The sequence below is a fragment of the Medicago sativa genome, chromosome 3, assembly GCF_051527215.1.
Source record: "Medicago sativa cultivar Bolivia chromosome 3, Bolivia_mono, whole genome shotgun sequence".
In the NCBI taxonomy this organism is placed as follows: Eukaryota; Viridiplantae; Streptophyta; class Magnoliopsida; order Fabales; family Fabaceae; genus Medicago; species Medicago sativa.
This window is the reverse complement of record NC_140751.1, coordinates 11,757,864-11,812,338: the sequence shown is the minus strand read 5'-3', so window position 1 is coordinate 11,812,338 and position 54,475 is coordinate 11,757,864. Positions and strand designations below refer to the sequence as shown.

Below are 54,475 nucleotides of genomic sequence, written 5' to 3'. Positions count from 1 at the left end.
TTAAGGATGCTAAAAAAGAAAATTATATAGTAGTTATTGCATTGAAAATTGTCTAATTAATACTAAAAAATGTCAAGGATGTTTTCTTTTATGGTAATAATTTTCTTTTTTGGCATCCTTAACCAGTTCCCCTGGTTAGCATGACCCAAAAAACTATTCTCAATATGGAAGTTAGCTCATAACCTATCAATGGAGTAGAGATCATAGAAAAACTCCAAATCAATGAAAATTTTTGTTGAAGAAATTATAGTAGTGATTGAGGGGGAAAACTTGAGAAAATTTCACATGTAAGATGGTAGTAAGATGCCACATGTAAATTGCGTTATTATTTAAATTTTTTGGGTTTTAAAATACGTCATTATTTATTTGATAGTAAATGGAACAAACAAGAGCTTTTGAAAAGATCAATGTGATGATGCTTTTTTGTTTATTACTGAAATCAAAGTGATCTGCAACCATAGTTGCTAGGAACCTAAAAAGGAAAAAAACCACTTTTTTTTTTAAGAAAGAAAAAAAACCATTTAGTAGGGCATGTTTGTCCCAAAATGACAAAGCTAGTTTTCCTTGTCTTTAATCTTTATACAATTATGACATGCTTATCCAAAAAAGGAAAATATACATGTTTGTGACATCTTGCAACATTATCCTTTGTATTTTTTATATGCATAATTCTCTATGTAAAACCTCATGCATACAAAGATCAGTATTTATTTTTTTGGTAGTGAGATCAGTATATTTATTTTAGAATAATAAAATAGGTGCAAAAGAAAAATAAAAAAATACAAAATTTATTTTCAATATTTTATATACATATTTTATATACATATCTTTCAGAAAAGAACAATAAAAAAAAATAGGCACTTATGAAAGTTAAAGTAAAAGCAAAAAATGAAACAGTTTTAAGAAAAACCCAAACATGGGAGTCCTAAAGTTCATCACATTCATAGTTTTGTCCTATCAATTTGAAATTTGAATAGCTTATATGATGGTTCTTTTTTGGGAAGCAACTTTATGATAGTTAGAAGTGCCTGCCTTTAGAAACAGAAGATTATCTAATGTTTGGATTCCAAAGAAATAAAGGAAGAACTCTCTACACCACAACATCACTTTGGAAGTACACATCCAAACAAAACGCAACTTTTGTACTATTCAGAAGTGCATTTCTAAGAAAAATATATCAATCCGAAATTATACTTCTGAAATCAAGTGGTTTTTTTCCTTTCTTTTTTATAAAAAAACAAAATGACAGGTGTTGCTCCTCAAACAATGCTTGCATTTGTTTCATCAACTTTAGGATGAAACAACAAAATTTTACAAACTACAGTGAAATAACCAAGAACATCAAAAAGCCACTTCAATATAAGTTACTAACTCGAAAAAGTCTTTCAACATTATAATGTACCCGAGGCCTTCCTCTGGGTTACAGTGAAATTAGATTAAATGTCCCGCAAAAACATAATTTTGACTCATCCTTTTATTCTTCAAATGCAGATCTCAAGCAGATTTGGCCAAATATGCATTCCATCCTTGTACACGGTATTCATGAGCTGCCTCAGCAGGATTTGCTGCCTTGATGATGCCACGTCCAACGATGATAATGTCACTTCCTCTATCGTGGACGACCTGGAAAAGAACATTTTGTTAAGATCAGTATGCTCAAATATAAGAAACAAAAATACGAAAAAACAGTTGAAAAGAGTAGAAAGATGAAAAAGAAGAAGCTGAAATGCAATTTCAACACAAAGTTTAAGAGGTTGAATGGGAAAACTACCATCTCTATAACACAACCAAGATGTAAGAGAAATATAAGACATAAGATCAACTAGCCAAAGCTCGTGATAGAATTGTTTAAACACAAACAGATGTTCTAAACAGCAGAAATATAATAGGACCAAAGAAAAATAAATAGTCTTGATACTTAAAAAGGCTTGCAAAACAAATTAGCTTCACAAGGTAAGCCAGCAAACGAAGAATTTATTCTGATTCTTTTCTTTCCTATCCTAATGGTGATATATATATGTATTAGCCCCTGAAGGACCAGAATATCTTAACAACACTTATTTTAATTCTGCTTCATTTTCAATGTTGATACAGAGGCCTACCTAAGCCTCTGTCTGATCTTAAGATGGTACAGTGGTCCTGTCTCTTACCCCTTTTCGTCCAAATGAGTTACTGTCAGTCTAATAACAATACCATACTACTTGATCATACTTATCCCAAGCAAATGAGTAAAAGATTTATGGCAACATGCAAAAACTTACAGAATATGGAGTGTTATATTGCTGCCCTAAACCATCGCCACCAGTCACCATTTGAACTCCAGGAGTTGCCTGAATGAAAGAAGGATTTATGGGTGCCCCTGGCCATGATGCTGGATTGACGGATATGAAGCCAATTACAAAGTCGGAATGTTCCTCAGCAATTTTCAATGCAGCAGCAGTATAATCTCCCTTGGCAAGGTTACCGGCTGAACTCATTTCAGCAAGCAGCAATAGTCCCCTACCACGAGGCAAACCCTGAGTATGGTTCAAGAAACAAGTTACACTATCAATTAGATTCTTGCTATAAAAAAAATAATATAATAAATATTATAATGGTAATGACTATCTATACAGACCTTCAATTTTAGTCCATCCACGATTCCAGGACCAGAGATTATATGAGCATTTACTATGTGAGCCCAATCTAATATGTGAAAGATCCCTCTGTAGATATTAAAATAGAACAATGTCATATTGGCCTTAGATACAGATGAGGAATCTAGAAAGAAAAGGAATACAAGATAGTTGAGCAAACTATACCCTGCATATTGCATGGTTACTGTGTTACCAATGTCAGCAAATTTACGATCCTCAAAGATTAAGAAGTTATGTTTCTCTGCAATCTTTAATAGGATAAAGCATACATTAGACACCACTAAACCAGAAACGTAAAAGATTCCTTAGAACTTCACACAAACATGTAACTCTTATCACAGATTAAGACATGAGATCATTATTCTGTTTCAACTTTCAATAAATGCTAGGAAATCTTTTAGTAGACTAATTGTCAATAATATTAGGATGAAAGGCAAAAACATGAACAGAATAGGTTTCTTTTAGAAATATACCGAGAGAAGCTTAGAGCCAAAATCAGGAGTAAAATCTGGCAAAATATCCACATGAGTCTTCAGCAAGCATATCTCAGGTCCAACCTGTCAGAAAAAATTAGACAAATTAGTTAAAAGACAAATAATTGGTATGGCCAAACAATTGCAGATCGCGGAAAATAGTGGTTTGTTTAAATTCCGCTAAGCAACACTGCTATAGCGCCACTCTAGCTGCTATTTCACAATATTATGTACTAAATGGCGTATCACGGAACAATAGTGGTTTGTTCAAATTTCGCAATGCAATAGCGCTATAGCTTCTATTTAACAACACTAGGCCAAACCACCACTTACAATCTAGTTGATGATGATAAGCCAGAGAATACATGACTCTTTCAAGTATGGAAGAGAGAAAACAACTTTTGTGGACTTATTAAGAATAGATAAAAGTGAATTCCTCTTTTACATGAGAGGCTTCACAAAAGAATAAGAATATCTCACCTTCTCGGCAATTTCAAGCAATTCAGCTGCAGTTCCAACATCTGCAGCCAAACACAGATTACTCTCCTTCTGAGCCATTATCTCAAATAACTTCTTTCCTGTTGGATTCTTGGACAGATTCGCCCTTTCCCCAAATGACAAAGACTTGACCTTGGTTATTGGCTTCTCAACCTTTGCCACAGCTGCAACCTTCCTATTCTCATCTAAGAACTTTGTAACAACCCCTACCATCTCGTCATCAAGTCTTCCATGATCCCTCAAAATTTTCACCATTTCAGTCAATTTAATAATTGCATGCAGCTTGATGCCATTCTCCTCCAAATTTTCCCGCCCACCTTGCTCTCTATCAATCAGGACAACCGCGTCACTGATCTTCAACCCCACAGAACGTAGTGGTGCAGCTGTTTCCAAAACTGATGTTCCACTGGTAACCAAATCCTCAATGATTAAGCAACTTTGGCCAGGCTTGAAATCACCTTCAATGGCTTTAGCAGTGCCGTAGTCTTTGACTTCCTTACGACGCATGACCATGGGGATGCTCTGAGCAAGAGAGACACATGTGGCAATGGGTAAGGCAGTGTAAGGGACACCACATACAAGATCAAATGAGGTGGAAGAGACAGAGGAAATTAGGGTCTGAGAGATTTGCTGGAGAAGAGAAGGATAAGATATGATGAGACGGAGGTCAATGTAGATTGGTGAGGAGATGCCAGATTTGAGCTTGAAGTTGCCGAATTTGACAGCTGATATCTCATGGAGTTGAAGAACAAGAGATTCTACCAATGATGATGACGCCATTTCCTCACAAATAATATTCCCTTTTGAGTGTGTTCCAGAGATTTGTTGTAGAAATAACCTGTGTTATTCAGTGCACATTATACTCATTAACTGAAAAATCTAAAACAGCATGAATGTAAAAATGCAAAGGATATTCAAGTATTTGACTTAAAATTTTAAGCACTTAAGGGGTATGATAACAAAGACTTCATTATAGCACTCCCACAACATAGATGATATCATAGATCAAGATTATTCCTGCAATATGATTTTAAATTACAACCAGCAACCATATAGATGCATTCATCCTCAATTTTCTGTAATTTCAGTTACCCCGACACAATTGCAATTTAAAATCATGCCTACACAATTCATAAAGTATAATAACAAAAAGTGGCATGAAAAAACAAATGAATAACTAGTGAAACAAACCACAAACCACAATACAAATTTAAAAAACAAATATACTAAACCATATTTCAACCAGGCAAAACATTAACAAACATTCTCCATACACTACCCCATTTCACCCAAAAAAATCTGTTCTATCTCATCTTATAACAGGTACTCCAAATTTGTTCTTCGCCTAAAATTTCGAAAAAGTCTAAAAAAAAATGAAATCTACCTTCCAAATACACCCACAGTGATGAAACTCGAGATAAAAAAAAAAGGCAATGTGCACAAACAATAGGCGATATAAAAGTGAAATGCAAATATTTTAACTTGGTACAAATGAGAATATCTCAAACAATGGCAGCAAACATTCTTTGTGAAGAAACTATAGTACAATGGTTTTTATCATAATTATCTGAAACAATATTTTCTACAAATGAACCTTAAATGCTTGCTTGCTACATCTACCAAAAACAAACTCGTCAGAGATACACTTCAGAAAAAATTTGCTCTTCAGGCCTGTTTGTTTACGATTACAAAAAAAATCACTTTTGATGTTTTAGTTATGTTTGCGTGTAAGCTTTTCTCAAAAACCATGTTAAAAAAACCGATTTTTATGTTGCAAACGAAATATCTATTTTGTTTAGCTTTTGGATAAAATCATTTTTAATAGAAGATAGAGAAATATAAAATCTCTTTCAAACGTTGTGTGCTTGGAATATCTTACTGTTACCCACTCAATTCAACAACTATGGATTGAAACATCTCACTCAAAAATTGATTAAGGCTAAGTTATCTCCATCCATACATAATTATCGAATATCAAACTCGTTTTTATTTTTTTTATAATCTGTAACAAACCGACCCTAAGACACCTAACAGTAACAAAATCACTTTTATACAAATAATCTGTCATTTGAAAAATCACACAAAAATGTATGGCAGCAAACAGAGAGAAAGCAGAAACATGGCAATCCAAAACAAGTTTTAAATATTCTAAACGAGTAATTACTATGCACTAGCAGTGTAAAACATTTTTACACATGCATCCTGATCCTACGAAGCACAGACTCAGACACGAACACGTCGACACCGATAATATTATAAGAAAAATGAGAAATTAGTACAGTGCTGTAAACTAAAATCAATACTATGAATCAGAACAATATTAGTAAAATAGTGAAATAGTAACAACATGCATCTTCTTCAGTTTTAAGCGAAAAGTTTCAAATGGAGAGATCACAGAAGCGAAACAGAGAGATAGATAGATAGAGAGAGAGAGAGAGAGAGAGAGAGAGAGAGAGAGAGAGAGGTACCTCGGTTGGGGCAAAACGGAGCTGCGGCGGCGCAGAGAAAGGGGGTAGTGAGTAACTGAGGTCGAGTGTTCACTGGCTTTACTAATGTGTATTATTCTTTTGGCAACGGTTGAGGTTTAAAGAGAAAAAGGTAAAATAGAATAAAGCACGTTTGGATGGCTAGTTTTTTTAGCTTATGAGAATTAGTTTATGCTAATGAATCTTTTTTTGTTAATTTATAATTTTTTATTAATGAAAATTGTATTTTTTTTTTTTTATAAATTTTTATTGAATGAAAATTGTATTTTGATAACCTAATCTGACAAACTTATGAATACATAACTGCTTATTTATTTACATTAGTTGTTTTGTATAAGCAGAAAAATAAGTTAATCCAAACGTACTCTTGATACTTAAATGAAATAAAATCACAATAGTGGATGCATATTTTGTGTTGTTTTTTAAAAATAAAAATTAAATCTACAACTTTTTTTTTTATTAAAAAGCTGTTCTACAAGTCTTCTCCAACGCTTCCTTCAAAACAAAACAAAAAAGGTCTTCTCCGACGCTTACACTTGATTTTTTTTGTGTTACTTTACATACACTTGATTGCTTCTTTATATTTTTATTTTTATTTATTTGTAAATTTATATAAATAAATAAATGTGTTCCTGCAAGACGAGGGAAGTTGGATGCAAGTAGATTAACAATAATTGAGAGGATTGAAATTGGGAGAGGCATGCAAAGTTAAATGGGAGTTTTAAGGATTTAATTTAATGATTGAGGAGTTTTATGGGAGAACAAAATTGGAATGAGGTGGCAAAAAATGGAAGACAAAATATACAAATTGAATATCAGGATTGTGTTACAGGATTTGCATGACTATCTTCCAATTTATAATAATGATAGATAGATAGATAGATAGATGATACAACAACGTCATCATTCTTCTCTAGCAAACTGTTTAAAGAAAGTCACGTGCTAACTTGACACTTACTTCCTCTGATCTCCAATATAAGGAACAAAATAGTCATTTTGATTTGTCTAAAATATAAAAAAAAAATGTGTATGCATGTACCATATTTATCACTATTATTCCTAAATTAACTTTCAAATAATGTATGTCACATCTTCTAATAACCATTTTTTCTCATGGAACAAGTTTCCTTATAGGACAATTTAGAAAACACAATTACTCCCCGTTCTAGATGCATGTCGTTTTTTTATCATATGCACCTACTTTGATTTTATCTTTCTTTTTTTAAGGGTTGATCGTATCTTGTGGCTATTATATAAAGACATGTTAGTATATAATATGTTGTTACCTTTAACTCAATGAATATTTTTAAAACATCAGTTTTCTATAATAGACAATTTAAAATATTAATGATCAAAATTTTATCTTAACATGTGTGAAGTGGTTAACTACAACATATATGCAAAACCTAATGAAATACTTATTAAACGAGTGCAACTACTTTTTTTTTTCCTTATATATAAGACCGGATATAATATATTATTGAATTTTCTTGTTCAAAAATATATTATTGAATTTAAATGGTTACATGAATACGTGGTTCTTGAAAGTTTTGTTCATTTTATTATCTCACAAGTGGGGATTAAATTGAGTAAATAAAATTGAGAAGCCAAATCTCTCAAAAAATAAAATAAAATGAAAATGAGAAACCAATATCACAAGTTATATTACAAGTGCTGTTAAAAGAAACTCTTTGTTCCCTTAGCAAAATCTTTGATAAAACAAAATCTCAACGACAATACAATAGTTGTGTCTACCCGTTGACACCAACATAAAAACGTGCATGCCACAACCTTAGAAGATGTTAGTATGGATTAAGGTCCATGTTAGGGGACAAGAATGGCATTTTACCAAATTTGGTGAAGGAAAATCAAGAGAACAATATTTTGTCGAACCACGTTTTGGAGAATAAAAAAGTCTTGTTTTTTATTCAAAAGCACACATGTGTAAGGAAGACAAAAAAAAAGTGTACTTCCAATTCCAAAGTGAATCAGATAGCATAGAAGTTATTCAAAAGTGTTATTTTTGAATGTATATGTATAAATAACACAAATTTAATTCAGTGATAAGAGTTTAACAGCGTAAGTTGTAACCTTAAGTATTGAGTTTGAATATTTTTTTCTTTTTTTTTCCCCTAAGAGTTTGAATTCTTAGCGACAGTTGTACAATAAACTCAAATATTGAGTTTTAATTTAGTGATAATAGTTATTTTACAACTTATTTTGAGAATTCAAACTCATAAAAAAAAAACCATCTTAAATGTCATACTTTATATAATAATATAAAATGATTAATTAAGATCTTTGACACCCTAGTCATTTTACGGAATAACAAAAAAATTTAGTTCTTTGGATCGACTATTCCACTAATCTTCGCTCAGTTACTTAGGCCACGTCCTAAATTTCTACATGTTTTCATTAAAAGTATGCTTTAGGAAGATTAAACTATGACCCTCTCCGCATGCACAATGATATTTAACTATTGGTGGATCCACTCTAAGATAAAGTGTGGCTATAGACACACCAATTATTATTGTTTTTTACATAGGAACTAGGAAGGATGTCTATTAGAGCAATTGAAATATGAACATTTTTTCAAAGCAATATGAAGAATATAATGTTAGAGAAGGTTGACGGTTCATTTTGCTCCAATTAACAATTGTTAGGGTTACAAATGGACATAAGCTAGGGCTGGCAATGAACCGAACCAACTCGAAAATAACTCGATACTCGATTCGATAATTGATTCGCTGAACTTGGTTCATGAACCAAATGAGTCGAACTTGAGTTGAAAATTAAGCTCGTTAAATAAATGAGTTGAACTTGAGCTAAGCATAGTTCGACTCGTTTGGTTCATGAACCAACTCGATATATATATATATATATATATATATATATATATATATATATATTATTTTGTATGTGTTTTATCTAATATATAATTTATTACAAACTTCTTCTAATAATTATGTATTTTTTTAATAAGTATAAGTATTATTACTAATTTGATTACAAACCAACGATAATACAAATAGTTAATATTACCTTTTGAATGCTTTTAAATAAACATGTACATAAAATAGTCCCACATCGGGGAGTTTTCAAAATACTAGAGAGGAGGATGGATATATAAGCGCAGTACATGATGAAACAATGTAATATGCGGAATGGCTACAGTAGTAAAACTAAAGTCCTAATGCTGTGAAGCCTGGATACGAGATATGATACGGATACGATACTGCACCGATACGTCGATACGGGAAAATTTCAAAAATCAAGATACGATACGGCTGAGATACGTTAATAAAAAAATTATATAATTAAATGTACAATATAATTATAACCATTTTTTTTAATATGCAAATATATTAACAAACAAAAGAAACCAATCATAGGCTCGTAGTACATCAACATAAATATAAATAATATTGACAATTAAGAGAGTGATGATTAGTCAATTACATACATAATATATCCCAAAAAGACCACCATAAGTGCTATACTATATCCAAAAGGAACATTGTTAGTGTTATACTATATCAATCCAAAAAAGAAACACTATACTCAAGAGTTAAATTATTTTAGTTAACATTAATGGGGAAGTATTGAGGCAGATATTGGTGCAGGATAATTATCGGATGCTCTCCTGATATGTATCGGGAAGTATCAGATAATTATTTTGTTAAAAAATAAAATTTAATCTTCGGATACTCTTCTGATACGTATCGGGAAGTATCGGGCAGGTATCGGTGCAGGATATGCAGGGGATACGATACGTCATCCATTTTGAAGTATCGGAGCTTCACAGTCCTAATGCCATTCTAATTCTACCTAGTGGTCTTAACTCTTGAGATTGAGACCAACATCCTTCATAGTATTATTTATATTTTTGATTTTATATATTTGACCAAAAAAAAAAGCTTTTTATTTTTGGAAAAAAAAAAGTTTTGAAGTGTGCAATTTGAGCTAACGAGCCGAACCGAGTTGTTCGTGAACTTTAATCGAGCCGAACTCGAGTTAAAAAAAAGGTTCGTTTCGAACTCGAGTCGAGTTTCGAGCCGAATCAATTCTTATCGAGCCGAGTCGAGCTCAGACAGGTTCGACTCGACTCGACTCATTTCCAGCCCTAACATAAGCTAATAAAAATAACCCTAATAAAAATCATTAAAACTGTTTTGTTTAGTGAAATAATACAAAACCTTTAATTTTATTGGGAAATTTTGACACTACTTTTTTTAGCCACACCAAAACATTAGTTCTGGATCCATCCCTGCATCAGAGTCACCCTCATTGATTAAAAAAATATTCTTGACTTTAATCCTACTACTTTAATACAATATATACTACTTTAATCCTAAATATTTCAACATGAGAGGCTTGAGATAACCTGAATATGTAATAACAACGGTTCCATTATGCAATTACAATAACTCCATTCTTTGATTTCCTTAAGTTCTTGAGTGTATGTGTTGGAGAGATTACTATCTCTATTCCACTCTACAAAATTTTGTGTGAAGTCACAATGGATGCAACAACACCATAGAATGGCTATAAATAGGACACTCTCCTTTGTGTCAAATAAAATGGACTCACTTATCCGTCATAGTAAGCCTACACACATCACCCCAATAAAAATAGTAAGCCTACACACATCACCCCAATAAAATAAAGATAAATATTTTTCAATAATAATATCAATAATCATAATATTATAAAATCATATAAATAAAATTAACAATATATACCAATATTTGGACATCTACTTAATCTGAGTACAATAAAATCTAACTATGCTAGTCCACATTAAAAATCCAACAAGTGCTACCTTATGAGAGATAATGAAGTTATCCATTTGACACGTAAAAGAAAAAGAAACTGAAAAATACTATTTATGGGTTATAGTTAAGAAATTGTTGAAATCAATCTATTAAATAAATACATGTCACATTGTAATGTACAAAATTTAACACGCTCCCATGTAAGCGCGTTCAATGTTCCTTTGGTGAGTCAAACATTCATCACAACAACAAAAGAAAAACACAAAATCAATAATATTTAATTTAATGTAATTCTCTCATTGACTTTTCATGCCTCCAATCATTTCCATATCCTTCAAATCAAAATCATAAACTATGATAATTCAATTCCCTCAGAAATAACTTTACATGCAATTTGTCAGAAATATATTCTTTGGATAATTCAATTCCCTCAGAGATTGATTTGAAAAAATTCTATCTTTTCTAGTACATTGTATGTTTTTTTCCATTAATTCATAAAAACCATGTTTTGATTTTGATTTTCTCTTTTAGATTTTGACAATAATTTTTTTTGTTGTTGTAGAGAATAAGCTGCCATTGGCTCATGCCTAATTTCAAGTGGAGGAAATATATTATCTGATCTGTAAGATTTTTCTGTTGGAATTTTATTAATTTTTTTTAATTCAAGCTTAATTGCCATTTTTCATGTTTTTTTCAATCTTTTATTATGACATTTTAATTGAAATCTTTGTGTTTTTTTGATGTTGAGTTGCATTTTTCAATTGCAAGATGATCAAGATAAAATATTTGATGTGCCCTTTTTATCTTCATGCAGAGAAAGGGTTGATAAATACATGGCTGTCCTCAGATTATAGTGACATTCCTTGATTTTGGTTTCAAATATTTGAGGATATGGAGATGATGCATCAAGAAAAATCTGAAATCAATGGTATACCAGGTAAAAACTTTCTATACCTTTTCCCTCATTCTTTCTTCCTCCCCATCAAAGTGATGTAATGAATGGTTGATATTATGAACAACAAGAATAAGTCATTGGAATTTGATAGAACCGTATCTAACATCGACACTTCAAATTGAAGACGTGTATGTGTTGGTGTAGTATCTATGAAGCACGGACACAGACATGGACACCAGACACGACATAGACACCGACACGGATAATAGTTTAAAAAAATGACATAATTCAGTGTAATCATAGATATATTGTATTGTTGTCGGTGTCAGACACCGGAACACCTCTAATCCAAAGAGTGTTTGTGCTTCATAGTGTAGTACACAGATACATGAGACACCAACACAGGTGGTTATATTCAGCCACTTCTATTTTTTTAAATTATTATCGGTGTCTGTGTTTTAGTGTAAGTGTCATGTTTATATCAATGTTTCACATGATAGAATAGAGCAGATTTATTCACATTTTTCTTTCCCCTCCTCCTCTTTGTTTTGGTTAAACATGTATATGATAGGGCTAGACCAATCCATGGTTGAGAAGAGATGTTGCAATTTGCTTGCTCTCAAGTAACTACAAATTCATGACAAGCTATGAAACACGGACACCCCTCGGATTAGGAGTGTCTTGGTGCCCGACACATATAATTATACTGACACAACACCGACAAATTTAATTACACTGAATTATGTGATTTTCTCAAATTATTAGCTGTGTACCGTATCCCGTGTCCATGTCCGTATCCGTGGTTCAAAGACGAAAAGTATTTTTGAATTTTAAGTTAATTAGGGATGTTACTACAATGGCACTATTGAGTTCCTTATAGATTAATAGGATAGTTTTTTTTAGTAAAATGTTAAATTTTTGTTTTGAATTTTGAGGGTGTATGAACAATAGATGTTGTGCCCTGCACCATATAGTAGTGACTAATGCAACATCAATTATGAGTTAGATTATCTTCATTGTCTTCAAATAAGTACAATAAACTAAGTTTATTTCTAAAACATCCCTTCCTAACCTTCTCAAGGAAAGAAATTAAACATGATCTATGAGGGCTTCACCTATCTATAATAAATTATCTGTGATCAGGTTCTCATTTCTCAAGACATCTTTTATTGGTTAATTGTATTAAAGAATTCAAAACAAAGAAACAAAATGTGATTACAAGAATGACTCCAAAAGCTTCTGATGTTTCTTGTATGGAATGAAAGTTTATTGTGTTATGAAGCACTGATACAGACACAGACACTGGACACGATATTGACACATTCTTGCCAGTAATATTTAAGAAAATGGAACTAATTGAATGTAACTACATGTGTCGATGTCGGACACCTGACACAACTTTAATTTGAAGTGACAGTGCTACATACAAGGGGAGGAACCATCCGTCTCCTTTATTGTTTCTGCTTTACTAGAATGACTTTGACTTTGAGAATTTAAACTTGAGGTTTCCTTATAAAAAAAAAAGTCGAGTTCCGTTTGTTTTTAAGCATTTGTAAGTTGAGTTTTCGAGGGAATAAAAGAAAAGCTTGACTTGCAAGAAGGTGAACCCCATTTCTACATAAGAGAAAGGAAATATTAGTGTCTGTGATTGTTGAAATTTGTAATGATAAAAGTAACTTCGAAGTGATGCTTTGTCGCAATTTCACAAGTCAGAGTGTATAATGGTATTTCGACAGGCTAACTATAAAATTAAATGTCTCAATTGTAGGGTCAGGATCTTCTTGCCTTTATGATCTCTTTTGCACTGAAACACCAAGTTTAAATTCTCAAAGTCAAAGAGAGCGATGGATGTTATCTGGTATTTTTCCCTTTTAATTGTTACATTTATCAAATAACCAACATTATCCGGTCTCACAAGTGTTTATGTTAGTATATAAGTTAATCCAAACAGACCCTTAATCTTTGAGCTTACACTATTTCTGCTTACTTCCGATCACTAGGTCCACAGGAAAGGTTAGACAATCTGATGCGTCAAGCAGGGAACAAGTTCTGTGCTGATTGTGGATCATCAGAGCCAAAATGGGTGTAAGTATTCACTTTATTTGTAAAGTAATTTGATCTATGTGCATTGCTAAGTGCTACATTGTTTGAAAAGCATTATCTTGGATCAAGAACTAGTTATTAATACTGTGTCTTTCCACACAAATCTTATTGTTCCTTGTCTAAGTTATAACTGAGAAGCTAAAGATGCCTTAGGACTATCAATTTCAACTTGCTTGTTATTTGCTTTCTATCTTTGTGAAGCAACCGCAGCATGATTTGTATAGTTTTATGTTTAAAATTACATGAATCCAATTTAGTTTTGATACATTTTGTGTAATACGTTTAATTAGCCCATGTTTGGATAAACAAATTAAAATTAAGCGCTTATAGCATAAACTTTGTTTATGTATAAGTTATTTCTGTATCAGAAGATAAAATGAAGTCAAACTTTTTTCAGATAAGTGCTTATGGACATAAGCTAAAAACAACTTTTGAACATTTCATAAATTGTTTCCATAAGCTCTCACAAGTGCTAATGCCAGTAGATCAGCTTAAATAAGTCAATCCAAACAGTCCCTTAGTGTGGTTTATCTCTCCTACTTGTAAGGTGCTCTTAGTAACATTGTCCTCGGACAAATTTTTTTATTTTGTATTTCTAGATCACAAGAAGTTTAGAATGAGGAAGAACCTTGAGACATGAAACTTTCTATTCAGAATTAATTGACAATTTACTTTTCTCAGTAGATAATTAGTTCATATTATTTGCATTTGATTTTATTCAGCGCATTGTTTGAACATCAGGTCTTCAAGTCTTGGAGTATTTATTTGCATCAAGTGCTCTGGTATACACAGAAGCCTAGGAGTCCATATATCTAAGGTATGTTCGTAACATAATATGTAAAACACATGTTATTTGACATTAAATGCATTTACTTGCAAATTTTCTAATAGAAATTTTAACATGATTTGACATGATTATAGGTTCTGTCACTGAATCTAGATGAATGGACAGACGAACAAGTCGATTCATTGGTCAACTTGGGTGGAAATACATTAATCAATAAGAAGTACGAAGCTTGCATGCCAAGCTACATAAAAAAACCAAAACCGAATTCTTCCATTGAGGAGCGCTCTGATTTTATTAGGTAACTAACTGGATGAAAAAGCGTCACGAGCACACAAACACACACGCACACAACAAATTCATATTTATCTTGAGATAGGATACCATTGTTTTTCACTTTTCTTTTTAATTTTATTATCCAGGAGAAAATATGAGCTGCAACAATTTTTGGATTCCGAGGAGAATTTGATTTGTCCCTTTATACCATCCCACGCAAGAACAACTTCATCCAGTCAGAGCAGTTCCTCAAGCTACAATCCTCCACAAGAAAAAAAACGTTATGATAAACAAACAACTAGAAATCGTATTGGGCTATCGTTTCGAAACAGCTGGGGAAGAAAAGATTCTGAGAGTAAGAGTACAAAGAAGAGTAACTCGTTGGTAATGTTTCATTTCATTTCTTCTTTAAAGTTAGTTAATGCAATAAATAATGCTATCTATGTTGAGAATTCTGATAGACTTAAATATGTTTTGTGTCCCAGTAATATATCCATCTTTAGGTTTTGTCGAAACGGTCCCTGCAATTTTTTTGTTCTATTATAGTCCCTATTTTTTCGCTTTAGTCTATGTAACATTTGGTTTATGTTCTTTTAGTCCCTATATGTTTGAAAACTCGGTATCCGGCTCAAGGACCGACTAATTCGAGAGACCAATCTGACTGTCCTCTAGCGGGGGCCCCATTTAAATCCAGAGGCAAAACCCTATATGTTAGAAACTCAAAACAAAAAATATATACTACAGGGACTAAAACAAAATATATAAAAAATTATAAAAAAAATATACCATAACTTCATAAGTACTAAAACAAAATGTTAAAAGGACTGAAAGAGAAAAAAAAGGGGATAAAGGTATATTACAGGGACCAAAACTGAGAATCATCTTGAGAAATGGAACATTCATGAAAGTTTAAGCATGATAAGTATTGAAATATTACATTTTTCTTTGTTCTTGACTACTGAATATTGTTTCTCCCTATTTACTGTTATAGGCAGGTATGGTTGAATTTGTTGGATTGATTAAGGTTAATGTGGTTAAAGGCACTAACCTAGCTATCAGAGATATAGTGACTAGTGACCCTTATGTCATCCTTTCTCTTGGTCACCAGGTGAGTTTCTTCATGTCAAAACTACTTAATACTTATCATAATGCTTGCAAAGGAAAATGTAACATTAAATATGTAACATTTTTATTATCTGATCTTGCAGTCGGTGAAGACGCGTGTCATAAAGAACAATTTAAATCCTGTTTGGAATGAAAGCCTAATGCTTTCAATCCCTGAGAACATCCCTCCTCTTAAAATAGTAAGTTGAATTGTTCACCATTTTCTGTGAGACATCATTTGAAAAATAAGCTTGGAATTGGTCTTTTGGCAATTGATACCTTAATCTTACTTCTCAAGGGATCTTTGGTTCCACTTTTGTATGTTTGGTTCCACTTTTGGAGTAGCCAAAATTGATGCTAGAGGTGTAAACTGAGTATGCCTCTAGTGTTGCTTCTAACTTGTAGCTAGAATTCGGAGCTTTTGCCTCTAGAATTCATTTGGAACTTTGCATGAACGTATACAAACAATCGTCACTTTACATTCAATTCACTTTTAGCTTTAACGATGTTACACGGTCATTTTTTTCAAAGTCAATTTTTGTCCCTGTAAAACCGAACACATGCACTTGATTCAATTTATGTTCCTGACAGCCTCAGAAATGAAAACAATAATTTAGAACTTCGGACACATCTATTATTGTAATTGTCACTTTCTTGCAATCACAATGAATATCTATTCAATGTTGTTGTCCCTTATATGCAGATTGTATATGACAAAGATTCATTCAAAAACGACGATTTTATGGGAGAAGCTGAAATAGACATTCAACCCTTAGTATCAGCAGCAAAAGCATATGAGAAATCATCAATCATGGAGTCAATGCAGCTTGGAAAATGGGTAGCAAGTGGTGACAATACACTTGTGAAAGATGGAATAATATCTCTTGAAGAAGGGAAAGTGAGACAGGAAATCTCATTGAGGCTACAAAATGTTGAGAGAGGTGTTCTTGAAATTGAGCTTGAATGTGTTCCTCTTACTCAATAGATGAGATAGGAGTAAAGGGTCATAATGTAAATTTGCAAAAAATTACATTTTGGAAGCTTTTATTTATCAGTGTAGATTGTTCTGTCTCAGTCTCAGTTTTCACTTTGTACATTAATTCTGTGAGACTGTGACGACCATCCTTATGTAGATTAAGAAAAATATGAATTATCTCTAAGTGTTTTTTTTGGAAGAGACCTTATTGATAAATTTCAACCTTTTTGCTTGTAAAAACAGACCTATTTTTTGAAATACTACTCGTTACTTTGTAGGACGCTCTCAAATTACGTCTCTGATATGATGAATAGTTCAATTAAGTTTGTGACTTTGTCAAACGTTCTTCACTTTCATTCTTCTGTTAGTATCGGTTGATTAACATGGTTTCAATAAGAGACTTGTCCGTTAAATGTGACATTAGTCCCTATATTTAGAGGTTTTGGACCTAGGGGTAAAGAATCTTGGTGGTGGAATGACAGTGTTCAGGGTAAAGTTCGGATCAAGAGAGATTGTTTTAGAGATTGGTCTAAGTGTAAAAATGCCGAAACTTGGGATAAATATAAGATAGCTAGGAAAGAGGCTAAGAAGGCGGTGAGCGAAGCGAGAACTCAAGCATTTGAAGGATTATACCAATCTTTAGGTACCAAGGAGGGGGAGAAATCTATATACAAGCTTGCGAAGGGACGAGAACGAAAGACAAGAGACCTGGACCAAGTGAAGTGTATTAAGGATGAAGAGGGTATAGTTTTGGTGCAAGAGAGAGATATTAAGGATAGATGGAAGAAGTATTTCCACAACTTATTTAATGAAGGATATGAGATCTTACCAGACTCTAACAGGTTAGACATCAGAGAGGAGGACCGAAATTATAACTATTATCGTCGGATTCAGGAGCACGAGGTGAAAGAAGCGTTGAAAAGGATGAGTAATGGCAAGGCAGTTGGGCCGGACAACATACCTATCGAAGTGTGGAAAAGTCTTGGCGATAGAGGAATTGGGTGGCTCACAAAACTTTTCAACGAGATTATGAGGACGAAGAAAATGCCGGACGAGTGGAGAAGAAGCACCTTAATTCCAATCTATAAGAACAAGGGGGATATACAAGATTGCGCGAATTATAGGGGAATTAAGCTAATGAGTCATACCATGAAGTTATGGGAAAGGGTAATTGAGCGAAGACTAAGAAAAGAGACTCACGTTACGGATAACCAATTTGGTTTTATGCCTGGGAGGTCGACTATGGAAGCGATCTACTTACTTCGACGCGTGATGGAGCGATATCGGACGGATAAAAAAGACTTGCACTTAGTTTTCATTGATTTGGAGAAGGCGTATGATAGAGTACCCAGAGAGATTTTGTGGAAAGCCCTGGAGAAGAAAGGGGTGAGGATTGCCTATATTAGAGCTATCGAGGATATGTATGAGGGGGCTTCGACTAGTGTGAGGACGCAGGATGGGGATACCGGAGATTTTCCCATAACAATAGGACTGCACCAAGGGTCAACCCTAAGTCCTTATCTTTTTACTTTAGTTTTGGATGTACTGACGGAACACATCCAAGAGTTAGCACCGAGATGTATGCTTTTTGCAGATGATGTAGTCTTGCTTGGTGAGTCGAGGGAGGAGTTAAACGGGAGGCTAGAGACTTGGAGGCAAGCCTTAGAAGCGTACGGTTTCCGCCTGAGTAGAAACAAGACGGAATATATGGAATGTAACTTCAGTAAAAGGAGAAGTGGGTCTACCTTAGAGGTGAAAGTTGGAGATCATATCATACCCTAAGTTACACGGTTTAGATATCTTGGGTCCATAGTACAAAATGACGGAGAAATAGAAGCTGATGTACATCATCGTATTCAAGCTGGGTGGTTGAAATGGAGAAGAGCCTCAGGTGTTTTGTGCGATAAGAAAGTACCACTTAAGCTGAAAGGAAAGTTCTATCGGACAGCAGTCAGACCGGCAATGTTGTATGGTACGGAGTGTTGGGCGGTTAAGAGCCAACACGAGAGTAAAGTAAGCGTAGCGGAGATGAGGATGTTGCGTTGGATGAGTGGGAAGACTAGACATGATAGGATTAGGAATGACATCATTAGAGAGAGAGTGGGGGTAGCACCTATAGTAGAAAAGTTGGGAGAAAATAGGCTTAGATGGTTTGGACATGTAGAGAGAAGGCCCGTAGACGCCGTGGTAAGAAGAGTAGATCAAATGGAGGAGAGTCAGGTTAAAAGAGGTAGAGGAAGACCTAAGAAAACTATTAGAGAAACCATTAGAAAAGATTTAGAGGTCAATGAGTTGGATCCAAATATGGTCTTTGATAGAACATTATGGCGGCATTTGATCCATGTAGCCGACCCCACTTAGTGGGATAAGGCGTTGTTGTTGTTGTTGTATTTAGCTACACATAGTAAATTTGGTCGCTATAATGTTCAACTTACTATCAATACGATCCCTAACATTATCATCGAATTTGCAAACTTATGCAAAGTTTAGAGATGTTAAAATTAGTAGGATTACGTATAAAAATGATCCAACATATTCAAAACAAAACCAGTAAATATCAGATGCAACATAACAATTAAAATGGGGTCTTTTAGCCTCTGTTTTTGTGTGGTCGGAAGGTGCTATCGGTTGTCGTAAGAGTTCCGGTCCGGGTCTCTTGGGTTGCAGCAGTGGTGGTGGGTACGAATCTGTTTGATTTTTACCTGCTGAATCTTTATTCGGCTGCTGTACAGCCCCTCTCTTTGGTGTTGCCCCGTTCCTGTGGTGTTTGGTTGTGTTGTGTGTGGTCCGTTTTCGGCGGCGGAAGGCGTGTAAGGCTGTACACGTCACTATACTCCGATAAATCCGAATCGTCCAAACGAAATCTAATGTGTCTGTTTGCTCTTCCCACCCCCTAAGAATTTGATACAGCAAGCAAATAAGTGAGAAATAGTTAAATTCTCATATTGGGCTGGTTCTGATGGTAAAGCAGGCCCATGTACCTCACCACTTAAAACCTGCTGAGCTTCCCTCATCGTTATTGCAGAGAAGACGACAGAACCACTAAACCCTAATCCCCATTTTTCTCCTCACCAAATCGGCGCTAATAACATGGACAGCGACGGTAACCACCAACGCGACGCCGTCTCTACAATAGCCAAAACCCTAACATCATCGTTGTCGCTTCACGCGCCGCCACTTCCCACACTTCCTTTGGATCTCATTTCAAAAATTCTATGTAGACTTCCAGTGAAACACCTCCTTCAACTCAAATCTGTCTGCAAGTCATGGAATTATCTAATCTCCGATCCAAAGTTCGCCATGAAACACCTCCGCCTCTCAAATACGCACCTCGTCCATCCCTCAACCAACTCCAATGTTCTACAGTCTTACCTACTCCAGAGTATTTTCACTGACGACGTAACAGCTAACTCCATCTCTCAGCTTGAGCTACCTTCCAACCAGTTTTCCTGCATTGGCTCCTTCAATGGTGTTCTATGTCTTGTAAGTGAACATGGAGGTTTCCTGAATCTTCGATTGTGGAACCCTTCCATTAGAAAATTCAAGGAATTGCCTCCTCTTGAAAAGAAACAAAATGTTCCTCGTCACGAATTAATCTATGGCTTCGGCTATGATGTTATTACTAATGCTTACAAGATGGTGGTTGGTTTAAGTGTACGTGATACTAACCATGAGGTGAAGGTTCATACTTTGGGCACCAATTCTTGGAAAACCATTCAAAAATTTCCTTTTGGTTGTGCTCCTTTGCAATTTTTGGGAAAATCTGTGAGTGGAACGATCAATTGGTTGGTTGCTGGAGAGTATGATAACAAATTTCAAGATTGTATTGTTTCTCTTGATTTGGGAAATGAGTCTTGTAAGGAAATTTTGCTGCCGAAGGAGGTAGATGTATCTACTTTGCCTTTGCGTTGGTACTTGGGTGTGTTGAGGGATTGTTTGTGCGTGGTGTTTGGTCATGATGTTTGGATTATGAAGGAACATGGAAATAATGACTCCTGGGCTAAGTTGTATAGTGTTTCTTTCTTGCGAGATTTTCCTTCATCTTTTGCCACTATTGAAGTACTACATATTTTTGAGGATGGCCGTTTGTTGTTGGATTGTATTTATGAAAAGGAACAGACACAGAAGTTGGTTTTTCACAATTCTAGAAATGGCACTTTTAAGTTTAGTGAGTCGAAATTCATGCGTGACGTATGCGTTGAGAGTTTGATATCACCTTGTTCTTAATGCTAGAATGTAGATGTGGTGCTATGTCACTTGAGAGTGAGACTTATCTAAAACCTATATGTCAATTTCTGTTTAGGATATTTATTTTGTACTTGTTCTGATTATTGGTTACTTTATGGATTATTGTTAAGGTTCATTTGAATATGCAGCTTGATAAAATGTAGTTATTTTTATTTATTTGTCTGTTAGAAGGTTTTGTTCTCTCATGCATTTCATTTTATATAGTTCAAAATCATGTCTTTTAATATACCCTGGTCATTGTGAAAATAACATGTCATGCCTTTTACTATTTAGTTCTTCTCAACATGACTTATCCCCATACCATTTTTTCTTACTTTTTCTGTTATCCTTAATGGAAGGGAAAACTTCTGCTAAATAATGTGGAGACCAAGTTCAAGTCCACATTCTGTCCAAAATATGAACATTGAATTAAACGAACTGGAATGGCTTGTGAGAGGTTTGAGTCACTAGACATAACTTGTGAATACTTTGCTAAATTCTCATGTGTTGATCAGATGAAGGCTTACTGTTATTGTGACCTTGTACACGTCACACATGCTGGGTCATATAAAATTATCGAACGTTGTAAAAGGATGATAGCTACATCCTTGGATTGTGGCAGGCCAAACTACCTTCAAAAAACTTAACTCATCGATAAATCAAAAGTAGTTAGCAGAGTGAATGGTATGTCAGGAATGAGAAATCTGGATCGAGTCTGAAGTAAGGGGTGTGGCGGAGCATCATATTCTGCAACAAAAGAGAGTATGAAATAGGAAATTAAAGCACCAACCAAAGAACATACCATTTTGATAAGCGGATATTGCTATAATGAGCTGACTGTGATGACAACAAAAATGTCTATTAAGACAGATTGTGCAAATGTTGATACGGTAATATGAGCTATAAAATGTGATAAATTAAATGTTAATCATTATTTTTCATTCTAACAAGTAACAACCAGTTAAAAGTGTTTGTTATTTTAGGATAAACAGATTTTTTTGTTTTGATGACAAGTTTGCACAATTCTGATGTTGGCTGTTGCAGACCATAATAACGTGCCCACTATGCTGCTGTTGGAATTATTTGCATATTATGTATGGTTTATGTTTTCATATATCATTAGGTGCACATAAACTTCCCGTAAGGGTAAGCTGTACTAACATATTATATCAGTTTTCTTCTCTAATACAAATGCCAATGGCTTCTTTACAAATGCCTTGTATCAGCTTGCACCAATTCTGCCCCATTTGCGATTTCTTGGACTGCTTTCCAGTTTTGCAGCAACACTTTTGCCTGCATTAACACCGAATTTTGCACCTCAATTGTATTGTTGAGAGTGTATTGTTGCATTGCTTCCAAACACTCCCCAAAATACAAGCAAACAGCGTAGCTTCATCCCCTGAGAACTGTTGTGGTACCTTGAAAATACAATCTGCTGCAGAATTTGAATGATCCTTGGCAACCGCAACTGTTTGCAAAAATGTACACGTGCTCCATATATTTTGACTACTGGCACAATTAAAGAAAATATGACTACTATCATCATCATTTATGGTGCAAAAAACACAGTTGTTGGAAAATTGACTCCTTTTTCATGCAGTCAAAACCGTGTTGGAATGCACCGTCTACTAATTCGCCAAACCAGATTTTTAGTTTTCAGAGGAGCTTTAATTTTCCAAATCAAATTCAATGAGCCATCCATTCTGAAATGAGAGGTGTCAATTAATTCTTGAAGGCAAAAGCAATAAGCACTCCTTACCTTAACTCTCGATTTTTCTCAACGCGCCAAAATACTTCATAGAAAATGAAATGTGTACAGGGATTGATATGAGGAGAGTAGACTGAGCCAATGAGGGGGCAATCAGTTATTCGTATTGGTACTTTGTAGTTTTCGGCTACACAGATAATGCTTTAAGCATCTCTCTGAGCTTGGCTCTGAGGTTACTGTGATATGTTTCTGTATTAGTTCCTATTTTCAGTAATTAATAATACTATCTGATTTTCTTACCTTGGGTGGTCTGTTTCTTACCTTTGAGTGGTCTCTAACACCAGTACAAATATAAGGACTATTCCCACATGAAACGTTGGTTAATTGCTATCATGATAATGTTTTTTCTGTGAAGATTCATGTTGTTTCACTATGGTATCTGAGCTGGATTGTGGGATTAATATCACAGTAAGATATAGCATAAAGGCTCGTATAATATTTTTTTTTTATTATCTTACAATATCTTCCTTTCCTTGCAGGAATACAATGACACCTTATTGATCAGTTATCTTGCCATGCTGACCAACTGCTCAAGGTATGACGTACAAGTAACTGTTTCCATTGTTTGTTTTCTTTTTGGATTTTGTAACAGTTATTTTAGCAAAACTACTTTTTATTTTAATCTCATGAATCAACAAATCAAAGCGGTAGAAAAAATAAATACAAGTTTGCATTTTGACAAGCATTTGAGCGCTTGGGAAATCTTCCTTTAAAAGCTAGTTATCGGTGGGAAAAAACCAAACCACTTAAATGCTACACCGAGCATCTCATCGACATATTACTCATCGCGGGACTTTGGCACACCATATTACCCACATCCGTAGCACAGTTTTTCTTTCATTCCCTATACCCCATATTAACCACTTGCCAAGGGAGAGTCATTTGATTAGAGTCTAAATTCTCAATTGTAGGGTCAGGATCTTCTTGCCTTTACGATCTCTTTTGCACCGAAACACCGAGTTTAAATTCTCAAAGTCAAAGAGAGCGATGGATGTTATCTGGTATTTTTCCCTTTTAATTGTTACATTTATCAAATAGCAAACATTATCCGGTCTCACAAGTGTTATGTTAGTATATAAGTTAATCCAAACAGACCCTTAATCTTTGAGCTTACACTATTTCTGCATGCTTCCAATCACTAGGTCCACAGGAAAGGTTAGACAATCTGATGCGTCAAGCTGGGAACAAGTTCTGTGCTGATTGTGGATCATCAGAGCCAAAATGGGTGTAAGTATTCACTTTATTTATAAAGGAATTTGATCTATGTGCATTGCTAAGTGCTACATTGTTTGAATAACATTATCTTGGATCATGAACTGGTTATTAATACAGTGTCTTTCTACACAAATCTTATTGTTCCTTGTCTAAGTTATAACTGAGAAGCTAAAGATGCCTTAGGACCATCAATTTTAACTTGCTTGTTATTTCTTTGTATCTTGGTGAAGCAGCCACAACATCCCTGAGAACATCCCTCCTCTTAAAATAGTAAGTTGAATTGTTCGCCATTTTCTGTGAGACATCATTTGAAAAATAAGCATGGAATTGGTCTTTTGGTAGTTGATACTTTAATCTTACTTCTTAAGTGCTTTTTGGTTCCACTTTTGAATGAGCCAAAATTGATGCTGGAGGTGTAAGTTGAGTATGCCTATAGTTTGCGTTCGATTTCTTTCTGGATTTCATGTTTGATAAGATTTGATATGATCCTTAAATGCAGATTGTATACGACAAAGATTCATTCAAAAACGACGATTTTATGGGAGAGGCTGAAATAGACATTCAACCATTAGTATCAGCAGCAAAAGCATGTGAGAAATCATCAATAATGGAGTCAATGCAGCTTGGAAAATGGGTAGCAAGTGGTGACAATACACTTGTGAAAGATGGAATAATATCTCTTGAAGAAGGGAAATTGAGACAGGAAATCTCATTGAGGCTACAAAATGTTGAGAGAGGTGTTCTTGAAATTGAGCTTGAATGTGTTCCTCTTACTCAATAGATGAGATAGGAGTAAAGAAGGGTCATAATGTAAATTTGCAAAAATTACATTTTGGAAGCATTTATTTATCAGTGTAGATTGTCCTGTCTCGGTCTCAGTTTTCACTTTGTACATTAATTCTGTGAGACTGTGACCATCCTTATGTAGATTAAGAAAAATATGAATTATCATTAAGTGTTTTTTTGGAAGAGACCTTATTGATAAATTTCAACCTTTTTGCTTGTGAAAACAAACTTATTTATTGAAATACTACTCGTTATTTTGTACGACACTCTCAAATTACGTCTCTGATATGATGAATAGTTCAATTAAGTTTATGACTTTGTCAAACATTCTTCACTTTCATTCTTCTGTTAGTGTCGGTTGATTAACACCGTTTCAATAAGGGACTTGTCCGTTAAATGTGACATTAGTCCCTATGTTTAGCTACACGATGTAAATTTGGTCCCTATAATGTTCAACTTACTATCAATACGATCTCTAGCATTATCATCGAATTTGCAAACTTATGCAAAGTCTATAGATGTTAAAATCGGTAGGATACGCTTAAAAACGATCTGGACATATTCAAAACAAAACCAGTAAAAAATCATATGCAACATAACAGTTAAGCTAGTAAAACATGATGCAACATGAACCATTGATTCACAGCTTCCACAACCTGTGTTGACACAAGAATTTATAGCTAATAACAGCAACAAATAACAATGTGTTAAAATGGGGAATTTAACATCATGCAAAATTATATGGTAAGACACACAAACTTTAAACATGATAATGTTATTTTTTGAAACCTTTTTTATGTCATACTCCCTTCGTCCCGTTTTATTTGAGCCATTTTGGTTTTTCACACAGATTAAGAAAAATATATAAATAAAGGGAAAAGTGGAATATATTGTATTGGGAATGATGAAAGTAGTATTAATTAGAGTTATATTGTATTGGGAATAATGAAAGTTGTATTGAAAATTGAAATGGCTCAGTTATTTTGGGACACTTTTTTTTAGAAAATGGGTCAGATATTCCGGGACGAAGGGAGTAATCTCAAGGCATCTCACCTACAAAGTCCATTGTCGACAGTTAGGTTTGAAATTTGATTGAGACTTCGGAGCTCAAAATTTTCAACTGTCGGCAAGTAGTGTCCACAATTTACATCAAAATTACAAGAGTTTTTTTGCCCAATGCAAAATTTCTATATTACTCTCCTTAATTCGTGCCTCGGAAGCACTAGTTAGCATTTCCCTTAAACAAATAGATAAATATTTGGATATACAATCAAGAATAAAGTATCTTCTCAGTTTTCAATTTTAAGGCTCTTCCTTTAAAATTCGGAGGGTTGACACTCGGAAAAAAAATCTCTCACCATCCTAATTATTTAATTTAGATACCTCACACCAGTTATCTAAATACTATTTAAATGATGTTAGGATTTTTTTAGGTAATATCTAGTTCATTTTTGTTCTTTTTATAGTTAATTTACATTTTAGAGAAGCGTGCTTTTTGCAAATTCAACGAAAGTGTATAGAACAAAATATATCGTATGTCATATTAGATGAAAATTTTAAATTCAGGTCTCTAGGGATTAGTCTCTGCACCTACTCGTAGATGATATCTCATACTTGATCCACATGAAGAAAAAAAATGTGAGTGAAATGTTTGACTATCTACGTCTTTGTAGGCTTTAATCATTTAGTATTATTATTGGAGCTTTATTTATTTTTATTTTTTTAAGATGAGCTTAATTTGTTTAATTATTAAGGAGTGATCAAGACACTTCAATCACTTAGACACTTCAATCACTTAGACACTTTAATCACTTCATTATGAATATGAAGAAACGCCTAATTGTGGTGACATGTGTTCATTAAATTCGATTTGAAACCTTCTAAAGGGGTAACTTATCATCTAACCCTTAACTTGCTAAACACGAAAACACTAATATTATAGCATATAATTCTACCATTATATATGAAAATTCCATCACAAATTAGCCATGATTGTGTCAAAACCACCACGTTTATTTTACGACAAAGAAAATGCTAACAACACTCATCAAATATATCAACCTTTTATTTTTGACAAAACCTATATTACGTACAACCTTAATAATGGCCCAAACCAAAATGTTGACTTATGAAAGAGGAACAGAACTGTATACCATCAACAAACACAAAAAATGACACAAGTTACATTTATAAAATCTTCAAAAAAAAAAAAAAAAAAGGAGTTTAATGAGCATACATCAATGTAAAATAGTTTACACTACCGTCCAATAAAAAAATCATATCAATGTATCATGTTATGCAACGAATTTCAAAACATCTTTGTGATTTGGCGGATTACAAGAGATTCATCAGATGTCAATGTAAAACTATTTTACACTGTCGATACATCTTTTATTTCCACAAAACAAAATCATAGAAAGTTTTTTATTATAAAATGAATAACCCATTTCAAGAATTTTAGCTAGTTTATCATGAAAAGGCAGAATAATACGTGGAATCATTTGAAGCTTATGGGCATGGAAAGAATAATAACAAATGTTCTTTTCTTCCTTCTTTCTTATGTGCTCTATGAATTCACAATATCTACTTATAAAATAACATCAGGCTCATAAACATTATTATTAAAAAAAAAACATTATTATTCAAGAATAAAAAAAATAAAACAAGTCCAAGTTGCAATTTTATTCATAAACAAACAAGAGTAATGGGAACACAACATCAGAGAATAGGAGGAAAAAGGGAATAAGACATTCCATTCTTTATCATTATCTATAGATGTTTGCATAATCTTATACATCATTTGATATTTACATATGCACATTATGATACCAGTTTTGCAGTTATGTTTAATGTTAAAGTAAAAAAAGAAAAACGCACTTGAACAAAACAAAACGATGTTCAAGGCGCAAAAACACCACTGTCATGGTTTTAAATTCCGGGCTGCAACCATAATCGCTTCTGTAATATAAATGATTTTGAAGTTTCTGCAACAGCATCGCAGTTTCGACTATATTTCGCCACATTTTACAATATAAAGGATCGATACACAGCATCGCCCTCGTTTTCATATTCACAGAACATCATTCCAGAACAGGCGCAACAAGGACATCTTACAAGTCCATTCTCATTGCACTCCAAGCATCTTTTCAACAACCCTTCGTCCTCATCGAATAATTTCCTACTCCCACTGCAATTCTCACAAGGTATAAACCTAGCATCGCCACAACTTTCGCAAACAAAGCCAGGCTTCATCTTGGGAAAACCTTCGAGAATCCTTTTCAATTCACCAGTTTCAAATAGAGATTTGATCACATCAGCACCACCAATGTACTTTCCTCTAACGAACACTTGAGGTAGTGTCACGTTTTCCTCACCCATCACAGACTGCAGCAACAATTGATAGACAAAATTAAGACAAAACATGGACATAGGTTAAAATTGTACAGAGCATACTATATAAAACTATGTTCTATACTGGATATTAACAAACATAATATCATCAAAAAGAAAATATTATAACAAGCTTTCAAAAATGATCAACGGTCGCAGTTAAAAATTCGAGACTGTATGGATCCGGTTTTCCTGCTGTTAATTTGATATCAGACATTACACGATAACAAAATCAGTTTTAAATGATCACTATCATTGATTTAGATCCGAGTCTAAATAAAAAATTGTGTGACGCGATTACAACACCAAATCAATTTCCCAAATTCATAGCTTTTCTAATTATTCACACAATCACGCAATCTTCGATATGAACATTGTCACATTGTTCAGTTTCAAAATGCAGTCAAATTCAGCAAAGTCAATATGTGGGTCATCAAATATGATTCCAATCATCAAAGACCTCGTGACAACTTTAAATGCAGAATTTAGAGGATTAAATCCTTTATTATGCATCAACAATCACCACCACAAGAACAATTTTAAACCCTGTCTACTAAAAATCAAAACGCAAGAGCACAAAAAATAAAACTGGGAGAATTTTTTTTAGCAAAATTTAAATTAAAAAAAAGGGAATTGGATTATTTTTTTCATTTCAAAATTTCATATCCCTCATTTTTCACCATATGTTAAAAAAATTGTAACAATCTTTAAATCAGTAAATAATTAAATAAGTAAAGATAACATCAATATTTCTACACCAGACCAAAAAAAAAAAAAAATCATAGGTATGTATGTCAGAATCACAACGAGTCAACGTGATTATCCAGACGAGTCAACGTGATCATACAAAATCACTGCGACTCTAACATATCTATAGTATAATCAAACATGCATTAAGAAAATTGTGGGTATGTAAGTCAGAATCACAACGAGTCAACATGATCATACAAATTCACGGTGACTCGTATCTATCGTAATATCAAACATGCATTAAATATTTCCAGACATGTCATAAAAAGAACAAGAAGAAAGAAGGTTTGGTACCTGCAATTCTTTTCTGAAAGCACGATCCATAGAAACATCTCTTTCATCAACCCAAACCCTAAACCCTTTCAAAATCATCTTAACAGCATTACAATCCTCAAACGTTCTTCTTATCCCTCTCAAACTCGTCAAATACACCACAATCCGATCATCAGCATCCGCCAACCGAAACAACATCCCCGCTTCATCTTCTTCCGAACCAGAACGCGGCTTCTGACCTAACTTCGAAGCCGCACGTGGTTCGGAAGAAGGTTTTAAATTCGACGACGATGACGATGATAATTCTTTTGTCGTCGTCGTTGTTGGTGATTCGAATAAAGTGCAGAGCTTCTTCACCATTCTTCCACGTAGAGATGATTTCATTGACTCCATTGAACCGTAGAATTTGCTTAACGAACCGGACCGGTCTAGAAATTCATTGAATGGTTTCTGTGATTGTTCTTTTGATGACGTGTGCATCGTGTTCGATCGGTTGAAGAATTGAAACCTCGACATCTTCGAAAATTCTTCGAAAAATTTGTTAATTCAACTTTTTTTTGTTGTTCTTTTCTGAAAATCACAAAGAAACAAAAAGATTCTCAATTTTTCAGAAAAAAATGTTCTAGCGACGACGGAGATGAGATTCTAGCGACGGAGGAAGAAAAAGCGACGGAAATGTTTTTTTTTTTTTGTTTACAATATTTGGTTTTCTTGTTTTTGTTTATGGCTATGGAATTTTTTGTTTCTGTTGAGGTTGTTGTTTTTTTTTTGTGTTGGTTAATTGGTTTTTTTGTTGTTGAAGAAAAGTTGTTTGAATGAGTGAAATGAAATGTGTGGAGGATTTGAAAGAAAGAAGTTGGATTTTCTGTTGTTGTTTATGTAGTTGGCTTTGAGACAGATAGAAAGAAAGAGATAAGACTTTTGAAGAAGACTTTTTTTATTTTTTTATTACAGAGTGGGAAAGTTGAAAATTAATTAAAAATATTTAAATTATAAATGGAAATTTAACTAATTTATTTATTTATTTTTGTGTTAAAAAAAGGAAAGAAGAATATTTAATTTATTTTATCTTTTTTTGTGGTATAGAGAGAGGGGGAAAACTGTGTGTGTTGTTGTTTTGTTGCTTGGATTTAAGGGAGGTGAAGACTTTGATAATTGATATGTTATAAAAATAAGCTTACGTGTATATTCATAGATTCAATAATATATCATTAATTATGTTTGATTATTGGTTAATTTCAACATAATTTGTGTTAAAATATTCATATAAAAAATTATGGTCAATTTGAACTCATAAAATTTGTGTTTTTTTTTAAGAACATAAAATTTGTGTTTAATAACACTCAAAATTATGATTAATTTTTGGTTTAAATGTGTCTTTGGTCCATGCACTTTCATCACTTTTTGCTATTAGTCCTTACACTTTTTTGTTTGACTTTAGTCCATGCACTTATTAGAGTTTTTTACCAAAGACTGGATACTTCCTAATTTCAATGCTAATACAATTGTCCTTATTCCCAAAGTGCCTGATGCCATAACTGTTAGCCAGTTTAGACCAATAGCCCTTGCTAATTTCAAATTTAAAATCATCTCCAAAATTCTGGCAGATAGGTTAGCTCCGATCATGAAAAACATAATCTCTGCAGAGCAAAGGGGTTTCATTCAGGGAAGGAACATTAGAGATTGCATTTGTGTTACTTCAGAAGCCATTAATCAGCTACACAACAAAACTTTTGCAGGAAACCTTGCTTTCAAAGTTGACATGGCAAAGGCTTTCGATACGTTGGAATGGAGTTTTTTAATGAAAGTTTTGAATAGGTTTGGTTTCAATGACAGGTTTTGTTCCTGGATTAACACGATTTTGCACTCGGCTACTCTTTCAATATCTGTAAATGGTAAGCAAAATTGTTACTTTCATTGCAAGAGGGGAGTCAGACAAGGAGACCCGCTATCTCCCCTTCTCTTTTGCATTGCTGAAGATGTCTTAAGCAGGAACATATCCAAACTTGTGGAGCAAGGTAAGTTAGAGCTTATCAAAGGTACTAGGTATGTGCAAGTCCCCTCTCACTCTCTCTATGCTGATGATATAATGATCTTTTGTAAAGGAAAGATATCCTCAATTCAGGCTCTTATGCATCTTTTTCAATCTTATGCTGCTGCATCTGGTCAGTTTATCAATCCTTCAAAGTCTACTGTTTATTACGGTTCTATCTCCCCAGCTAGGATTGACCACATTACAAACTTGATAGGGTTCAACAAAGGCTCTCTTCCTTTTACTTATCTAGGGGTTCCAATTTTCAAAGGAAAACCTAAGAGGATCCATCTCCAACTCATTGCAGACAAAATAAAATCTAAGCTTAGCGCATGGAAAGCTTCATTATTATCAATAGCATGAAGAGTGTTACTAGTGAAGTCAGTTATGCTGATACACTCAATCTCAATCTATTCTTGGCCTTCAGCTCTTCTCAAAGAAGTGGAATCTTGGTGTAGGAATTTCATATGGAGTGGTGACTGCTCCAAAAGAAAATTGGTCACAGTTTCTTGGAACAAGACTTGTAAACCCGTCTCAGAAGGTGGATTGGGCCTTAGATCTCTTACTTTGCTCAATGAAGCTGGAAATCTAAAATTGGGATGGGATCTTAAAAATTCAAATGAAGATTGGGCGGTCCTCCTTAGAAGTAGAGTATTCAAAGGAAGAAGAACAATTTCTCACCACATCTATTCTTCTTTGTGGAGCAGCATTAAGTCAGAAAATGCAAACATTGAGGCAAACAGCAGATGGCTCATAGGCACAGGTAAGGATATTTACTTCTAGCTGGATCCTTGGTGTGGTGAACCTTTTGTTTCTGTACTTGATATTCCAATTCATTTACATCACAATCTCAAAGCTAGAGTGAGTGACTTCATCAGAGATGTCAGCTGGAATTTTCCTTTTGAAGTCAAATCAATTTTTCCTATTTTGAAGCGACTAGCTTTGCAAGTAACACTGCCTATAAACACTAGGGAGGACACTTTGCTCTGGAAACCTTGCAACACTGGAATTTTAACCTTCAAAGAGGCATATATGTTTAAGCAAGGTATTGGACAAAACTTTCATTGGGCCAAATCCATTTGGAGCCCTGATATTCCCCCCTCAAAATCTCTTGTTGTTTGGAGACTAATGCACAATAAGTTACCATCAGATGAGAACTTGTTACTCAGAGTCTGCTATTTTCCTTCCATGTGCTCAGTTTGCAAGTCTTGCTCGGAAACAACATATCATTTGTTCTTTGAACGCGCCTTTGCATTGAATCTTTGGGCTTGGTTTGGCAGCATTCTAAACTCTTCTATTCAGATTAATTCAATGGATGATATTTGGATAATTATGAATAAGAATTGGTCTCCTCAATGTAAAGTGGTGATCAAAGCTTGTTTCATTAATATCTTGAATGTAATATGGTTTAACAGAAATCAGTCCAGGTTTCAAGATAAGTTTTTAGGTTGGAGACCGGCCATCAACCTTATCATTGCTAAAGTTGCTCTGTCAGGTAACAACACTGTCAAATCTTCATCAATTAGTATACATGAATTCAGCATTCTGAAAGCATGTAATGTGTCTGTTAAACCTAGAGCTCCAATTATAAGAGAAGTTGTTTGGACACCTCCTCTAACCCCTTGGATAAAGATTAATACTGATGGTGCCTGTGTGAAAAATCCGGTCAAAGCTTCTATTGGTGGCATCTTTAGGAATAATGAAGGATGCTGTGTTGGTTGTTTTGCGCAAAGTCTTGGAGATGGTAATGCTCTTGTTGCTGAGTTATCTGCAGTAATGACTGCTATTGAGCTAGCTGCTTCAAAAGGTTACTAGAATGTGTGGTTAGAATCTGACTCTCAGCTGGTCTTGCAAGCTTTCAAATCAAATATGATAATACCTTGGAGTCTTAGAAATAGATGGTATAACTGCTTAGTAATTACTCATAACATGAGATTTTTTGCTTCTCATATTTATAGAGAAGGTAATGTTTGTGCCGACGGATTGGCTAATTTCGGTCTCACTTTATCTAACTTTGATCTTTTTTGGTTTAACGATATCCCTGACTTCATTAAGGGAGAGTACATTAGGAATAGGTTGGGCATGTCCAACTATAGATTTACAACCTTCTAAAAAGGTTTTGGTTTGGTCCCCCTTTTCTGCTTTGTACTCTTTTTATTTTCAATGAACTGATGCTTTTGCATCTTTAACAAAAAAAAAAACTTTATAAAAAAATTGGTATTGGTCCCTCTGTTAACTTTTTGTTAAAAAAAAAAACAGAACTAACAGAGTGTCACGTGGCCCAATCATTTCACGCCACGTGGCACACTAAAAGGCAAAATTTTAGAATTAAAATAAATCAAATAAAGTGAGTTATTTGCTCATAAATGTAACCAAAGGGAATAACCCCTTCGTTCTAGATTAAGCGAGTTATTTGCTCATTTCACACATATTAAGAAAAATGTAAAAGTGAATGAGAGAAAAAAATAGTTTTAAGTGTTTTTGTCAAATATTGATTCATTCACTATTACCATAAATGCAAAGTAGAATATAATGAAATGGGAGTGATGAAAGTAGTATTAACTAGTTTGGACACCCGTGCCAAGCACGGGCTAGAATTTGGTTATACTTGACATAGAGAATATTATTATGTATCATGTATCGATTAAAGCTAAAGATTTGATAAAATATTGGAGGTTGAACAACAAACAAATGGAAAAAAACACATACTTAAACCTTAAAGTTTTGAATGAAGATGTGGTATCATTCTCACCTGTGTGGTTGTTCTTTCTCCAATGTGCTGATCCACACCAGTGATGTCTCCCCTTGAAGGTCTAACGACGGTATCATATCCCGGTTCAACATTTGTGGGGGAGCGGTTCTTGGTAGTGGTTCACGTATACAGAAACTATGATACTTAGTGGAGAGATGTTAATTTGTCAACTGTGAGTAACAATTTCACATTATATGCAAGAATAGATGTTGAGCAACATATAAGTATGGTGACTCATATATCTAATATCTTACGATTGATGCAATATCAATTTCACTTATATGATTGGTCTTAGTCTAATGTGATGATACAACCCATTATAGGCTTCCACAGAAGACATAATATTATGATGATTTTTTTGTTTCAGTTTTTGGCTGTCATTTGTTGAATTTTTAGCCTTAAATTTTAATTTTTAGATGTCATTCGCTTTCATGCAATTTTTTTATTCAACCTTTGTTACTATAAATTTCTTTACTTTTGGTGTTTGGTGGAATCATAGTGGAAAATATAGATGTTTTAGGTCACAAAATACATGTTTATTAGACAGTTTAAATTGATGTGGTATTTTTTTAATGAGTCTAATATTTTGGTAGCATAATTACCAGCAATCGCCAACGCCTTCAACAAATCCATAAACTATCAGTAACTCACTATATTACCTATACTCTCATGGGTAAAACATACTTTCCTTAGTTTGTTCCCTCGTAATTTCTCTCATGTTCAAATTCCTTGTTCATCTTCTTTCTTTTTTTAATTTACTTTCTTTCTTCGCATGAAAGAAACAAACAAAAACACTCCTCTATGAAACCACCACCAACCAAATTTTTTTACGATGTTGTATCTTTGATCTGATTTCGCTATCTCACTATATCACATACACAGAGATTCCTAACCTTAAGGGAGATATGTTAATGTGTCATGTGAGTTAAACTTCTCTTTTGGATGCAATAATATATATTGAGCAACATATGAATGAATTGATAATATGCCTAATGTCTTGAGGTTTTAGGTGAAGATGTGACGTCAATCTCACTTCTGGAGTTTTATTAGTCAAATGTGATGATTCAATTCATTGTAGGCTCCCTTATAACTACAAATATTATGATGAATTATTTAATTTTTTTATTTTTTTAATATAATATCTTAATTTTTTAATATTCAATGTATATTTTTGGATGTCGTTCGATTTCATTCAATTTTTTTATCCAACCTCTATATTTCAAATATCTTCACTTTTGATCTTTGATGAGATTGAACAATAGAAAACTACATATATGTTATGATGAGTTGATAAAGTACATGTGTACATGTTTATTAGACATTTTAAATTGATGTGGAGTTTTTTTATTGAGTCTATTTTTTGGTGAAATAATTACTCATAAATCTCGTACTCCTTCAAATAACCCATCAAATTATCACTAACACACTCTTTTCTTAATATTTCCACGGACAAAACACACACTACTTTTTTTCCGTTATCATTTCTCTCATGTTCAAATTTCTTTTTCATATTATTTCTTTTTCTATTTTTCTTTCTCTCTTTTTCATTAAATGTGCAAACATAAATCTCCTTCCATGAAACCACCATCAAGCAACCTTTTTTACTATGTTTTGCCTTCGTCTAGCTTTATTTGGCTATGTCACCAGATCTCAAACGAAGAGAGTCTCACATTTAACGAAGATATGTTAATGTGTCAATTGTTAAGAAATAGATACGTGAGATGATCAATATAACTAATGTGTTAAGATTTTGGTGATGATGTGGTGTCAATCTCACTTTTATAGTCGCACTTAGCTTAATGTGTTGTTCTGACCTATTTTAGTCTTCTTCAAAACTCCGGACATTATGATTAACTATTTTGTTAGTTTTTTGATGTCATTTATTTCATTTTTATATTAAATATAAGTTTTTGGATGTTATTCATTTTCATGCACTATTTTTTAATCAATCTATATTATTTCAAATTTCTTCACTTTTGATCATTGGTTGGATTTAACTATAGAAAAATTCTCACGTAGAATGTTGAGTTGACATAATTCGTGCTTATTAATTACCCAAAAATATCAAACTTCTTCGATAGACCTATAAAATTACCAGCAACTCACTTTATTTCTTATAACCTCATCGACAAATACACAATTCTTTTTTTTTTTACCTGTATCATTTATCTCAATCTCAAATTTATTTTTCATCTTCTTTCTTTTTCAATTTCCTTTCTCTCTTCTCATAAAAGTAAGAAATATAAACCTCCTTCTATTTAATTAGGCTTAAATATGTTATTCGTCCCTGCAATCGTTAATCCTTTTTTTTTGCCCCTGCAAAGTTTAATCAGTTAAAAATTCGTCCCTTGACCCAGTTAATGACTGCCACGTCATCAAAATTACCATAATGGCATGGGAATTGACGAAAATACCCCTGGGCTAATTTTTTTTTTCCTTCAAAAAAAAAAAAAATTCGAAATTTTGAAAATTCTTTTTAAATTAAAAAAATCTGAAAAATAATTAAAGGTCAAAAAAAAATTCGGAAAAAAACTGTTAAAATTAAAACTGAAAAATTTTCGGGAAAAAATCGTAAAAAAAATTGGGGTAAAAACTGAATTTTTTTTTGAAGGAAAAAAAAACAAAAAAAAAATAAGCCAGGGGTATTTTCCTCAATTCCCATGCCATTTTGTTAATTTGATGACGTGGCAGTCATTAACTTGGTCAAGGGACGAATTTTTAACCGATTAAACTTTGCAAGGGCAAAAAAAAAAGGATTAGCGATTGCAGGGATGAAATTTTAAGCGACCCCTATTTGCAGGGACGAATAACATATTTAAGCCATTTAATTATTACCATCCCATCTTTATGACCATGTTGTGCCTTCATTTGACCTTATTTGCCTATGTCACATAATTACAGAAGTGGAGACTCGCACACTTGAGAGAGAGATGTTAATATGTCAAATGTGAGTTAAAATTATAATGGAGAAAAGAGAAGATGTTGAATAACATATAAGTGATATGAACTAAAAAAATTGTATGAAAATGTGGTATCAATCTAATTTTGGTGGTTTCTCTTAGCATAATGTTACAATATAACCTAATGTAGGCTACACTGGAATTCCAACATTATGATAATTTGTTTTGTTAGTTTTGCGTGTTATTTTTTTTAATATTTTTAATCTTAACATTTAGATGTTGGACGTCATTCATTTTCATGCAATTTTTTTTGTCAAGGCAATATATATTTTTATTCAACATTTATTATTTTAAATTCCTTCACTATTGGTCTTTGGTGGAATCTGAAAAATGAAAATTGTAGATGTTTATTAGACATTTTAAATTGATGTTGACTTTTTAATGAGTTTGATACTTTGATAGCATAATTACTAAATTATCTCAATTTTCTTCAACGTAACAAACCCATAAAATTACCAACAACTCACTATTCTCCCTTACTTTTTCTCTCATGTTCAAATTCTTTTTTCATCTGATTTCTTTTTCTACTTTATTTTTTCTCTTCTCATGAAATAAATGAGTGAAAACATCTCTCTACGAAATGGCCTTATTTGGTTATTTCACCATAACATAGATACAAAGAGTCTCACGCTTAAGGGAGAGATGTTAATGTGTCGTGTGTGAGTTAAACTTCTACACATTAGATGCAAAAGTACATATTGAGTAACATATAAGTGAGATGTGGTGTCAATCTCATTTTTTTCAGGGGTGTGTCAATCTCATTTGTGGGGTTTCTCTTAGCCAAATATGAAGATCCAACCCATTGAAGACTCCCTCATAACTTCAAACATTATGATGAAATATTTTGTTAGTTTTTTAATATCATTAGCTTAATTTTTTTATATTAAATATAAAAAAATCATTTTATTTTTTTGCGTTATTTTAAATTCCTTCATTTTTGGTCTTTGGAGGAATCTAAAAATGGAAAAACGCTAATATGATATGTTGAGTTGACAAAATACATGCTTATTAAAAAAATATATGATAGATAAATTAGGGAAATAATTTGATGTGTTACATATATACGCAAAACCTTTGATTAGTTTTAGGATTAATTAGAAGCTGACCCACTTGTGTTGTTTTAATTTTTTGTATTATCCGTTTAGGGTCGACCTACACTTTTGCGTGGATTTACTGAGGTAGGTTTATGTCCCCCTAATTTGTATTTGTATCTCCCCCTTTTTTTAATAATTTAATATATATATATATATATATATATATATATATAAGCAAAAATGAATAAAGTCTAGTTGAGACGTCATATATTCTCTTTAAATTATGCTTTTAATTTAGAAAAAAAAATTACAAATATGATATGTAAAATTTACATTTAGATGTCAATGTATATTGAAGGAAGACACAATCGAAAACCAAACTCTCCACTCAACGAAAAAGGGATTTGAAAATTCGAGAAGAATTTCAAATTTTAGAATGAACGTTGAATTTTGAAACAGTGTGAAAATGTTGAAAGTTAGAAACAATATTTTATAAAATAAAAATCACTTAAATAACCTCAATTACCTCCTTCCCCTCAAAAAAGAAAAACATCAATTACCCCTTTAATTTTGTGATATCATCAATGTATGGATATCTTATAGGATAAATGCATAGTTGACTAATGATATGATAAATGTCTAATCTTAAATATCATATTAATGCATTCCTTTCTCACAAAAAACTGAAAATGTACATGCTGATGTGGATTAGTTTGATAACATTTAGTGAGCTTAAGCACCATATATGTACACGTGTACTTTTGTATTCTCTGAAGCCAAATCTTTATAATATAGAAAGTTTTTTTTATATATTAAAACACATTTACGTGCATTTGTTATTTTTTTTTTGACAATTACGTGCATTTGTTATTAAAACATATGACATAATTTTAAAAAAAATTAAGATAAACATTGTAGGAAATTCGTAAAATTGAAATTTGAAAAATTACCAAGTTATTGGTAAAATTTAATTTTAGATATCATTCGATTCTCCTTTTAAATTATCTTTGTTATTATTATTTGACAAAAAAAATTCCATTAGAATCTGGCAAATAGACTTTAATTTTACATAAAAAAAATTTAGGACACATCAAGGTCAGGACATATCTCATGACTCAATAAGCACTTACAAAAATTTTAGAGATCCCTTGTCAAAGAGATCTTCACTCTAATAGCGGAGATTGAATCCACACCCTTGAAATTGAGTCAACTCATTATTAGCAAAACCAATCTTGATTAGGAATGCTATTATTAGTATTAGTAGGGGTGTTCGCGGTGCGGTTTGGTTCGGTTTTAAGGGTAAAATTCATCTGAACCGCAAGATAAATAAGTACGTGGTTTGGTTTGGTTCGGTTGACTTTTAAAATAAAATCCAAACCAAACCAATCCGGTTTGGATTGGATCGGTTGGTGCGGTTTTTTTAGACAATAATATATTTTTTTTGTTTTCAACTTTAAAATCAAATTAAAAAGCTAAAACACAACATATTTTCAGGAATGTTTTAAATTTAATCCAACATTATAATTTTATTTTCATCCAACAATGTTTTCAACTACGTAGACCAAATCAAAACGTGGACAAAAAGTACTCCTATTTTGTAAGAAATACAAAAGACTAAAATTTTAATCATTCTCTAAGAGTTCAAGTAGCACATAAATGCATTTTTAATAGAAAAAGCAGCAAAGTAGAAACTTAATAAGAGACACATAAAATGACAAAGTTTGTCTGACCTATTAAATGACAAAGTTTAATATTTATTGGATCAACCCAATTAAAATGACACATAAAATATAATTATTTTAAATTATAAAAATATAAATTTCAAAATTTTATCCATTCAAAAAAAAATCAAAATTTAAATATTTTTTTTTTGTGAATTTGTCAAAAACTTTTTTATGTAAATTAAATATTCCCTTAAAACAAATGAATATAAAACATTAATTAAAAGGTTAAAAGATTCAAATAATTCATTTTTTCTATACAGATAGGAAAATCAAACTATTTAAATTTTAAATGTCTTCCATTTATTTGTTATAATATACTACTTCAATATTTGTTTGTTTCCATCTTTTTTTTTTTTGGTTTAGTTGTTTCCTTTTTTTTTTTTGGTAGTGTTTAGTTGTTTCCTTTAATTAAGGGTTATAATTCACGCTATCATTTAATTTTTTTCAGTTTCCTGTCTGATCCACCAAATGAGGCATTTTCATTCTAAATAATTAAATGACACATTTTAACCTTTATATAATCATTGTAATTTAAATGACATATTAATTACTCTTAAATTGCTTTATCATTATATTATCCTTAATAAATGCGAAAATAATTATATTTGAGAACTATATTAAATTATTAAGTATACAAAAATACATGAAAATTTTGTGTTAATGTAATTCATTTTGTGTTATATTTGAGAACTATATTAAATGGATTTTTTTTCTAAAAAAAAAAACATTTTGGCTTGTTAAAAATACCAAATACGCGAAACTTAGAAAGGAGAAAAAAACAAAAAGAAAAAAGGCATGACATTGAGACAAAAGATTGAAAATAATACAATTTTTGATTGAAATGGTGGGTGGAATTGCTTGCAAATGGATGATATTTATAATAAAGGGTAGATAACAAAATTAACAATATTATTTAATAGTCCCCACAAAAAAATTATTTAATAGTAACTATCTAATTGACAAATTAAAGGAGAAAAACTCATATATTGATTGTCAAATAAATAAGATGAAATGACACTTAAAGGATTGTGTATTATCTCATATATGGTCAAAAGAAATAAAAAAGAAACCATGTATATTGCTCAATGGTTGATTGAAGCTTTTGATACATTCTATTGAAGAAACTATGATAAGTGAAAAGCCGTCATAGTAAAACATGATGATTTAAGATGTCTTCTTATTAAAAAAGGTTTGTCCAAATTAGATGATGTGAACCAATTGTATGCAACCTTTATGATGATGTTTAACATGTCCGGAGATGTATTTAAAATCATCAATTAGGATTCATCAAATAAGAGTTCATGTGTAGGATTCATCAAATAAGAGTTCATGTGTAATATACGTTTTTGTGCAAGACAAAAATTCATAAAATAGATATAGATAAAGGCTAAATCAATTTATTGAGATTAGTTTATCGACATATAAATTCATTAAATAATATTCAATAAACCTAAGGTATCTAAACTCTAACATCTTGATTCTATATCAAATACAAAACATTGTCTTGACTAAAAATTATATTGTTGATGTTGAACATCTTGAAGTCGTAGAATGTAGACACATGCTCTCCAATGAGATCCTGGGAAAGTAACATTATCCATTAACAATTAGATACAATCCTTCAAAAAAAAAATTAACAATTAGATACAAATAAAAAAGAAAATCAACCCCATAATCTACGACCAATTGATTAAACTTCTATGATTTCAAAACACATAAAAAATAATGAAAAAAATAATGATTTGTTGATGGGGGAAGAGACACATGAAAATAATGAAAAAAAATTGTCTATATATAGGGAAAAAAAATCATGGCTTGATCAATTTTGATTGGTTGATGAAAACTTAATGAGTCATTGTCCATCTTGATTGGCTAATAAAAAAACAAATGAGTCATAATTTAATTTGATTGGGTGATAAGAAAACATTAAATGTGATGAAGAATGTGAAGATGCCACATGTACTTTTTCCCATAGAAGTATGCTTTTGTATTATATAAAGATTAGAGTTATAATTGAAAAAAAGTAATTAATATTGCATTACAAAGTGAAATGAGTCGGTTGTTTTGTTACAATATTTTTTATAAAAGGCTCACTTATTATGGGACGGAGGGAGCACAATTGATGATAATGTTTTATAACATTTTTTGTATTCATTTATCTAAGATAACTAATTACTTATTAATTAAAAATTTAATCTGTATTAACTATTTAAATTATGGCTGAATTTTGATATTAAAATTGTATGTGAAAATTTGATAATTCATTCTTTTTGTTTCATTTTCTTTTTACAAATGTTTTTTAGGAGTTCTTTTCACAAATGTTGCAATTTCCTTTTTGGAAAGCGGACATTGAATGAACATGGTTTTTGGAGTTTTTCTTCTTTTTATGGATATTGACAAAAAGGAAACTGTGTGTGTCTTGAATTTCTCTTTTGTATTTGGATGAGTTCTATTTATTTTATAGGTAAAATGGGTGTTATTTTATATATAAAAAAAAAAGGTTATGTTAAGGAAACTAAAAAAATAAAGTAATAAAATGAAAGTAACATTTTTTTATACTTTTGAAAAGTTGACAGCACAAGTTTCAATGTAATACTTACCACATTTGACTCCTTAACCAGTGTCCCGGGGGCACTGGTTAACATTACCCTAATAACTAGACCAACGACCCGTGCTACCGCACGGGTCCAACCACGTAAAAGTTGATCGGAACAATAAAAACAATGTAACCATACATTGGCGATAGAAGTTTTATATCATACATAACAAAATGAAATGGTAGCATACATAACAAAAAGGTTTGAAACTCAATCGTATAAATTACTGGAATTGAAAAAAAGCAAAACAGCAAAAAAATTAAAATATATATTATATAGCGCCAATAGGTTAGTTTATAATGGCTAGATGTATAAATATGACCTCAATATATAAACAGAAACTCACTTACGCGTACATCGCCGAATATCGCACCCTTTGAATCAAAAATCTGCACAAAGTTATAGGGAGAAGACAACTCTTTATAGAAATTTTTTAGAGTAAATTACACTCCCCTCCCCTCAAAGATGATTGAATTACACTCCCCTCCCCCCTTACGTTAAAAGATACACTCACCTCCCTTGAAAAGTAAAATTTATACTCTCATCCCTTATAAGATGCTTGAATTACAACCCCCTCCCTTAATAATTAAACATGCACTACACTTTAATCTATTTTAATATAAATAAATATTTTTATGATATACATTAATTTTGAATCACCATTTAAGAAAAATTAATTCATTTCTTTATAATTTAAATGTCAATGATAATTAAATTTAAATATTTTGCTATTGATTTTATAATTTGTGGTATAAAATTAACTTTTAAATAACCATGTTTTATTGTGTTTAGTAATTTTTCACATATTTTAATTTTATTTTGGGTTGTTCATATTTTATAACATAGTTTAAAACTACATGTTAATGAAATTATGAATAAAAAATAGCAAAAAAATATGTATTCAAATTTTTATTATATTAAAATAGAATCGCAATACTATTTTTTTCGAATTGTGTTAGATTATTATTTTTTTGCTAGATTATTAGAAATAAAAAAAAAATATTGAGAGAGTAAAGTGTAGATTTTAACATAAGAGGGGAGGGTAATGTAATTCAAGCTTCTCTCAGGGGAGGGGAGTGAAAAAATTTCTAATATGTTTTGAATAAGAGGGGATGGGGATGGGAGTGTGTATTTTAACATAAGAGGGGAGGGGAGTGTAATTCAAGCATCTTTAAGGGGAGGTGAGTGTAATTTACTCAAGTTTTTAATGTAAATGACAATTGTAAATCAATTGGTATTAATTCCTATTAATTGCAGCAATTAATAGCCTTAACCGCGTATTGCTTTGTAAATACTCACAACGTTAATTCATGGACATTCTCGTTTGCACCGCACATTGATTTATAGAAAGTTTTTAATGTAAATGGCCCTTGTAAATCAAACGGTGGTAATTCCTATTAATTGCAGCAATTAAAAGCATTAACCGCGTATTGCTTTGTAAAGTCATAAGAAATAATTCATGGAAATTTTCACTTGTACCGCGTATGGCTTTATAGAAAGTTTTTAATGTAAATGATCACTGTAAATCAATTGGTAGTAATTCCTATTAATTGCAGCAATTAAAAGTTTTAACCGCGTATTGCTTTGTAAAGTCATAAGAAAACGGTTAGGAGGATTCTATAAATTTCTTGTGACATTATATGAAAAAAACTATACATTTAAAACGTAGTAGACAGTTATATGTTCGTGGGAAGGAAATACTACAGAAATCATCTTTGAAACCTGCAGCATGTTGACAAAGGTATTTGTAGTAATGCTACACCCCACCTGAGAGAGGATATATGCAAAACGATTAATTTTCATATAGTTGTGATTGCGCAAAAGTGACTGAAATGTTTAAAAATATTAGACTTGATATAATTCGGCCATCAGGATGCTAAAAAAGGCATAAGATCAATTAGTCTGCTTATAAATTTCTCACCAAATTATTGGCATCACTACCCAGCGCAGTCAACTCTAATTCCTTATCAACACCATCATCATCAGTTGAATCCTGTTAAAAAGACAGTTTCTTCCGTGTCAAAATTCTAATATATAACGACATGCGCAAGAATCCATACCAATTTGACAGTACAAAAAAATATAAACAAAAAAAAAACCTTGAGATTGTATTTCTTGATGAATTCATTGATGACTTCAACATCATCAGTAGCCCTTTTGACACCATAGTTCCTCCACTTCCTATTGATATTACCATCACTAACCTCCACCTTAAAGAGCATTTTTTGTCCACAAAAAAGTTGAAATCAATAGGATAACCAATTGACTTGTTCTCAGGCTGCACCAAGCAAATGGGAGTTTGTAGTGATTAGTGTTGACTTGAATCTGCATATAAAATATAAAACTAAGAATAAGAAAGCAACCTTGTTAATTTCTGCAATCAAGTCTTGGACATTCCTTCCCATGAACTGGGTGACAATACGATCAAAGAGAACAAATGTTGTCGAGCCAGAATCATCCATGACAATGACATGCAGCTTGAACCTACAATGGATCGATTAATGATATCAGTTATAATCCAATTTAATTATTTGCATTGATATGTTTCATATAAAAAGCGGCATATTTACCTCGAAACAACGCTTTTGCATTCCTTGCATCATTTGCAAGATAGTTTTCCATCAACCACGGTAACCAACAATGAATACATCAATGGCAGCGATCATATAATTGATTAGGAGGGAAAAAAAGGGGGTGATTAGGGCACTAATTGGCATTAACTACGATTTTATTCGCTAAATGAATACATACGATATGATTCCCTAAATAGAAAAGTTTACTAATCGTTGAGAGTTATGGTGATTTGATTGGCATTAACTACGATTTTAATGGACATTATGACGCATCTGTATGAGATAGGAAATGAGTAGTTACGATTTTATTTGCATTATTTGCATTGATTAATGAATACATCAATGGCAGCGATCATATAATTGATTAGGAGGGAAAAAGGGGGTGATCAGGGCACTAATTGGCATTAACTACGATTTTATTTGCTAAATGAATATATACGATATGATTCCCTAAATAGAAAAGTTTACTAATCGTTGAGAGTTATGGTGATTTGATTAGCATTAACTACGATTTTAATGGACATTATGACACATTTGTATGAGAAAGGAAATGAGTAGTTACGATTTTACTCACTAAATGAATACATACGATATGATTCCTTAAATAGAAAAGTTTACTAATCGTTGGGAGTTATGGTGATTTGATTGGCATTAACTACGATTTTAATGGACATTATGACGCATCTGTATGAGATAGGAAATGAGTAGTTTAAAACATATCATTTGAATCAACGGCTGAGATTAGATTAGCAAGGAATTCACATAAACGGCTAAGATCATTTAATTGCTTAGGAGGGAAAAAGAGGGGGTGATTAGGGCAAATATGATAGCTTGGCAACTCTAGCTTTTATAATAAAGGATAGGGTGAATTAGGGCAAACATGGTAGCCAAAGAAGTCTAGCTTTTATTTTTCGTGACCAATTGATATAAGTTCATTTTAATGGATGTTTATGATTTTTTTGATTAACAATTAGTGTAGGGGATTGTTGAATGAATTGATTAACATTTAATACGTCTTTAATTGCATTAACGAAGTTATATGAGGAAACATTTTTAGAGTTTGAATCAATGGGTGTGATCAAATGTGAAAATAGAGTTTGAACGGTGAGATTAGAGTAGCAATTAATACTTGTTTAGGAGGGAAAAATGCTAGGCATTAGGGCAAAATATGATGAATTAGGGCAAACATTGTAGCCAAACAACTCTAGCTTTTATAATAAAGGATAATAATATTGAAATCATAAAGTGTTGAATGATGCACTCTATTGATTTGGATCAATGAATATCGTTTTGTTTTTGTCAAAAAAAAATATTAAAATGAAAACGAAAATAAATAATTTTTTATACATAAATGAAGTGGTAAACATCAAATGAAGTTTGCATACATAATCGTGGGTTTTGAATTCAAAACTTGATGAAAGTGATTAGACTAACAATATCAAAAGAGAAATGATATTTGTACAACAATTTTATGATAACTTTTGTGACACTTTCTCTCTGATGCTCACATTATGTTTTGAGAAATTTGTGACAACTTTCTCTTTCATTTTCACATTGTGTTTTTACTTTCTTTCTCTTTTACTTTGATATTTGTGTTAATACATATTTTTCTTTATATATTTTGGTTGTCAAATAAGTTGTCCCATAAATGGTTGTTCGTATTACATATCTCTTACACAAATGATTGTTCAGATAACACACCTCATGTCAAAATTGCTGGTTGAACAATGTCTTAACAACAATAAACAATTTTTTAGTATTGGATTCATTGAATCAAACATAATTAATGATATATTGAATTTATGAATATACACTTAGTATAAGAAATAATTCACTTTTTAGATTCATTGAATAACTAATGTATTTGGTTTATAATATATGATAGATATATCCATTATTCAACGAATTTAAAATGTGAACTATTTCTTATAATAAGGATCGAGGGGAATAAAATATGTGCAATACATGATAAGATCATTAATTATTTCATAAGAAAATTAATTAATTAACTATTAAAAATAAAAGTGGACAATTTTTAAAAATTGCTTTTGAGTAATTGCGAAATTGATTATGAACAAAAGTGAGTGTAATATCCCACTTATTAAGAATTAACGTAATGTCTGAAAATGATACAAATGCGCACGTTTAAGCAGAAGGGTATAATAGTCATTTGAGTTTGAGGACTATATAAGGAAATTGGGTCCAAAAACTTCATTTTTCATTCCATTTCCTCACTCTAGGTTTTCAAACTTTTCTCTTCCTCTCTTCCCTCTCTAGAACCGGTCCAATCCTTCAATTCCTTTGGCTCAAAGTTGTTCAAGAATCATGAAGTATGTGATCAAGTGAGCTTTGGGTGTAGTGGAGCAAGCTTTTCAACAAGTTTTCCTTTCTCAATCAAGAGTAGTGATTCTAGGGTTTTGTGGTTAGACAACTTGAACCAACATCAACCTTTCTCAAGGTGAGTTCTTAGATAGTTTCTCCTACCTTTGGGTTGTGCAATTCTTGTGAGAAAACATGACTTGTATTAGTATGTAAGTTAGGGTTTTAGTACCCCTTTTGCCATTAGTCATTGGAATTATGTTGTTTGTTGTTATGTATTTGTTCTAAGCTGTTTTCTATGTACCCTAAGTGGTTTGTGTGCATTGGAAACTTAATTTTGAGGGTTAGAGGTCAAAATTACGAATTCTGCAGGTCTGGTACTGAAGAACCTCGCTTAAGCGAGATGAATCTTGCTCAAGCGAGATTAAGGCAGAACCGAATTAAAATCTCGCTTGGAATCTCGCTCAAGCGAGAAATCTCGCTTGGAATCTCGCTCAAGCATGATAAATCTCGCTCAAGCGAGATTTGACAGCACATCACTTTTTACAAGAAAATTCATGAAATGCAGTGGTTTCGACCAAGCTTTTCCCTGCAGTCTCTTATAACTTTAAAAACCTCTCAAAGTCAAGTTATCATTGCACATTTTACCTAAGGATATTGGTAAAGAAATGCATTACCAACATCATGAATTTCAACGACGAATAGCACCTGAGATGTTATGATAGACTATGCAATATATCCGGTTAGTGATATATTAAGAGGGGGAATGGAACTAGAGCCTCGACATAGTTGTTGAGAATAGAATGTTATATTACTTTCTAGGTTATATGAGTTATGATGCTAAGAATAATTTCTACGCCTATGTACAAGTATGAATATGTATGTATAGGAACATGACTAATATAAGATGTAGGTGCTCGTGTCTCTTGCTATCCACGTCAGGGGGATACAAGAGGTTCCCGACCTAAGGGGAACGATTCAAGCCGTAAGGGACCCGCACGACACCGAGGGAGTCCGATGTGCGTACATCGGTCATGTATGGGATAGTTTTCGGGGTTACTCCACCCGGGACTCTCCGTAAAACGAACCAAGATAACGTTGTTTGATTCACGCTAACATAATGATTCAATGAATATGACTATGCATGATTATGATTATGTTAGACATGAACAAGTATTGGAATAGATTACGAAATGAATGATTTACCGAAGACGAACTTAGGTTTCCCTATTCGTCCGGTATAGGGTCGTGTCATGAAATATAGTGTAGGCTTCGGTGCGTTTAACGTATCCTAGCAAAGCGGTTCTAGAATCCCTTTGACCGCCATGACACCTTGATATATTAAAGCCTATAACATGATATGAAGGTTCTAAGACGGTTTCTAGTGTGCACATCCGTCTAGACAAATATGACCACACACGTATAATCAACCGGCAGGTTGTATTTTAGACATGTGGTAACCATAGGCTTTACCCCAAGGTTATCACTAGCCTAGGGCTAGGAAGAACTCACTGAGGCATTATGTCTCATCCAACTCTTTATTTGTTCAGGTTCACAGGTTACGCAAGGTAAAGGTAAAGAAAAGGTCGTGGAATGATCGTGTTCTCTTGGAGTTATCATGGTGTAGATTAAGAATGCATATGTTATGTTATGAGCTGTAACCTATATATATATATGTTGTCTTGTACTATGTTGTGACAACACTTGGAGTAATAATGTAACATAGGAACTTTGGATCGTCGATGTATTAGACTCAAGACTTGATGTTGTATCATTATTGTATAATTAATGTATCCAGTATCAATATTGGCACTCTTTTGAATATTCTAGATATTTTCAAGTATGGGTGTTACAATTGGTATCAGAGCAGGTCGATTCAGATCGTGCCTTGGGTCATTAATGATACAATACAAGTAGTTGTTCTTTTTGAGCTTAGGATATTGGTCCTCATTGTTATATTTGGTTGAAACTGATCACTTTGACATAAATATGACAGTTAGAGCGATAATGTCTGGAGCGCGAAGGGCAAGAGGCCGGCCAAGGGTTAATCGGAATGAGGAGGATAATGTTAACCCTGATGCTCAGATGTGGGCGCAGTTGATGCAACAAAACCAACAGATGATGCATATGATGCAACAGCAGATGCAGCAACAAATGCAGCAGAATGCTCAGAATCAGCAGCAGTGGGCTGCAGCTATGCAGCAAGGTCCAGGTGTTTTCCATCAGCCCCCTCCACCACCTCCCGTTGTGGGAAATCCAATCTTTCGGGAATTCAATCGGAACCATCCCCCAGAGTTCGATGGTAGCGGTGAGCCACCTGAAGCTAAGAGGTGGATCAAGCAGATGGAAAAGATTTTTCTGATGGTTAACTGTACCGAGGAAGATAAGGTGATCTTTGCAACGAATCAATTCCGAGGTGCAGCACTTGATTGGTGGGAAACTGCTCGGCGTAGGATGGAGACTACTGGGTTAGCTTTGAACTGGGAGAATTTCAAACAAGTGATGAAAGAGAAGTATCTTCCTTTGTCATACAAGGTCAGGAAGGAACAAGAATTTCTCCATTTGAGGCAAGGTCATATGTCAGTGGCAGATTTCACGAAGAAGTTTGAGGAGTTATCTTATTACTCTACTCACAATGAGTATGCGGGTAATGAGATGTGGAAAGTTAACCAATATAAGCATGCTTTGAGGGGAGAACTTTATGCTGTGGTAAGTCAGCAAAGGGTAACAGATTATGATGAGATGGTGCATAACAATTTGGAAGCCGAAAGAGGGTTTGATAAGGCAGCTAGAGAAAATTATGGGGCAAGTGGGAGGAGTAAAGGTAATTTTGTTGACAAGTATCATGAGAAGCTGAAGCCCAAGGGTTCTCCAACTAGAGGGAAGTACACAGGTCCACCTAGAACTTATCCAACTTGCAGGAAGTGTGGCAAAGCTCATCCAGGAGAATGCAGGAGAGAATCTGGCAATTGTTTTGCATGCGGTCAGTCAGGGCACTATGTGGCAGATTGTCCAAACAGAGGAAATAAGGGTAAGGGTGTAAGCACTACAATGAGTAAAGGTAGAGTGTACTCTCTTGATGGTAAGAAGGCACAGGCAAATGAAGACTTGATTGGCGGTACGTGTTTTCTTGGCCAGAATCCTGTTAATGTTTTATTTGATTGTGGTGCATCGTGTTCCTTCATTTCATTTCAATGTGTTGAGGCTCATCAGTTGTCTGTTTCATTATTAAATCCCCCTATGAAAGTAACCACGGCCACTGACGGGAGTATTGTAGCGAATTATGTTTGTGAAAATTGTCCTATCACCGTATCTAGCAAGACGTACTATATAGATTTAGTATGTCTTCCGATGAAGCAACTTGATGTTATTTTGGGTATGGACTGGTTGTCAGCCAATCATGTATATATAGGATGTGCCGAAAAGAGCATTTACGTGCCAACTAGTAATACGGTGGAAGGAGTAGCCTTGTCAGAATTGATTAAGCACACGTACCAGATGGCTCAGTTTATTTGTGCTCAGGATAAGGGATTTTATGTTATGCTCACTGTGACTTCAGAGTCAGACTTAAGTCCAAGTGACATTCCTATTGTAAGTGAGTACTTGGATGTTTTTCCAGCTGACATCACTAACTTGCCACCGGAAAGAGAAATTGAGTTTTCGATTGATTTGATTCCGGGAGCCGAACCAGTGTCAGTAGCACCTTACAGAATGTCTCCCCTAGAACTCAAAGAATTGAAATCTCAGTTGGAGGAGCTTATTCAGAAGCATTTCATCAGGCCTAGTGTGTCTCCATGGGGTGCACCAGTTTTGTTAGTCAAGAAGAAAGATGGCAGCATGCGACTGTGTATTGATTATCGTCAGCTGAATAAGGTGACCATTAAGAATAAGTATCCTTTGCCAAGAATTGATGATTTACTCGATCAACTTAAGGGAGCATCTGTGTTCTCTAAAATTGATCTCAGGTCGGGATACCATCAGATTCGTATCAAATCCTCAGATGTGTCCAAAACGGCTTTCAGAACGCGTTACGGACACTATGAATTTTTGGTAATGCCTTTTGGTGTATCCAATGCTCCAGCAGTTTTTATGGATTACATGAACCGGATTTTTCAGCCTTATTTAGATCAATTTGTCATTATTTTCATTGATGACATATTGGTTTATTCTAAGAATCCGCAAGAGCATGCACAACATTTGAGGATAGTGTTGGATATTCTTCGGGAAAAACAGTTATATGCAAAGTTTAGCAAGTGTGAGTTTTGGTTGTCAGAGGTCAAGTTCCTTGGTCATGTAATTTCTCTAGGCGGCGTGGCCGTTGATCAATCAAAAGTCGAAGCTGTTCAAAATTGGACAAGACCGAAGAATGTTTCAGAAGTTCGAAGCTTTTTGGGATTAGCCGGATATTACCGACGGTTTATCATTAAGTTTTCTCAGATTGCTCTACCCTTAACTCGACTCATGCGGAAAGAGGTGCCATTTGTTTGGGATGACGAATGTGAGAAGAGTTTTAGAACTCTGAAGAAGAAGTTAACTCAAGCCCCAGTCTTAGCCATACCCGACCCGGAGAAAAAGTATGTTGTGTTTTGTGATGCATCTTCTAAGGGACTTGGTGGAGTACTCATGCAAGAGAATAATGTGATAGCTTATGCATCTAGGCAACTCAAAACGCATGAAGAAAACTATCCTACTCATGACTTGGAGTTGGCAGCCATAATTTTTGTTTTGAAGATATGGAGGCATCATTTGTATGGAGCACATTTTGAGTTGTTTAGTGATCACAAAAGCCTAAAGTACTTGTTTGATCAAAGGGATTTGAACATGAGGCAACGACGTTGGATGGAGTATTTGAAGGATTTTGACTTTGATTTGAAATATCATCCGGGAAAGGCCAATGTTGTAGCGGACGCTTTGAGTCGTAAAGCCATAGCTCAAGCTGAAGTGTTGATGCACACTTGTAACATGTATGAGAAGGTCCGAGACCTTAATCATGGATTCATCGAAGTGATGATGGGTTTTGGTTGCACAGATTGGAAGTTTCATGTGATTTGCGGTCAAGAATCATTCAGGCACAGATTGTTGACTCGGAACTTCAGAAAAGAAGTGTTCACCCAGAATTCTCTATGGCTTCAGATGGAGTAATGTTGTTTGAAGGAAGGTTATGTGTTCCAAATGATCAAGAGCTTAGGAGATTGATTTTGGAGGAAGCACACAAGAGTAGTTTTTCAATTCACCCTGGTGCTACCAAGATGTATCAAGATTTAAGGAAGGAGTACTGGTGGCCTGGCATGAAAACGGATATTGCTGAATTTGTAGCACGGTGTATTGTATGTCAACAAGTCAAGATAGAACATCAGAGACCAGCTGGTATGTTACAATCATTCGAGATCCCTCAGTGGAAATGGGAGCACATTACCATGGATTTTGTAGGAGGTTTACCCCGTACTCAAAGAGGTCATGATTCAATTTGGGTAATTGTGGATAGGCTAACCAAGTCAGCTCATTTCTTACCGGTAAAGACTACCTACAAAACATCACAATATGCGGATTTGTTTATTTCCGAGATTGTCAAGCTACACGGAGTTCCAGTGAGTATCGTATCAGATAGGGATCCAATCTTTACTTCACATTTTTGGAGAGCTTTTCAGAGAGCTTTGGGAACTAAATTGAAGTTAAGCATGTCCCATCATCCACAGACCGATGGACAGTCAGAGAGGACTATCCAAACTTTAGAAGACATGTTACGTGCTTGTGTTTTGGAAGATGGAGGAAGTTGGAACCATCATTTACCTTTGATAGAATTTTCCTACAACAATAGCTATCACTCAAGTATTGGGATGGCACCATATGAAGCGTTGTATGGTAGGAAATGTAGAACCCCGTTGTGTTGGGCCGAGGTTGGAGATAAGAGTATCATTGGGCCATAAATCATACAAGAAACGACTTTCAAGATTAAGTCAATACAAGAGAATATGAGAATAGCTCAAAGCCGTCAGAAAAGTTATGCGGACAATAGACGAAGACCTTTAGAGTTTGAAGAAGGTGAGCATGTGTTCCTGAAAGTTATGCCTAAGCTGGGCTTGAGAGGTGTTTTTAGAACCAAGAAGTTGTGTCCTAGGTATATAGGACCATTTATGATACTCAAACGTATTGGACCAGTAGCTTACCAGTTAGCTTTACCTCCAGCTATGTCGGGGTTGCATGATGTATTTCATGTATCTCAATTGAAGAAGTTCATTCCGGATCCTTTTCAGCCAATTGAACTAGACTCTATTGAGTTAAGATCAGACTTGACGTTCCAGCCGGAACCAGAAAGAATAGTTGATCGTGATGTCAAGTCTCTCAGGAACAAAGAGATTCCAATAGTGAAAGTGGTTTGGAAGGGGTCGCTAGACGGGGAAGCTACTTGGGAACTTGAGTCAGAGATGTTGAACCAGTATCCGCATTTGTTTTCAGGTATTCTCTAAATTTCGAGGACGAAATTTTTTTAAGGGGGGTAGAATGTAATATCCCACATATTAAGAATTAACGTAATGTCTGAAAATGATACAAATGCGCACGTTTAAGCAGAAGGGTATAATAGTCATTTGAGTTTGAGGACTATATAAGGAAATTGGGTCCAAAAACTTCATTTTTCATTCCATTTCCTCACTCTAGGTTTTCAAACTTTTCTCTTCCTCTCTTCCCTCTCTAGAACCGGTCCAATCCTTCAATTCCTTTGGCTCAAAGTTGTTCAAGAATCATGAAGTATGTGATCAAGTGAGCTTTGGGTGTAGTGGAGCAAGCTTTTCAACAAGTTTTCCTTTCTCAATCAAGAGTAGTGATTCTAGGGTTTTGTGGTTAGACAACTTGAACCAACATCAACCTTTCTCAAGGTGAGTTCTTAGATAGTTTCTCCTACCTTTGGGTTGTGCAATTCTTGTGAGAAAACATGACTTGTATTAGTATGTAAGTTAGGGTTTTAGTACCCCTTTTGCCATTAGTCATTGGAATTATGTTGTTTGTTGTTATGTATTTGTTCTAAGCTGTTTTCTATGTACCCTAAGTGGTTTGTGTGCATTGGAAACTT

General features: G+C 33.5%; 4 protein-coding genes and 1 long non-coding RNA gene across 9 annotated transcripts; 2 read left to right on the top strand and 3 right to left on the bottom strand.

Moving 5' to 3' along the window:
• Positions 1–1,252: 1,252 nt before the first annotated feature.
• On the bottom strand, positions 1,253–6,165 carry LOC146935746 (uridine 5'-monophosphate synthase / UMP synthase (PYRE-F) (UMPS)). Of its 2 annotated transcripts, none has more exons than XM_085750841.1 (7): positions 6,076–6,165; positions 3,590–4,445; positions 3,110–3,193; positions 2,802–2,884; positions 2,618–2,705; positions 2,262–2,516; positions 1,253–1,623 (listed from the first exon to the last, which is right to left on the bottom strand). In XM_085750841.1, exons 2-7 carry the CDS (start codon positions 4,385–4,387, stop codon positions 1,495–1,497), a joined length of 1,437 nt encoding a protein of 478 aa, XP_085606967.1. In that variant the 5' UTR covers positions 4,388–4,445; positions 6,076–6,165; the 3' UTR covers positions 1,253–1,494. The 2 variants fall into 2 exon arrangements, with proteins under 2 accessions (XP_085606967.1, XP_085606968.1); XM_085750842.1 differs by lacking the exon at positions 6,076–6,165 and adding an exon at positions 4,992–6,015.
• A 5,012-nt stretch (positions 6,166–11,177) lies between these two features.
• LOC146935744 (putative ADP-ribosylation factor GTPase-activating protein AGD11) lies at positions 11,178–25,231 on the top strand. Of its 4 annotated transcripts, none has more exons than XM_085750837.1 (11): positions 11,178–11,340; positions 11,431–11,490; positions 11,683–11,805; positions 13,532–13,621; positions 13,764–13,848; positions 14,608–14,683; positions 14,788–14,951; positions 15,073–15,310; positions 15,918–16,034; positions 16,135–16,230; positions 24,716–25,231. In XM_085750837.1, the coding sequence occupies exons 3-11, from the start codon at positions 11,760–11,762 to the stop codon at positions 24,995–24,997; spliced, it is 1,194 nt and encodes a 397-aa protein (XP_085606963.1). In that variant the 5' UTR covers positions 11,178–11,340; positions 11,431–11,490; positions 11,683–11,759; the 3' UTR covers positions 24,998–25,231. The 4 variants fall into 4 exon arrangements, with proteins under 4 accessions (XP_085606963.1, XP_085606962.1, XP_085606965.1 ...); XM_085750836.1 differs by lacking the exon at positions 24,716–25,231 and adding an exon at positions 16,734–17,246; XM_085750839.1 differs by lacking the exon at positions 13,532–13,621.
• On the top strand, positions 19,448–21,375 carry LOC146935745 (F-box/kelch-repeat protein At3g23880-like). The gene has a single exon (XM_085750840.1). The coding sequence runs from the start codon at positions 20,097–20,099 to the stop codon at positions 21,231–21,233; it is 1,137 nt and encodes a 378-aa protein (XP_085606966.1). The 5' UTR covers positions 19,448–20,096; the 3' UTR covers positions 21,234–21,375.
• Positions 25,232–27,728: 2,497 nt separating the features above from the next.
• On the bottom strand, positions 27,729–30,273 carry LOC146935743 (uncharacterized). The gene is made up of 2 exons (XM_085750835.1): positions 29,437–30,273; positions 27,729–28,386 (listed from the first exon to the last, which is right to left on the bottom strand). Exons 1-2 carry the CDS (start codon positions 29,929–29,931, stop codon positions 28,027–28,029), a joined length of 855 nt encoding a protein of 284 aa, XP_085606961.1. The 5' UTR covers positions 29,932–30,273; the 3' UTR covers positions 27,729–28,026.
• Positions 30,274–44,284: 14,011 nt separating this feature from the next.
• On the bottom strand, positions 44,285–44,994 carry LOC146935742 (uncharacterized). The gene is made up of 3 exons (XR_015033102.1): positions 44,878–44,994; positions 44,614–44,792; positions 44,285–44,507 (listed from the first exon to the last, which is right to left on the bottom strand). It is a non-coding gene; the product is annotated as an uncharacterized LOC146935742 (long non-coding RNA).
• Positions 44,995–54,475: the final 9,481 nt, after the last annotated feature.

Bases quoted from the DNA above. Each gene is read 5' to 3' on its own strand.
- LOC146935744 (XM_085750837.1), top strand. From the start codon at position 11,760: ATGGAGATGATGCATCAAGAAAAATCTGAAATCAATGGTATACCAG. The intron at 11,806-13,531 runs GTAAAAACTTTC...TCTCAATTGTAG, and splicing joins TGAAATCAATGGTATACCAG to GGTCAGGATCTTCTTGCCTT. The intron at 14,684-14,787 runs GTATGTTCGTAA...ACATGATTATAG, and splicing joins TAGGAGTCCATATATCTAAG to GTTCTGTCACTGAATCTAGA.
- LOC146935743 (XM_085750835.1), bottom strand. From the start codon at position 29,931: ATGTCGAGGTTTCAATTCTTCAACCGATCGAACACGATGCACACGTCA. The intron at 28,387-29,436 runs GTACCAAACCTT...TTGTTGCTGCAG, and splicing joins CTTTCAGAAAAGAATTGCAG to TCTGTGATGGGTGAGGAAAA.
- LOC146935746 (XM_085750841.1), bottom strand. From the start codon at position 4,387: ATGGCGTCATCATCATTGGTAGAATCTCTTGTTCTTCAACTCCATGAG. The intron at 3,194-3,589 runs GTGAGATATTCT...TTTTTCTGACAG, and splicing joins TGCTTGAAATTGCCGAGAAG to GTTGGACCTGAGATATGCTT. The intron at 2,885-3,109 runs GTATATTTCTAA...ATCCTATTAAAG, and splicing joins TTGGCTCTAAGCTTCTCTCG to ATTGCAGAGAAACATAACTT.
- LOC146935745 (XM_085750840.1), top strand. From the start codon at position 20,097: ATGGACAGCGACGGTAACCACCAACGCGACGCCGTCTCTACAATAGCC.